Here is a 72089-nt window from a genome sequence, read left to right as displayed (position 1 = left end):
CTTAAAGAACCGAACAGTGTGCATCATACCTGACACCTAGATGAACAATGTACAGTTGGTTTTATCACTGTAAGTCATTGTCTTCAAATGATATTGAGCTTTAAATATTGTCATATTTTGTGTATGATCCCATACAGTAGTAAAATAGGCCTACATAGCAATATTTGCATATGATTTAGCAGTTTATTGTCATAAATATAAAAAATCTAAAAGGTGTGCATCATACCTGACACCTAGATGAACAATGTACAGTTGGTTTTATGACTGTAAGTCATTGTCTTCAAATGATATTGAGCTTTAAATATTGTCATATTTTGTGTATGATCCCATACAGTAGTGAAATAGGCCTACATAGCAATATTTGCATATTATTTAGCAGTTTACTGTCATAAATATCAAAAATCTAAAAGGTGTGCATCATACATGAGACCTGGGTGAACAATGTACAGTTGGTTTTATGACTGTAAGTCATTGTCTTCAAATGCTATTGAAGTTAGAAACGTTTATGCCAATGTCGCATGTAATTTTGAGACGGTCCCTGTGTGGGTGGGTGGTTCTTTGTTTGTCTTTTATTTATTTTTATTTTTTTTACCTTTTTCGATTCATGTGCAATCATTATTACACCACTTTATATCCTGATATGCTACAAGCAAGGTGTGTTGTTGGCTGGGTTGTTTATGGGGGGGCTCAGAAATCTGGTCATGTTCATAGAATTAACTATCCATGTCTGTGATGAGTAACAAGACGGCACCTCGTGGTGCACTGAAATTCACCAGTTGGAATGTTAAGGGACTGAATTTTCCGGTGAAGCGAAATAAAGTTCTTAATTATTTGAAACATTTGAATACTAGCATAGCGTTTATTCAGGAAACACACCTCAGGCCTGCAGATCATCTAAGAATCAGAAAGGGATGGGTGGGCCAGCTCTACCATGCCTGTTTTCAGAGTAAGTCTCGAGGGGTTGCTATTCTCATTCATATATCAGTTCCTTTTTCTGTCTCTGAGGTCATCTCAGACCCCAATGGGCATTTTATTATGATTAGAGGACAGATCAGTGGAGTTTGCTTGATTTTGGACAATGTATATGGTCCTACTTGGGATGATGAGGCTTTTTTCAAAAAAGTTTTGTTTTCCCTCCCTGATTTGCATTCCAACCAACTAATTCTGGGTGGGGATCTTAACTTCTGTTTAGACCCTTTTCTAGATCGCTCCTCATCTAGGCCCTGTGTGCAGTCTAAATCCAGCAAGATTATTCAGCTGTTTATGGAGCAATCTGCGGTTTCTGATTTGTGGTGCTTTTTTAACTCCAAAACAAAAGTTTTCTTTTTTTCAACCGTTCTTTCTCCCGCATTGACTATTTTCTGGTTGATAATAAATAGCTTTCATTGGCTTGCTCATGTATATACAATACTATTGTTATTTCAGACCATGCTGCCGTTACATTCGACCCGGCTTTACCAGGCCTTTCAGTGTCCCGGACTCCTTAATAAAGCCCATATTCCTCTGCATCCTTGAGTCCTCACTACAACCTATACCTCAACCCGTCACATGTGAAGTGCGGCAATAGCGAGTGGAGGTAAACCACACTGTTGGCTCTCTTATATCTCTTATATCAGAGTCAGGATGTCTTCTGGTGCCTGGCACGTTTATTGAACCAACCAGATAAGATAAATTGTAGTGTCAATGATGCTTGCAAAACTCAGAATAGTGAGAGAATCGTGCCTAAAAGAAAGACAGAACAGAAGACAGAATTGAAAAATGGAAGTCGGAGGAATACAGATCATATTTATTTTACGTCAGCGTGAAGCTGCAGTTTCACAATTCATGAGTTGCACTTACAAAAAGCAGTAAAATGCTGCAAATCTTTTTTTTCTTACACTTGAAACATGATTTACACCTTTACAAATCTTCTCTTGCACATGCAAATGTAATTAATGCTTGCAATCTTGTGTAGACTTTCACAGATCTAACTTTGTGCATGCAAATCTTTTAGGTATCATTTTACCTTCATAGGACTGAAATTGTTGTTCAAAGATTGTTTATTTCTTTGATAATTTTTTTATTATTACAATTTTTTTTAATAATTTATTTTGATAGGCCTACTCCTGTCGGGCGCCCAAATTATTTGGTTTTAAACAGGTTATTTAATTATTGATTTAAATAGTTTTTTGGGGCCACCACCATTAGAAGGTGTGCTCTACTTTTTGGCATTATGGCAAGTTGTCAACAACAACCAGAAAGAATCATGTTTTTTTCCTCGTTCATCACTTAAAGTATATCAAGTTTATTGCTTTCACTGTACATTTACTGATGTATCATCAGAGATGATAATCTGAAACACCAAACTGTGAAATGTGTGAAAACATGTCCATTCATCTCAAGAAATGACTCGCGACAAAAGTAATCCCTATTTATAATTGAAAAGACTAAATATTTCATGATACTCAAAGTGAAAACATTCATGATATTAATGTCAGCATGGTATATAAGTTACGATACGTCGCTATTGTGACACATGTCCGAATGAAACGGCTTCTGGAACAAGAACAAATGTGGGCGGGGCTTGATTTTGTCCATAGGGAATTGATTGGATGGTTGTGGTTTGCTATTGGCGGATCTCATGTGAGTGACAGGTCGTCCAGTAAACACGTCATAAGAGAAGAGATGTTGTTGCAAGAGGGAGGGGAATTCATTTTGATTCATGGTTACACACATGAATTTAACAAAATAATGTAGTGCATGAATAAATCATTTATAATAAATACTGCAATTTACAATAAAAACAAGATTTGGCAATTTTGATTTCATGGTGACTTAAAGGAATTGTAATTATGGACACAGTTTTCAGTCCTGCAGTACCAGTGTACTATTTGGGATACAGAATTACTGAACTTTTAATGTTGTTGTCTTGTCTAACCCTAACACTCTAACTTATATTCTTTAAATGTGTCTCTGAGACTGTTTAAACACAATGTGTGTGGAAACTAAAAACTTGGCAGGAATGAGGAACTGCTTTGCAGACACGCCTGTTTTACACACGTCATTCAAACACAGAACCAGGAAACAAGAATCACATGAGTTCAGAGAAAGAGAAACTGAAGTGTAGTTGAGCTGTTGTGTGTTTGTGTCTCTGTGTTCTTGCAGTAAAATGGCAGAAGCCAGAATTTCTCAGGATGAGTTCCTGTGTCCAGTGTGTCTGGATCTCCTGAAGGATCCAGTGGCCATTCCCTGTGGACACAGTTACTGTAAGATCTGTATTACAGGCTGCTGGGATCAGGAGGATGAAGTGGTGGAGAAACTGAGGAAGACTAAGCTTGCTGCTGACTGTTACGCTGGAGCTGGAAACGTGCGGTGTGACGTCTGTACTCGAAGAAAACGCAAAGCCGTCAAGTCCTGTCTGCTGTGTCTGAAGTCTTACTGTCAGAATCACCTAAAACAACATGAGAGTTTGTTTAAAGGAAAGAGACACAATCTGACTGATGCCACTGGACGACTGCAGGAGATGATCTGCCAGAAACACAACAAGCTCCTCGAGGTTTTCTGCCGCACTGATCAGAAGTGTATATGTGTGCTGTGTACGAAGGATGAACATAAAAAGCATGACACTGTATCAGCTGCAGCACAGAGGACAGAGACACAGGTATGAACTTAAAGAGATATCATTATGCTCATTTAAAGGCTCATCATTTTGTTAATGGGGTCTACTAGGAAACATTTACATAATTTAATGTCTGTTTTCACTCTCTGTCTGAACACCGTTTTAGTTTCAGTTCCTTTGAAACGCGCCTCCTGAAAATCGCAGTCTGCTCTGATTGGTCAGTCGGCCCCAGTCTGTTGTGATTGGTAAGTCGGCCCCAGTCTGTTGTGATTGGTCAGTCGGCCCCAGTCTGCTCTGATTGGTCAGTCGGCCCCAGTCTGCTCTGATTGGTCAGTCGGCCCCAGTCTGTTGTGATTGGTCAGTCGGCCCCAGTCTGTTGTGATTGGTCAGTCGGCCCCAGTCTGCTCTGATTGGTCAGTCGGCCCCAGTCTGTTGTGATTGGTCAGTCGGCCCCAGTCTGTTGTGATTGGTCAGTCGGCCCCAGTCTGCTCTGATTGGTCAGTCGGCCCCAGTCTGTTGTGATTGGTCAGTCGGCCCCAGTCTGCTCTGATTGGTCAGTCGGCCCCAGTCTGTTGTGATTGGTCAGTCGGCCCCAGTCTGTTGTGATTGGTCAGTCGGCCCCAGTCTGTTGTGATTGGTCAGTCGGCCCCAGTCTGCTCTGATTGGTCAGTCGGCCCCAGTCTGTTGTGATTGGTCATTCGGCCCCAGTCTGTTGTGATTGGTCAGTCGGCCCCAGTCTGTTGTGATTGGTCTAATGCTTAGAGTGTGTGTCGGAAATGAGAACACAACAAAATATTGAGATTGTATATTGCTGAGGAACTAGGCATTGATGAAATAATGCTGGCACTTATGAATAAACCTGTATCCTTACCATGTAAGATCTTCAACCCCTCAGTCTAACCACTTCACCTATAATGGATTCATATCTGTTTACTTGATTTATGTGATGTTTCTCCTGTTATGGGTTTGTCCTTTAGCACCTGCTGAAGGAGACGCAGAGGTCGTTCCAGCAGAGGATCCAGCAGAGAGAGAAAGATCTTCAGCAGCTGAGAGAGGCTGTGGCGTCTCATAAGGTGAGTCTGGAGAAGAAGAGAAGTTTGAGACGTCTCAGTCAGGACTCACTGAAGCTCACTGTGTGATTGTGATGTGTGTGTAACAGCGCTCTGCACACACAGCAGTGGAGGTCAGTGAGAGGATCTTCACTGAGCTCATCCGCTCCATTGAGAGAAGCCGCTCTGAGGCGACACAGCGGATCAGAGATCAGGAAAAGACTGCAGTGAGTCGAGCTGAAGGACGACTGGAGCGACTGGAGCAGGAGATCAATGATCTGAGGAGGAGAGACGCTGAGCTGGAGCAGCTTTCACACACACAGGATCACATACACTTCCTGCAGGTAACAGAGATCGAGAAGAACAGGGTCATAGTGGACTTGAGCAGGCGACTCAGAGAAACATTTCATGAGAGCAGAATGAGCCGTTGACTGAAGTGTTGATCTGTTCGTTCGGTTATTATATAATCATCAGTCAGACTCTCATCTGATCTTCTTCTTTTGAAAGAGACGCACTTACAAATACATTTCGGATCTAGAAATCTCTGAAGAAAACATTTTTCTGAAATCTCTATCGAGCTTCCAGACAGCAACTGCACAAAACTTCACTAATATTTAACATTTGTTTTACAACAATGTGAAATCCATGAACTTGATGGTACCAGTTATGGGACCCCAGCTAATTTTCATAACTATTTGACTGGAACACAAATTAATTAATTATTCAAAGGGAATAAGAGTGTACATTAGCAATGCTTCAGTGTATTTAAACCACAAAACCTGACCTTGGGATCGTGTCCTAAGAGTCCTTGTGAATTTCACAGCTACTAACTGCTCAAAAGTTATAAATAATGGTCAATCTACTCGTTGCCCTTAAATTGCTTTTCCTGATCAGATCTGCTCAACTCTGCCATGTGACTTGATGCACTTGATCTATTACAATATTGTTATTGGCAGATGTTTGATCATCCAAGTGATTTCCTAGAAAGTTCACATATAGTGTAAGTGGCAAATGCTAGAATGATGCAAGAGCTCTAACATGATATAATGACTATGAGAAGAATGAAGCTGATGCTGTGAAAGTGCTGGATTGGAGGAAATCTGACAGTAGAGCAGGTTATTGATGAAGTGTGGAGGTGATGAGCTTTGATTTCTGTTTCCTCTAGAGTTTCCAGTCTCTCTCAGCTCCTCCTGAATCTACAGGTGTGAATGACAATCCCTTCAGTTCTTTCTCCTCTTTTGATGGCGTAAGAGAATCTGTCCGTCAGTTGAGAGACAAACTGGAGATTTTCTGCAAGGAAGACCTCAGGAAGATCTCTGACGGAGGTAAAGTCCTGGGGCCTCGTGTATAAATGTTGCATACGCACAAAAGGCATTGAAATGTGTATTGGGATTTATAAAACATAAATGTGTGCGCACCGTCCAAACACTCTAGACTGTGTCAAGTCAAGTCACCTTCATTTATACAGCGCTTTTAACACAGATTGTTCCAAAGCAGCTTCACAGTGACAACAGGAGATTACAGTAACAGAGATTGTTTGGCTTTACAGCAGCTCTAGAATAAAGTTTATGTCCAGCTAAAGCTAGTTTTGATTAAACTAGTGAACTAGTGTGTAACGGACGTAAGCCATTAAGTTAGTAAGCTGTTTGTGTAAACCTCACTCCCCTGGCCTCAAGAGGCGCGCCAGCAACTGACATTAGCAGCTGTAGTCTTTAGCGTCCTTGTTAGCGTGTCCGCCTCCCACGCCGGAGACTCCGGTTCGAATCCCACTCGGAGGTGGTCGATTAGAATCAGTGACGTGCATACGCACTCTTTTACTGGAGTGAGTGAAGTAATGAAGTAAGAGAAAGGGTTAAACTGTTTTCATTTTGATGTAGGCTACACATTTAAATATTTCACTCTCATTATTGGAGTTAAGCAAGAATTACTGTATATGAATTTGCTCTTCTGATGGTTTCCAGCTTTCTCTTTCTGCAAATTGTATAGTTGTATGGTGTATAGCGATATGACCCAGCACCCAAAATACTATCAGAACACTCCAAAGCAGCCTTTATTCTTCACGAAAGATGGATAAAAAGCGCACAGGAAATAAAAACCTTGAAAGAATTATATACGACCCGCCAAATCACAGAGATGCCGATTCGCGCGGGACTAATATTATTACGGGACCTCGGTGTTCGGCGAAATATGGTAGGTCATTTGCGGGGGAATTTTTACTTTACAAATTACAGACATGGCCAATTCGCACGGGATTAAGATCACAGACAACCTCCGCAATTATTACAAATGACTAGAGGTCACCAGGTCATACTAATCCCGTGCGAATAGGGCTTTAGATTATACCGTCCAGTATCAAATCATACAATCCACAATATAGATAAATAACATCTGCACTCGATGCACAACATGTTAATACACACAGAGAGACATTAGCCATAAATATTAATATAAAACACAATCTACTAGTAGGTGAAGATAGTAACACTTACTTTTTGGCATTGATGCACACAGTATACATATGAAACTCTCCGAATACGGTGAAAGAAAAGCTCTCAGCAGCAGCAGTGCCATGTCTTGAGTGAAGCTGCTCGTGTTGAAGCGCATTAATACCAGAGATGCCCATACGCCATTATTCTGTCATCTGTGCAAATAATCACACTCTTCATGTCTGTTGATTTCCACAGTCACTTTCACCAACATTGTTCCCAGGACCAGGAACGACTTCCTACAATGTAAGTCACTGTACTGAGACGCTGCTGATATATGGAACATGAATTCAGCTACTGTACATTAAAAGATCAGACAGATTCATAATTCCTGATTGTGATGTGTTTTATCTCCATCAGATTCCCAGCCGCTCACTCTGGATCCGAACACAGCGAATGAATGGCTCGGTCTGTCTGAGGAGAACAGTGAGATTACTTACTCTTTCCCAGAGCTTCAGTTTTATCCTGATCATCCAGACAGATTTGAATGTCATCTTCAGGTGTTGTGTAGAGATTATGTGTGTGGACGCTCCTACTGGGAGATTGAGTGGAGTGGTGAAATTGTGTTAATATCAGTGTCATATAAGAGCATCCGCAGGCAGGGATCGGGTGATGAGTGTGGGTTTGGACGTAATGATCAGTCCTGGAGTTTGGTCTGCACTCCCTCCAGTTACTCATTCACACACAATAAGACAGAGACTAAACTCCCTGTGAAGCCCATCAGCAGTAGAACAGGAGTGAATGTGGATTACAGTGGAATAGGAGTGAATGTGGATCACAGTAGAGTAGGAGTGTATGTGGATCACAGTGCAGGAACTCTGTCCTTCTACAGCGTCAGCGGAGACACAATGAGCCTCATCCACACAGTCCAGACCACATTCACTCAGCCGCTCTATCCGGGGTTTGCGGCTGGTCCTGAATCATCAGTGAAACTGTGTTGATGAATCAGAATAGACTGTAGAGAGATTCTACCCATAATGCTTTGAGCTTCATGATAAATCAGTAACAGTGAGATGTTACAGAGTCTCTTATTTCCTCTTCATTACATTAATAACACAGCTGAACTTCTGTCACTGAAATATCATGTCAGGATAACTGTGTAATAAATCCTCATATCGACAGTAAGATCAGTGTGTGAGAGAGAGTCATGATGAGTGACGGTGTGTATCTGTGCTTTTCTTAAAGGGATACTCCACCGTTTTTTCATATTAAACTATGTTATTCCCTTAACTAAGACGAGTTGATACATACCTCTCTCGTCTCAGTGCGTGCACTAAATCGCTCTGTCTTGCGGCGAAACTTTGTTAGCCCAGTTCATTCAATATGTGCCAAGCAGAGAAGCTACCAAACACCTCCACGTTTTCCCTAATTAAATACAGTTACTCGCGTAGTGTAACTCGACCTAGGACGGTGACACAAAACAAAACATTGCGCTTTTCTTAGCGTGTAAAATGGATAACTATATTATATGGCGGAATACCATAGCAAGTGCTTGGAAGCACTTCGACTTCGGCGCAGTAATATCTTCACTAGAGGGAGCGGGGGCCGGTGAGAGGATTTTTCACGAGTGAAGATATTACTGCGCCGAAGTCGAAGTGCTTCCAAGCACTTGCTATGGTATTCCGCCATACCAAATCCCATCAGTACATTATTTACAGTTTGAAAACAATTATGTTTTCGTAGTTTCTTAATTGCTGGGATTAGACCTGTGATTTTTCATTCCAGATTAGGCAAAGCTATACTGCTGTCATTGGGGACACTGGATTGGGTTTTATTTAAACTGCCAGTTGAAACTCCGGAAAAGTTCTTGGTTGGCCAATGCTTACCTGACCAGCAGCGTCGGGTGTTATTTAATTGTTGTTCGGAGGGAATGGAGCTTGTAGTTTAGAGATCAGCTGTTTGTGTAATGTTTAGGGACTGGGCAACAATCGTGTCCATCTTCATGGGTGCCAGCTCCTGGATCATTCTGGAGGAGTTTTGGGGGTCGCCATGTGGCAAAGTTGTTGCTGTTTGTCTTCGGGAACCAGTGTAGTTGTCCGTTGACCAGGCGTTGGCCGCTCCTTCCCACTCCCCGTCAGAGTAAACACCTCATCAGACAGGCCCATGGGTCTCGGTTTACTGGCAGCCGTGGCCAGCATTGACTCCAAGGCGCTCGAGGGGCAGACAGTGAAATTAGGTGAGAATCAGAATCTGTTTTTGCAGTGTTGATGTTTGTTATGGATATGCAAGTATTCTATTATAAATATGCCTTTTTGTTTATGATGCACTTATGTATTGTAGTCAACCAAAATGGTAACCTTATATAATGAAAGTGTTTTTATAAAGCAAGACACCAGAAGTTGTTGTTAAACGATTTATTAAAGAAGTGTTATATAATTAAAGACACTTTAATCATTGAAACCATATATTGAGTAAGTTGTTTATGAAGAAAACACTGCGATTGTTGTTGTAAAATCATTTATTGAGAAAGTGGTTAATAAAGAAAGACATCCCACACTTAATGTTTTAAGCATTTATTAAAAAGGATAGTGAGGAACAAGACATGTATTAGAAAGTGCTTTGCCAAAGAAAGAAGAAAAATGCAAGCATTACCGTCTATGTGTTGCGGACGAGACACAGAATGCAACAAAGAAAAGATCCGAAGAAGGAGGACGAAGAGGCGAAAGGCTTTATATGAACAAGTCCTAGGGAGTTTCCAGGAGGGGATTTCTGAAGATGTCAAAGAGTTGATGGACTTTAAAAGGACTGGAAAGGAATGTCCAGGCAGACGCTGATTCACCAAGGACGGCCTCTCCAGTGTTAGATGCCTTGCACCTCATGCAAGTTAAAGCCTGTTAACGATTTGGTTTTGATTTACTTTTATTTTTATTTTATATATTAGTACCTTTTATGTAAACTAGTTAACCTGTTTTTAATAAAAAAATATGTATAATTGAAATTAAGAAGCTCGCCTGCCACAAGTCTCTGTTTTACAAAAGATTGAGCTGAACTAACCATGGAGAAGTCTTCTGTGATCTAAATATTGTAAGGCTGCACATTTCCCTATCTGTGTTTGCTGCAACCATTCCCCTGCAAACTTCAGCACCAAGGAGAGCAGTCCCCTAAAAAAGAGCTTACACGGGTGGATCGTGTCTTTTTAAAGATGTCACTCTACCTGTGTGTTTCTGGATTCGGTCATTACCTGGGATCGCGGGATGGTCACGAACGCTGCATCGCGTGTCTGGTCATTGAACACGTGGAGGCAGCGTTCGTTGATGAGTCATGTACCCATTGTAGGAAGATGCCCATCTCGGAGCTACGGTTGAGACTCTCGTTCCTGCAAAGGGGCGGAGTCCCTGCGCCTCTGCCGCGATCTAAACCTCCTCAGAGGCCTACTTCAGTCAGTAGTGCGGGTAACCTGAGGATCATGGTGAGTGCGCTTCCTTCGGGGAACCAACCCCCTAGGAACCCTCATCCCTCCCACGCTCCGCAGCCAGTAGAGCCGCTGACGGAACATGCTGGACCATCCACAAGGTGTGTACCAGCTGTTTCCTTTGACGCTCCCCAAGATGACCAGATGTTGATCACTGCATCGAAGGGTGGGTCAGACTTCTCCAGGGATGACGATTCGGCAGCGCTGCCCCCTTCGGGTGTAACAGCAGTGCCCGAGTCGGACATGGAGATGATGGCCATGCTTTCCCGGTCCACCAACAGGATCGCGCTCGTGTGGAACCCTCCAACGTGTCCCGAGCCCTCGAGGCAGGACGATTGGTTTCTCGGGGTGGCGCACACTGGTTCTCAGCAACCCACCCCGGTTCATCTCTTCCCGGAGGTGCTTGAGGAGCTCGCTGGGTCATGGATGGCACCATTCACCTGAAACCAGAAACCGCCCCGGTGGCTCCCCCTCCCTCATCACCCCTAATGGCAGATGGCTAAGGGTTACATGTGCATCCCTCCAGTGGAGCGGGCCATTGCTATGCAGCTGTGCCCTAACTCCACTTGGCGGGGAGAGCTGTGTCTCCCTTACCAGGCCTGTAAGCACTCGTCGGGATTTAACAGGCAAGGCTTACAAGGCCTGTGGGGAAGCCACCTCTGCCATACACGCCATGGCGTTGTTGCAGGCCCATCAGGCCAAGGCACTGAAGGATCTGCTCGAGAATGGTAATGATCCCCAAGTTCTCCAGGAACATCGTGCTGTGATGGACCTCACGCTTTGTGCGACGAAGGTGACCGCATGGTCGGTGGGTCGTGTGATGTCCACTATGGTGGTCCAGGAACGCCATCTCTGGCTGAGTCTAGCCAACATGAGAGAGACCAACAAAGTCAGGTTTCTTAACTCCCCCATGTCCCAGACCGGCCTCTTCTGCGACGCGGTCGAGAACTTTGCACAGCAGTTCTTGGCTGTACAAAAGCAGACTGAGGCAGTCAAACATATCCTGCCGCCGCGGTCAGCTGCTGTCTCCCACCCACCGCCTGCGGCCCCTCAGTCTACTCATCGCAGAGGGCGTCCTCCTGCGTCGTCCCTCGGTCCCGCATCACAGCAGCAGCCTCCATCTAAGCAGCGCCGAGGAGCCAGTCGCAAGCAGGTAAAGCCAAAGGTAAGCGGCCCTTGGACGGGCGACCCGTAGATGGATGGGACTGCTCTTCGGGAGATGGTGACCGCACCGCTCCCTCCCCCGGAAGAGGGCCGGGTGGTAAATCTTGTGTACAACTTTAATTTAGAAGGATATCCTGTTACTTTATCCACTACGGTAAAAGACCTGGGTGTTATACTAGACCGCAACTTGTCTTTCAAAAATCATATTTCATATGTTTCAAGAACAGCCTTTTTCCACCTTAGATATTAATATTCTCACATGGAATCAATGTTGATTATCATCGCTCTGCTGAATAATTTCAAGGGCATCTTAGATCATTATTTATTCTCGTGTATACTACATTTAGCTAAGGCTGCAAAGCCAACTCTGTTACAAATATGGTAGAACAATCACTTCTACCACTTAAGATTGTTTCATAAGATATTCATAAATAATTTTTCTGATCAGTTTCATCTCAGTGTCCCAGATAGCTTAGAAGAACTTGATGTTGCGACAGAAACTATTGACTCTTTTCCAATGCTTTAGACAGTTGCTTCTTTGCAGTTGCTTCTTTGTGTTCATGAGGAAAATCTGATGGTCTTCATTTGGAGTGACACTCGTGGTCTATGGGGTCTCCAGGGTCCCCAGACAATAACATGTCATTTTCTTACAGATTAATAGTTGTTTTTTTGTTGTTTTTTTTTTTTTTTTAACAACTGTAATTTTAGTCTGTTTATTAATGTTTTTACTCAACATTTGTGCAGTTTTTGGAGGATTTATGATATATTTTAAATTTATAAATTTAAATTTTAAATAAGTTTTTATACAAAAACAGCTTTTTATGTAAAATTCACTTTATAAAAGACACAAATTTCTAAATTTTATTTATGGGGATAACACAGATAATTTTACATGGTTTAGTGTAAAATTTTTGCCCATATTTTGGAAAATGTAGTTTTAAAAGTAAAATTTTATCATGTTAGCCACCAGATGGCTATAGAGCTCCACTATAAATAATAAAAAATAAAATAAAAACCCGCTCTGTACAGCTATGATCAGCTGTTCGGCCGAGCTTTCCATGTTGTTATGGAAAGGCCAAAGCTGATCAGTTGGTTTTTGTCACATGACCTGCGGTGCGCTTACGGCAGTCTGAAAAGTTGAGATGTTTTCATCTCGCTGTAGCATAAGTGTTGTCACACTTTAATTAACCGGTGTGGAAATATCCTCACCACCATATCCCTACCAACCTTCTGAACGTATGACTTACAGAAGGTACCCTTAACTAAGAACGTTTTGGGAAAAACGTTTTAACGATAAGGTACAGCTTAAGGTATAACTTAAGAACGACATATCGTTAAGAAGGTTTCGGGAAATCCAGGCCTTATCGTTAATACGCGTTTCCTGCTGATCGATTGCTCCTGTCTGCCTCGCTGCCTGCTGTGAGTGTGTTTGCTTCGGTGCTGTAAGCTCCGTTTAAGCCTCGTATTTCTTTGTTTTGAACCATCATTTACTACAATTTGTAGTTGTTTATACTACTAAAATACATCTTACCCAACATCTCAGATTAACCTGACATCGCTAGCTTCCGTTACTACTAGCACAACACGCTAGTAATTCGCTAAGGGAGCCTGTTAACGCGCCACCCGTGCGCTCAGCTATTTTTATTTATTTATTTTTCTCTCGCGCGCCCGCGCCTTTGAGTTCATAAAAAGCTCAGGTGAGTAAGAATCACTCAACAAACACGGTGAGTAATGTCTTGTCCTGTTATTGTCACCTGCACTTCATGTCACATGTTTAGCATAGCCTTCTCTGTCGGCAATATAGGATTTATATGTGATAAATGCAAGGAGACAGTTAGGTTGACGGAGAAGATTTCAGAATTAGAGACACGCATCCAAACGTTAATTGAGGATAGTAAAAGTGCAAGAGATTTAAATACTGCTTTGGATGCGCCTAGCATAGTGAACTCTTTACATGAGTCGGTTCTGGCTGAAGTAGAGCCTGCGCAGCCGGGCAAATGGGTGACAGTGAGGGATCGCTCTAGTCGCGGATCTAAAAACCACTCTTCCGTTCCGATTACCATAACAAATCGATTTGCCCCGCTCAGTGAAACACCCACTGAGAGTTCTGTTGATTGTGCCCTAGTTATTGGCGATTCTATTACACGGAACGTGAAAATAGAGACACCAACCACCATAGTCACATGTTTGCCGGGAGCCAGAGCACCTGACATCAAAACAAATTTAAAAGTGCTGGCTAATGCTAATCGTAAATTCTCTAAGATCATTATTCATGTCGGCACTAATGATGTTCGACTCCGCCAGTCGGAGATCACCAAAATTATTATTAAAGAGGTGTGTGAACTTGCAAGTACGATGTCAAGGACTGTAATTTGCTCTGGCCCCCTTCCTGTTCGCAGGAGTGATGAGATAGTTAGTAGATTGTGTTCGCTTAACGGTTGGCTGTCTAAGTGGTGTCCGCAAAATAATATAGAATTCATAGACAATTGGAAAAGTTTTTGGGGCAAACCTGACCTGTTGAAAAGAGATGGTATTCATCCCTCCTGGGATGGTGCTGCTCTTCTCTCTAGTAATATGACACATAGTCTTAGAGCTCAAACATGACAATCTGGGGCTCAGGTCAGGAAGCAGACAGACTGGCTTAACCGACCGTCTGCTAGCTGCCTCACGTCACCAAGGTCAGATAAATCCCATCACATAGAGCCTCTTTCACCTAGCTATCATCATATAGAGACTGTGTCTGTTCCCCGAATTTGGAAATCCAAAAAACGTTTAAACCCATCTAAGGTTAAAAATGTAATTGATGTTCAACAAATAAAAAACAGATATAATACAGATGAGCAAATGCTAAAGCTTGGGTTGCTGAATATTCGATCGCTTACTTCAAAAGCACTCGCTGTTAATGATATGATTTCAGATAATAACCTAGATGTGCTGTGTTTGACAGAAACCTGGCTAAAACCAAACGATTACATTACTTTAAATGAGTCCACCCTGCAAGATTACTGTTATAAACATGAGCCTCGTCTGAAACACAAAGGGGGTGGTGTTGCTGTAATTTATAGTAATACTTTCAAAACCACTAAGAAATCAAGTTTTAAATATAATTCTTTTGAAGCATTGGTGCTTAATGTAAAAATATATAGTGTAAACGATAAATCACGTTTGAGATTTGTGCTGGCTACTGTACGCAGGCCACCAGGGCACCATACAGACTTTATCAAAGAATTTGCGGAGTTTCTATCAGAATTAATATTGACTGCAGATAAAGTACTAATTGTTGGTGATTTTAATATACACGTAGATAACGAAAAAGATGCATTGGGATTGGCATTTAAAGACATTGTAAACTCAATTGGAGTTAGACAACACGTGTCAGGACCTACTCATCATCGTAATCATACTCTAGATCTAATATTATCACACGGAATAGATGTTGATGCCGTTGAAATTCTGCAGCAGAGCGATGACATCTCAGATCATCTCAGATCATTATCTAGTCTCGTGTAAATTACATTTAGCCAAGGCTGCAAAGCCGACTCCGTGTTTCAAATATGTTAGACCTATCACTTCTGCCACTAAAGATTGCTTTATTAATAATCTTCCTGATCAGTTTCATCATCTCAGCATCCCAGATAGCTTAGAAGAACTCGATATTGCAACAGAAACTTTTAACTCTCTCTTTTCCAGCACTTTAGACACAGTTGCTCCGTTGCGCTTAAAGAAGATTAAAGAAAATAGTCCAACGCCGTGGTACAACGAGCACACTCGGGCCCTTAAGAGAGCAGCCAGAGAGATGGAGCGCAACTGGAAGAAAACAAAACTAGAGGTATTTCGCATTTCATGGAAGGAGAGCTCGATTACTTACAGAGAGGCTTTAAAAGCTGCTAGATCTGCTTATTTTTCAACCCTATTAGAAGAAAATAAACATAATCCTAGGTATTTATTTGAAATGGTGGCTAAACTAACGAAAAATAAAGCTTGAAGGACCGAAGTTTCCAAGCAGCACAGCAGTAATGATTTTATGAACTTCTTCACTTGTAAGATTGATAATATCAGGGACATTATTATAACTATGCAACCATCTACTACAGTATCGCATCAGGGAGTGCATTGTAGTCTCCCTGAGGAAAAATTTGATTCATTCGTTGCTATAGGAGAGGAAGAATTTACTAAACTCATTAAATCATCTAAATCGACAACATGTATGTTAGACCCTATACCGACTAAGCTACTGAAAGAGATGCTTCCAGAGGTCATAGATCCTCTTCTTAATATCATTAATTCGTCTTTGTCTTTAGGATACGTACCAAAAAACTTTAAGCTGGCTATGATTAAACCGCTTGTTAAAAAAAACGCAACTTGATCCTACAGAATTAGTCAATTACAGGCCGATCTCGAATATACCTTTTCTGTCAAAGATATTAGAAAAGGCAGTATCCTCACAACTGTGTTCCTTTCTTGAAAGAAATGATATCTGCGAGGATTTCCAGTCCGGATTTAGACCGTACCATAGTACAGAGACGGCTCTCGTTAGAGTCACAAATGATTTGCTCTTATCATCCGATCGTGGTTGTATCTCTCTATTAGTGTTACTCGATCTTAGTGCTGCATTTGACACCATTGACCACAACGTTCTTTTAAATAGACTCGAACATTATGTTGGCATTAGTGGAAATGCACTAGCATGGTTTAAATCATACTTATCTGACCGTTATCAGTTTGTAGCAGTAAATGAAGAGATGTCTCATCGATCACAAGTTCAGTATGGCGTACCTCAAGGCTCAGTACTAGGACCGCTGCTGTTCACTCTGTACATGCTACCATTAGGAGATATCATTAGGAAGCATGGCATTAGTTTTCACTGTTATGCTGATGATACTCAGCTCTATATTTCTTCACGCCCAGACGAAACTTACCAATTCACAAAAATTAACGGAATGCATAGCTGATATAAAAAATTGGATGACTCGTAATTTCCTACTTCTAAATTCTGAAAAAACAGAGATTCTAATTATTGGACAAAAAACTTCCTCACGTAATAACCTAGAATACTGTCTAACACTTGATGGCTGCTCTGTTAAGTCTTCGTCGTCGGTTAGGAAGCTGGGTGTGCTCTTTGATACCAATCTTTCATTTGAAAGTCACGTGTCTAGTATCTGTAAAACTGCATTTTTCCATCTTAAAAATATATCTAAATTACGACATATGCTCTCATTGACAAATGCGGAACAGTTAGTTCATGCGTTCATGACCTCAAGGCTAGATTATTGTAATGCTCTACTGGGTGGTTGCCCTGCACGCTTAATAAACAAACTACAGCTAGTTCAAAACGCAGCAGCTCGAATTCTTACCAGAACCAGGAAGTATGACTATATTAGCCCGGTTCTGTCAAAACTGCACTGGCTCCCTATTAAACATCGCATCAATTTTAAAATATTGATGATTACTTACAAAGCACTAAATGGTTTAGCTCCGCAGTGCTTGAGTGAGCTCTTAACGCATTATAGTCCTTCACGTCTATTGCGATCTCAAAATTCCGGCCAGTTGATAATACCTAGAATATCAAAATCGACTGCTGGCGGTAGATCCTTCTCCTATTTAGCGCCAAAACTCTGGAACAGTCTTCCTACCATTGTCCGGGAAGCAGACACACTCTGTCAGTTCAAAGCCAGATTAAAGACACATCTCTTTGATCTAGCATTCACATAATACATTATAGACTCCTATAATTCAATTTTAGGCTGCATAGATTAGGTCAGCCGGAACCGGGAACACTTCCCATAGATCCTGATGTACTCGTTACATCATAAGAAGAATGGCATCTACGCTAATTTTAGTGTCTGTGTTTATCCCGAGGTTTTCACGCAGCCTGCCGGATCCAGGCCGTATCCAGATCTGACGAAGGACCTTCGCCTGGACCCGATGACAATGCAGTGCTGAAGTGCCAACTAGTCTCTCCCTATGGAGGATCCCTTTACCACTCTACAGATAAGGCGTTGTCGGGAAAATTCGTTTCGCGTTCCTACCCCGAAGCGACAAAATAAAATAAAATTCTTTATCAAAATTTATAAGGAAAGACAAGTACTTTGTTTAGGCTTGGCTTGTAGGGAATTCCAAACTTGCGCACGTATATTCAAACGCACATAACTATAGAACCCATTAGCGTTTCTCACAGGTTCACGTTTAAAGTCTGTGCAGAGAGAATGGTGTCGTCTTAGCGGCCCCTAATTTAATAACAAATGATCGTTGTGACGGAAGCAAATCAATCAAAACTAACTTTAGCTGGAAAATAACTTTATTAAAGAACTTTATTAAATCTTTTTCCGTGGTGGTCGCACTGCGCGCTGTGAGTGCGCATTAGTTTGTTGTGATCGCCCTTTGTTCTTTTTGTGCCGTAGATTTTCGGTGATTTTTTTGTTGTTGTTGTTGTTGTGCATTTCCTTGACTTTTCGCCCGTTTAGGGAATTTTGTCACTCGCAATGTTTGATTTAGACGCGTATTCTTGCTCCTTCAGAGGATATTTTGTTAACTGTAACGCGTGATGACCTTGTTAGAATCGCTGGCCACTATAAGCTTGAGGTGAGTGGTAGCCCTTCCAAGGCTGAGCTTCAGGATAAGCTTATTGAAGATTTGTGAGAACTTGGAGTGTTTGGGAAAGTGTCTCCTGATGTATCTACGTCGCCTGATCAGGGTAAACGTCTCCCTATTGACTCTTCACCTAGTAAAGCAGCACTAGAATTTAAACGTTTACAGTTAAGAGAAAAGGAAATTGAATGGGAACGTGAAAACTAGATTGGAGGCTGATAGACAGACAGCACGAGAGCGAGAAAAAAGAGAACACGAATTGAGATTGAAAGATCTTGAATTTGTGTAGGCATTACGAATTAAAGAACTTGAGCTGAAGGCCCGGGAGGCTGGTGTTTCATTCAAGCCAGATCAATTTGACATACAGTAACTCGTAACATTCGCCTTGTTCCACCTTTTAATGAGAGCGAAGTTGATAAGTTTTTTGCACATTTTGATCGCGTAGCGTTGACTTTTAAATGGCCCAAAGAAATTTGGACCATGACGTCGCAATGTGTTTTCACTGGGAAAGCACAGGAAGCTTATTCCTCATTAACTCTTGAAGACGCAGCAGATTACGAAAAAGTCAAACATGCTGTTTTACGCATCTATGCTCTTGTGCCAGAGGCTTATCGACAAAAGTTTCGTAGTTATCATAAACCTGAAGCTCTCACGTATGTCGAGTATGTTAGAGAAAAAGAAATGCTATTTGATCGATGGCTTAGTTCTCAAGAAGTAACAACATTCCAGTCTCTTCGTGATTTAATGATTCTTGAAGATTTTAAAAACGGTCTTCCTCAAACAGTCGCTACCCATGTTAGTGAGCATCAGAATCTGACTCCTGCTCGTGCAGCCGTGCTTGCTGACGAGTATGTTCTCACACATAAGCGTCTTCCTTCTAATTCTAAATTTTCACAAAACGTTTCTAGTCATCCAAATGTGTCCAAGATGTCTAGAGAAACCGTGCCTGTTTCTGCCCGCTCTCCTGATTGGTGTTCGTCGGGGTCTAACGCTACAGTTCCTATCTGCGCCTATTGTAAGAAACGTGGTCATGTTCTGGCCGACTGTTGTTCTCTAAAGCGTATATATAAGGTAGCGAGTCAACCGGCTTATAGATCAGAAGTGGGTTTGTGTGTTTCAAACATGCCTGTGAGTAGGGACATCTTCAATACTGACAATCACAGTTTTGCACCTTTTATAATGGATGGCTTTGTCTCTTTGCCCGGTGAGTCTGGTGAGCGCTTAAAAATTCTGGTAAAAATTCTGCGTGATACTGGCGCCTCACAGAGCTTTATTTTACAAGATGTGTTGCCTTTCAGTGATAAGACTTTTACTGGTGATAGTATTCTTGTACGTGGATTCGAAATGGGTTATGTTAACGTCCCTTTGCATGAGATTTCTCTTACGTCTGACTTAGTTACTGGCAAGGTTACTTTGGGCGTACGCCCCTCCTTGCCCATTGAAAATGTAGCGGTGCTACTTGGTAACGATTTGTGTGGTGGAAAAGTCTTGCCTTGCCCCATAGTGTCTCATGCATCTCCAAAAATATGTACTGATGACCTGTCAATTAACTTACCTGAGGTTTTTTCTTCTAGCGTGGTTACTCGTGCTATGGCGAGAAACGAAAAAGAGAATGAAATTGAGGATCAACTTGATCTTAGTGATACTTTTATTGCTCGACCTTCACTCTCAAGCGATAGTGACTTATCTGGGAATTCTGTTTCACTGTCGTTTTCTTCTGATGTTCCTAATTTTTCTATGAGTCGAGAGCAGCTTATTAAGGAACGGGAAAATTGACCCATCTCTGTCTTCTCTCTTTTCGGAAGCTATGTCTGAGGAAGACATTGAGCATTCGCCGCATGGCTATTTTTTACGAGATGGTGTCTTAATGCGCAAGTGGAGACCTCTTATGGCCTCAGCGCAAGATGAGTGGAGAGTTCTTTTTCAAATTGTTGTCCCTGCTTCCGTTTCGTGATAAAGTTTTGAGTTTAGCTCATGACCATCACTTCGCAGGTCATCTCGGCGTAAATAAGACTACTGACAGAATTTTAGAAATTAGTACAAGAGAGTTTGGGTTTTAGCCCGTCGGAGCTGGTTTTCAGGCACACGGTTCGTGGACCTTTAAAGCTGTTGAAAGAGTCGTGGCTTGCTGAGTCTAAAGAGTGTCCCAGTTTGACGGACTATGTGTCCAATATGTGTAGTAGGCTCAGTCGTGCATGTCAGTTGGCTAGAGATAACTTAGGTCTCTGTCAGAAGAGAATGAAGCAGAGGTTTGATCAGAGGGCTGTTTCCTGAAGTTTCAGTCCTGGTGATAAAGTTCTTGTGTTGATTCCTGGGATGGGCTCTGCTTTGCAGGCTCGTTATAGTGGTCCTTATCGTGTCGAACGACGAGTGAGTGATTTAAACTATGTCATCTCCACTCCAGATCGAAGGAGAAAGACCACGCTATGTCACATTAATCGTTTGAAGTTTGCCTTGCACTTCAATTGTCAGAAATAATGCTCGCGCAACAGAAGTGGCGCTGTCCAAGAAGTGTGGTGCTGAAGTTGTTACTTCACTGGTGGTTGCGGCACAAGTTGAAAACGTGTCTCCGTCAGTACAACAGGGTGCTGTGACTAGTCCTTTATTTGAAGGTGAGGGTCGTATTCCCTCGAGGGAGGTTATTGAAGGGAGAATGAAGAATTCTGAGGTTCTTAATGATCTAGATCAATTTTTGTCTAGTTTGTCCACCTTAGAACGAAATGATTTAATTTCTCTGATCAAGCAACATGAGAATTTGTTTCCTGATGTGCCTCATCAGACAACGGCAATTGAACATGACATTGATGTGGGCGCTACATGCCCAATAAAACAACATCCTTATCGTGCAAATCCACATAAAAGGTTGTTGTTTCAAAATAAGTTTATGCTGAAAAACGGCATTGCGGAGTCTAGTAATAGCCCATGGAGTTCGCCCTGTTATCTGGTTCCAAAGAGTGATGGTTCCATGCGTTTTTGCACGGATTTTAGGAGGGTGAACGCCGTTACAAAACCTGACAGCTACCCATTACCGCGTGTTGACGATTGTGTTGATCGTTTGGGTTCAGCTGTATTTGTCAGTAAAATTTACCTATTGAAGGGTTACTGGCAAGTTCCGCTGACACTCCGTGCCAAAGAGATCTCAGCCTTTGTGACACCCGATCACTTCCTACAGTATACCGCCATGGCCTTTGGCCTTCGCAACGCTCCCGCCACTTTTCAAAGACTTATCAACGGCGTTCTTGAAGGTGTGCCTAATTGCGAGGCCTATTTAGATGATTTGGTCATCTATAGTGACACCTGGCTTTCGCATGTGGCCCATCTTTCTACTGTGTTTCAGAAGCTAATTTAACCATCAATTTAGCTAAATGTGAGTTTGGCCAGGCCACTGTGGTATATCTGGGTAAAGTGGTTGGCCGTGGGCAGGTGCGTCCTGTCCAGTCTAAAGTTGAGGCGATTGTGAATTATCCTCCTCCAACCACCCGCCGCGAACTCCGTCGCTTTCTTGGCATGGTAGGTTACTACCGGTCATTGGACTTCACGGAGTCAAGCTGCTTTCGAGTCCGTTAAAGCACTGCTGACTACTGCGCCTGTGCTAGCCGCTCCTGATTTTTCTCTGCCTTTTTCCATCGCTGTTGACGCGAGTGATCTGGGAGCAGGAGCTGTTCTTCTGCAACATGACGGGGATGGTCTTGAACACCCTGTCTGTTTTTTTTTGTTTAAAAAGTTTAACTGTTATCAGCGTGCTTATTCGACCATAGAGAAGGAAGCTCTTGCTCTTGTGCTTGCCTTTCAGCACTTTGAGGTCTATGTGGGAGGTGCTGCATGTCCGGTTGTGGTCTATACAGACCACAACCCTTTGGTTTTTCTTGATCGCATGCGCAATTCTAACCAGTGCTTAATGCGGTGGAGCTTGATTCTACAAGGTTGTAACTTGGAGATTAGGCACATCCGAGGACGTGACAATGTAGTTGCCGATGCATTGTCTCGTGCTTGATGGGAAAGTATGGTAAATAAATTGTGGTACAATAAAAAAAAAAAAACTTACTTGTTGCACCTTCATTTAGTAGGTTCCTGGAGCCATTGCTGAATGTGGGTTTGTAAATGTTTATTTGTAAATATTTATTAGTTGTTGACTTAAACCCCAATTTATTTTCTTTAAGGGTGGGGGTGTTACGCTGTCAAGCAAATGGGAACAGTGTTTGTGCTGTTTTGTGCGGTTGTGTTTCTGTTTCCTCTATAGGTCACGTGATGTCCCGCCGACTGCTGATTGTTGGTGGGGCAACTGCTTTAAAGACGCCTTGTTTGACATCCGCTTCCTCTCTCACTCTCACTTCCGATCCGCTTCAGCGTAGCTCCGAGGTGTCTCGTGTGTTCGGCCCGTTATGCCTCGTTATGAATGCACGTTTGTTAGATTCAGTTTTTAACCTTATTTAAAGCTGGTGGTAATTGGTGATGGGTTTTCACATGTTATTTAGTTTAGGATTAGTTAGGGTAGCAGTCAGAGGACCCGGAAGACTCACGGAGAACATTGTCTTTTGTTTTCGAACGGGAGGTAGGCAAGTGTTATTTCTCCGGTAGACATGTGTGCGCAGGGTTTTCTTTCTGTTTGTTTTGTTACTTTCTTTTACCACCATGCTCTGCTTATGACAATTTTTTTCATCATTTAAATCATTTATAAATAAATAATTTATGCACTGTCACTGAATCTCTGTGGTCTTTATATGTTATGTTGTTCCATATTTCAATTCATTTGATGGGCATGTAACAATGTATATATATATATATGTATATTTTTTTTACACACACACACAGTGAACAGTAGGGTAACACACTGAGGTCAGATATAATACACACATATACACACACATTCATATACATGTGTATATATGAAGGCTTCAGATGTAAAAGAAAACAAATTCTTCAAAAATGAGCATTTTTATCAAGCTTGTATATTTAAGTTCAGTAATTTATTTAATAGGTCCTTTCCATTGCCATTAAAGTGAAATAACTGAACATAAAGTGAAATAACTGAACATAAACATACAAGCTTGATAAAAATGATCAAACTAGAAGAAAATTTCAGATGGCACTTAGAGGCTTTTACATCTCAAGTATTCATATATGTGTGTGTATGTGAGTGTGTGTGTGTATATATATATATATATATATATATATATATAGTCAGAAGTCAGAAGTAACTTTATTGCCAAGTAGTGTTTTACACATACAAGGAATTTGCTCTGGTCAAAAGGTGCTACACGTAAACAAAACATACATTTGACATAAATAAAATATAAAATATACAAATATGGAATGGACAATACAAATACAATATGGAATGGACAATAATATAAAAAATATACAATTCTCTTCATTGCCACAATGTGCAATGTGCCAAGTTGTACATGCTATAAAATAAGATAATAATTACATGTGCAAAGACATTTGTATAATTTGCAAGGGGGGAAGTGTCAATGGGGGACCCGGGGCTTGTTAATGAGGTTAACTGCAGACGGGAATAAACTGTTTTTGTGGTGAGAGGTTTTGGTCCTGAAGGACCGCAGCCTCCTGCCAGAGAGGAGAGTCTGAAACAGTTTGTGTCCGGGGTGGGAGGGGTCAGCTGCAATCTTGCCTACTCGCCTCAGAGTCCTAGAGGCGTATAGGTCCTGAAGTGATGGAAGATTGCAGCCAATCACCTTCTCTGCCGAGCGAATGATACGCTGCAGCCTGCCCTTGTCCCTGGCGGTGGCAGCATTGTACCAGATGGTGATGGAGGCGGTGATGATGGACTCAACGATGGCAGTGTAGAAGTGCACCATCATTTTCTTTGGTAAGCTGAACTTCTTCAGTTGCCGCAGGAAGTACATCCTCTGCTGGGCCTTTTTGATGATGGAGGTGATGTTCAGCTCCCACTTAAGGTCCTGGGAGATGATTGTGCCCAGGAAGCGAAAGGAGTCCACCGCGGTGATGTGAGAGTCACACAAAATGATGGGGGAGGGTGGGGCTGTGTTCTTTCTAAAATCCACGACCATCTCCACTGTCTTCAGAGCATTGAGCTCTAAACTGTTTTGGCTGCACCAGGTCACCAGATGGTCGATCTCACACCTGTAGGCAGACTCATCACCATCAGAGATGAGCCCAATGACGGTGGTATCGTCCACAAACTTGAGGAGCTTGACGGTCTGGCGACTGGAGGTGCAGCTGTTGGTATACAGGGAGAAAAGGAGGGGGGAAAGAACGCAGCCTTGAGGGGATCCGGTGCTGATGGTCCTGGAATCAGAGACATGTTTTCCCAACTTCACATGCTGCTTCCTGTCCGTCAGGAAGTCAGTGATCCACCTGCAGGTGGAGTCAGGCACGTTCAGCTGAGAGGGCCTGTCCTGCAGCAGGGCTGGGATGATGGTATTACAAGCACTGCTGAAATCCACAAACAGGATCCTGACGTAGGTTCCAGGGTTGCTGATGCTGGAGGATGTAGTGAAGGGCCATGTTTACTGCATCGTCTACAGACCTGTTGGCTCTGTAGGCGAACTGTAGGGGGTCCAGGAGTGGATATGTGATGGATTTTAGGTGGGACAACACAAGACGTTCAAAAGACTTCCTAACCACAGAGGTCAGAGCTATGGGTCTGTAGTCTTTTAGTCCTGTGGTCCTTGGTTTTTTGGGGACAGGGATGATGATGGAGGCTTTGAAGCAGGCACGGTTTAACATCTCCAGTAAGATGTTAAAAATATCTGTGAACACCAGAGACAGCTGATCAGCACAATGCTTTAGGGTGGATGGAGACACACAATCTGGCCCAGCTGCTTTGCGGGAATAGCCGGTTGACTTCCCCCTCTAAGATGGAGAGAGGAGGGGACGGGGTAGAGCTGGCCAGCTCTGAGGAGGGGGTTTGTCTGCTCCACATTGGCCAGGGGCGGAATGTAAACACCGACCAGAGTGAATGAAGCAAACTCACGGGGGGAGTAAAACGGTTTACAGTTTCACAGCCACGTCTCCGTGAAGCACAGAACAGAAGATGAATAAAAGTCTCTGTTTTTCCCCACCAGAAGCTGAAGTTTGTCCAGTTTGTTGCACAGTGAGCGCACGTTGGAGAGAAATATTGCCGGTAGCGGTGTGCGGAGTCCCCGCCGGCGAAGACGCACAAGCGACCCGGCTCTTTTTCCGCTCCTGCGGCGCTTCACAGCGCGAACAACAGCAAGAGAGCCCTTCACCAAAAAGTCAAATAATTCCACTGATGACGCGAGGAAAGTGGGAACTAAGTCCGCTGGAGTTGTTCCCCTGATGTTCATGAGCTCTTCTCTGGTGAAAGAGCACCGAGAATCCCAGCCGAAAACTGAATTAACGCACAAAAACAAAACACACCTAACACCGAGGCGGCTATACTCAGCGCCATCTTGGATCTTATCTTAGGATATAATTGCCAGTGATATATACACACACACACACATACATAAGAAATGGATCATATACATATAATACATACATACATATATTTATAAATAAGCCAACACAGAAAATAAGTGTCTTGACAATTCAAATTGTATTCTAAAATAAACTATAAACACGTTTACAGATTGTGAGCCCTACAACCTACTGCGCCAATTCTTCATCTATATTTTAAAGATGGAGCTGACCTCCACCCCGACCTCCGACTCTCACGGTAGTCCATCCAGTCATTGATTGCGACCATGGGTGGAAAAAAAGGACATCGATAAAATTATTTCTTTTAAATTTGGGTAGGAAAAATTCAAGTGGAAATCCAAAAATTACCCAGGGTGTAAAGTTCTCATCTTGTACACATAATTTTAAAGAAACAGATTTTGAATTATTTTAAAGTGATGTCCTACAAATGAGATTGTTAATAAGAAAGTCCCTTTAGATCTTTTAGAAACCTGTGAAGGTTACCTTTCTGAAGCTGCTGACGTTCATTTTCTTCCCTCAAGATGACACTTTAATAAAAAAAGTTTTAAAACTTTTGCTTTTGGTGGTGCTTTAAGCTCTATTATACTACTTTGTGCCAGAGTTTTGGGATTTTGTTTTAAGCTTTGTATTCTGTATCCATTTAAAAGTTAAATAATATACAAAAATAAAGCAAATACATTTTAAAGGTGTCTGGAGTGTGTGGGTATTTCTCTATAGTGCGGCACTCATATTTTTCAGATATACCTGCAATTTGCTAGTTTCAAAAACCATCTGGAATCTGCCACAAAATAAGTGCACACACAACACCCTTTAAAAATATTAATAACTCAATGGCACATATTAAACACTTTACAACTGACAACGTTCACACAGAAGGCACTCTGGTTAGTAATGAGCCCCTTTCATACAGCGCGATGATCCCAGGAAATTGCCGGGAAATTGCCAGAGTGCCTTCTGTGTGAACGCAAACACGACCCGGGATCGATGCCGTGTTGGGGATCTAGTAACATTGCCATGTTCAGTCCCGGAATGCACGCTGTGTGAACAAAAGCCGTAATAATGCCGTGTCGTAGTGATGGCGCTGAAGCCGGGATCGTTCGCCAGCTGTGAAACGGTATGTAATGCGCAAGTTTATGATCGAATCAGAGAACAAAATGCACAAGCGTGGTTTCTCCAGAGAGAAATCGCAGCTCATAAGCAAACTGAAGACGCTGCTGAGACATTACAAGTCACATCCATGTCACGTGTCTTTACGGGATTTTTACTGGTTGTGTGTGAACGCACTCTCTGATTCCGGAAAATCACTGGCAGTGTGAATGAACCCAAATCAAACGAACCCGGGTCAAATCCCGGGTCACTTTATCCGTGTATTTTCCGGAATGTAAAGAGAGTGTGTAACATTTGTTTTCTTTATTATTATTATTATTTTTTAGCAATTATTTCTAAAAGCTGAAGGAATCTTTCCTCTCTCTCTCTCTCTCTCTCTCTCTCTCTTTCTCTCTCCTGTTCTCGTCTCTCCTCATGCTCTCGTCGCTCTTTCTTTCTTTCCTCCCTTTCATTAGCCACTCTCCACTCTATAAGCCCCCTGCAAAATCAACACAGAATTTAACATTAGTGATGAACCATGGTCAATCTATATTATTATATTGATATTAATGTTACATGGACAAGTTGAGGTACACTTGATAACAGTAGCTTGCTACGTAGCCAACACATATTACATATCAACACTGGTAAAGGAGAAATAAAATCGCTGTAAAATAAAAGTTTTGTAACTATCTCATTTAACTGAGAAACAACGTCGTTGGTTAAATAAAACAGTGTTAACTAGCTGACAGGCATTAGCTCGTTCTGTTCGGTAATAATAATAATACAATTGTCATTTTGCAGCCAATTCACAAAATTGTACCCTTGATTTACATTATTTAAACTTTTAACAAGTCAATCATTTACTTATATGATGTTAAACAAACACAATTTAACCGCAAAGAAACAAAAAGTGTTTTGTAAAGTAACGTTACTTACACTTGAAAACAGCCGCGTCTCCGCTTTCCGCCATTTTCAAATATAACGACGACAACTCCTCTCCCGTGGCATCATGGGATAGTAAAGTGTCCATCATATGCGCACTTCAGAATCTCGCTGGAAGTAGTAGGTCATCTGGGTACTTTTCGCCTACTGTTTTTCCAATTCTATGATTTCGGACATACTACTCTGCTCGCGTACTGTTTTTCACATACTATATAGTAGGGAAGTATTCGATTTCGGACGCAGCTTTGGTTTTAGGGATCAGGTTATAATGAGGTCAGGGGTCGGTTTAGGGTCAGGGGTCGGGTTAGGCACTTAGTTGTGATGGGTAAGGTTAGGGTTAGCGGCTAGAGATTGCATTGTGTCAATGAATGTCCTCTTAAAGATAGATGTACAAGAATGTGTGTGTGTGTGTGTGTGTGTGTGTGTGTGTGTGTGTGTGTGTGTGTGTGTGTGTGACATCATGACGCCTCTCATCTCATCCAAAGGAGCATCATCAGGATCTTCTGTGGTTTTTAACCCTTAACTGGGAAAATCGATCCTCATGAACTTAAAGCAGTGCTTTCCAGTATGAGAGAAGTTAGATTCCCAACAGGTGTGTTATTAAGACTTAGAACTGAACTTACAGGTGTAAACAGAGGTTTATGTGAGGAAACATTTCATCTTAAAGTGCAGTGAACATACAAATCAAAGTGGATCGATTGATTTCTTATCCTAGAGCTGAGAACATTAATATCACAGCCGTCATCTATCATTCCCACTGATATAACGGCTGGTGTTTTAAAACTGAAGCTCTGCAAACATCAGTCCTCAGAATGTCCTGTTGTGTACTTTTGTGAAGTTCAGAGTCGACTAGTGATGGGAGAAACCAAGCTTTTCAAAGCTCTGAATCAACTCAACAAAATGATTCAGTGTTTCGGATCGTGGGAATCGCCACACGCTGGCGACTCCTGCTGGGGAACAGTGGGAATGCAGTAACTCAGGCCAAACTTGCACTAAAACAGGCAGTGTAGAGAAAGAATTCTCTGATAACCGAGGCACTCCTTAATTAAAATGTCTTTATTATAAAAATGACATGTCCTAACTGGACAACTTTAAAATGCCATTTTAAAGTTGTCCAGTTAGGACATGTCATTTTTGTAATAAAGACATTTTAATTAAGGAGTGCCTCGGTTATCAGAGAATTCTTTCTCTACACTGCCTCTTAGATGTTCTACCTTGGACCGAAGAGCACCCAAATCAAACTCAAAAGGAATTGAGCACGCCATTCATCTTGAATCTAATGCACTAAAACAGCTTTTACAAACACATGCAAATGTTTTATTGATCGTATAATCCATCAGATGCAGTGAACTAAACATCTAATAAGATTAAATATCAGGTGTCTGTATAATATCTGTTCTTTTATCAGTTTTCAGGGCTTGTTGTGTTTCGAAGCTTCACTAGGATACAGAGTTATTAGCAAAAATTTAATGTTGCTTATTATAGCGCCACCATGTGTCTGAATCTCCCAAGATTTGATACACAGCCTCATTTTGACACATATACGTTAATTATCATAAGAGTCAGACATTATGAATGGACCTTATTAGCTGCTGTGATTTGATTGGCTGCTGACGGCCATGTTTGTTGAATTGTGTGAGTGATATTTGAAGAGTGTGTTATCATGTGACCCAGAGAAGATGAATATCAGGATTCGTTGGGTTTGATCGTGATGTTCAGCAGATGCAGATCAACACATACAAATTATCATTTAATATCTTCACAGTGTTTTGATGTGTCAGGGATTTTTTGATGACTTTTTGTCATGAGTTTCGAGTGAATTGGATCAAACGGTCGAGGATAAGTTTCTTTTATTTCCAAGCTTGAGATCTTTATGACTTACAGTCTCTGACGCCCAGACATGTTTACAGCAGGAAAAATAATAACTGATAAAACACTGCAAATATAATAATGTTGCATAAAATACACCTGGATTAAAATACGTTTAACAAATCCCACTTCTACATGATTTATAAATGATTGATGTGAATCTACTGTGAAACTAAATGAAGCTGATCTTCATCAACACAGAGCTTGAGAAAAGCACAGATACACACCGTCACACACACTGATGTCTATATGAGGAAGACACACACCGTCACACACACTGATGTCTATATGAGGAAGACACACGCCATCACACACACTGATGACTATATGAGGAAGACACACGCCGTCACACACACTGATGTCTATACGAGGAAGATACACGCCGTCACACACACACACACACACACTGATGTCTATATGAGGAAGACACACACCGTCACACACACTGATGTCTATATGAGGATTTATTACACAGTTATTCTGACATGATATTTCAGTGACAGAAGTTCAGCTGTTATTAATGTAATGAAGAGAAAATAAGAGACTCTGTAACATCTCACTGTTACTGATTTATCATGAAGCTCAAAGCATTATGGGTAGAATCTCTCTACAGTCTATTCTCATTCATCAACAGTTTCACTGATGATTCAGGACCAGCAGCAAACCCCGGATAGAGCGGCTGAGTGAATGTGGTCTGGACTGTGTGGATGAGGCTCATTGTGTCTCCGCTGACGCTGTAGAAGGACAGAGTTCCTGCACTGTGATCCACATACACTCCTACTCTACGGCTGGGCACTGCAGAGAGATCAGTCCCTATGCTATTGTGTAGGAATGCGTAACTGGAGGACGTGCAGAACAAACTCCAGGACTGATCATTACCTCCAAACATACACTCTTTAACCTGTCCCTTCCTGCAGATGCTCTTATATGACACTGATATAAACACACCACCACTCCACTCAATCTCCCAGTAGGAGCGTCCTCTCACACTCTCTCTACACAACACCTGAGGCCACTCATCAAATCTGTCTGGATGATCAGGATACGACTGATGCTGTGGGTGAGTGTAAGTAATCACTCTGTTCCCCTCAGACAGACGGAGGAGTTTATGCACTGTGTTCAGATCCAGAGTGAGCTGACGGGAATCTGATGGAGAGAAAACACATCACAGTCAGGAATTATGAATATGATCTTCTAATGTCTCTGAACTCTTCATGTTCAGTATATCAGCAGTGTCTCAGTGCAGTTTAATCATCATTTACATGATCAACTCTAAAACTCTTCCATCATGTTTTCTTTCAGCTTCTACAGGAAGAACATGAACACACTCAGTGAGTTTCTCTGCTTGTTTTCTGACTTACACTGAAGGAAGTCGCTCCTGGTCTTGGGAACATCTGTGGAAATCAACAGACATGAAGAGTGTGATTATCATGTCAAGAGAAAGTGATCCTGCATCCATTGCTAACACATGCAGAAATCCTCCAACACAGCAGATATTTAGAGATGTCTCTGCTGTTTACTGAGCCCAGATCCTGACACAACCACTGTTGAGGATTTGATATTAGTGACATGTCACCATATTTGATTTGGCTTCTGTAGAACTGAACTGAGCACAGATTTGATCAGAGGGAATATGGTTAATCATATTAATCATATACAGAGTAATCATATTGCTTTATAAGACTTGGATTAAACCTCAACCTGCTTTTTATTCTTTTTCAAAGAGACATCAATTGATCAATACATGTCTGATGCTCAATCATTTTAATCATTCTACTGAAAGCCCCAAACCCTGGATAGAATGGCTGAGTGAATGTGGTCTGGACTGTGTGGATGAGCAGTTCAAACATGTCCCTGGCAACATTCAAAAGACAGCTGAAAACCCATCTCTTCCGTGAGCACTTAACCTCATAAAAAAATTAAAAAATATTTTCCTTATCGGGCTTATGCTACTCTGAACAATGCCTGCACTTGGTTTTTTGAGCACTTCTTGCGTTGTTTTTTGCCTCTTCACAATGACTCGCTTAATTTAGTCCTAATTTGTAAGTCGCTTTGGACAAAAGCGTCTGCTAAATGACTAAATGTACATGTAAATGTACTGCTTATTATGAGAATTTCTGTGAATACATGAAAGCCACATTTTAGTTCTAATTATTAAAATCATAAAAATGCATCATTGACGTTTGGTTTTAAATGCTGATATCACAAAATCATATCTCTTACATTCTTAAAAACACATTGTTATCAGATATTCATTCAACTTTTGGTATCAATAGAATCAGCAATATTTAAATGTGTGATTTTAACAGTAAATATCAAAAGTTTCCTTCATGTTCACAAATGCATTGTTGTCATCAATAGTGTCTACTTAAAGTCACAGAGTATGGGGATTTAATGTCAGATATACTGTTTTAATTATTGGCATAAAGCACGTTCAACTCGTTCAAGTATTTGCAATAAGACAAGCTGACAACAGAGAATACGGTGAGTTGTGTTGTCTGTAATATTGCTGTCATGATGTGGTGAACTAATTCATACAGTATATTAAGATTTAATCTGCTAAAATATTGAATATGTTCTCATCTTTCTCATTTTATCATTGAACAGCCTGGTCCCATTGTTAATATGTAGGTATTAATACGTAATTTTCTGAGACACAAAAATGTATGTTTTTTTGTACATGTGGATAGATGCTAAAATGTATAATGTGGAAGTATCTGCAACATTTAAACAAAATATTATTATGTTTTTACAGCTACAAGGACGTCACATATTTACAAATCTTTCATAGCATAAAGATATCTGTATAATTTTCCTTTTACCTAAACATACCCTTTTTATACAGAATTTAAACAGCATAAAACGTAATGAACAGAGATGTGGCGGAATTTGGAAAATTACAATTTTAGAAACAATATAGCATTAAAAAGATGTTTTGAGCCACTAGGTTAGGCCGCTACGCCTAACACATAACCATTGCTTCAAACTACGTAACGTTATGAAGAAAAACATAACAGGACAGACAAGTGTAATCACAATAATTTATTTATTGTGAAAATGTCAAAAGCGCCACCAAAAGTCATTCATATGACGATGTGTCACAGTTGCAGTATGGATTCTAAAGATTAGGATAACAGCGAGCGAATAAAATTGATGTCTTTTGTGAATTTCTGTTGTGTTTTGGTGTTATACGAGCGTATGGGACGCTCAGAGGGTTCGGTTAAGCACTAGTAGAAATGGTGGTGGGAGTTTCCAATTAGAGAAACTGGAGCAAGAGAGCAGAAGGGTTTTAGTAGGATTATTTCCTTTGCAATGAACTTCTGCATGCTTTGCATTAATAATGATTATTATTAACCCTCTGGGGTCTGAGCTGTTTTCTGGGCCCTGGAGGTGTTCTGACATGCTCTGACATTTGTGCTTATTTCTGTTACTTGTGACATTTTCATGGCTAAAGTCTAATTACACTGTATTCAGCACAAACTCTGCTACAATAATATATCAGCAGCATGTGTGTAAAAGTTTGTAGTTTTGAGCTAATGACATTTATGCGTGGTTTGTGAAAATACAAAAAAAAATTCCCATACTGATTATTTCTTCACAAGACTTTTGAAAATTGTATGACGTAGCCTAGAATATTTGCTCTAAAACTATGTGAAAATCACCCTGACTGCTCATTCAGATAAGACAATATATTGATTTGAAAATTTTACGACATGTTTTGTGCGACAAAGCTTTATGCGGGAGCTCATTAATATGTAAGGTTTTCACACCTGAGAAAGACAAAGACCCTCCCCTAACGGCCATATTAGGAGCTATCAGGCCCTATCATTCTGAGCAACCTTGCACAAAGAATGAGGAGATTTAAAAAAGAATGGCTTTTAGATTGTGTGATTTATTTACAACACAACATAATCCAAAGATACACAACAAATGACAAAAAAGCACTCATTGAAACCAATGATCCAAAGAAAGAGACCCTTTTGCCATTCCTGAAAACATTGTACATACCTTTCATTTCCAAGGTGTTTGATTTTCACTTTACCATGTTCATGTACAGAGACTCATGTGAATGTTGAAGTCAGCAGGAGTGGCATCTGGGCCCTGAAAAAAAAAAAAAAGTGAACATACTGATATCAAGAGAAAGGCCTGCACGATTTTGGGAATACATTTTAGATTTTTCTGGTTAAAATTGCTTTTTAAAATTCACAGAATACACACACACACACACACAAATGTTTCCAACAATATATAATATAATGAACACCAGGTTTGCTGTGCCTTGTAGGCATAGGCTATGCGCAGTGCTGCATAAAATAATAATAACAATAACCATAGCAGCCTATAAATCTTCCAAAATATTTCAGTAACAACTAAGCTAGAGAAAAATATATTGATTATCATGTTACTTCAAATGTTTCCATTCGTTATGATGATATGAAATGAGATAATAGTAAAAACATGAAGCCGTTTGGTGCGTTTTGCTTTTCGAATGTATCAAATATGATACATTCAAACGCGATCGCGCTCAAACATAAAACATTATGGTTACCACATACATATCTATGTTTGAGCAGATATCCACAAACACAGTAACAGTAAACACGGGTCTAAATATTATAATATTCACCATATATCTAGCAACAGTTCAACTGCAATGTGAAATTTATGCAACAATAACAAACTAATATGTAAGAATTTCTTACCTTACATCTTTCTTGTCTTCAAATCGCGTTCTTCTTCTTCTGAGGTAGCCTAAATCCAATGTAAGCTCACGGTGCGCCTTTCAAACTCAACGAAAAGCAGTGACTTATGAAGTTTTTTCGTGCTTTGTTTTTGAGGTAATGAGCGCGTTCGCGCTCCATGTGGAGATTTGCATGTGAATCTCTTTTGCGCGAGTGGGCGTGTTCAAATTAAAAATAATTAGGTAAAACTATTAACAAGCGTTTGAGAAGCTGGACATCTTGTTGGTTTTATACAAATTACTTAAACAGAGAATATTTGTTTTCAGTTTGAATCCGATAATTTAAAAGTACACACTTAAATGTTTATAAAGGTATATGGCTCATAAATGTGTGACAAGTATTCGCTGAGTTTTGTTTCAGTTTATAGACGTGCTCAAGAAAAAAAAGTTCACCGCGACGGAGAGGCAGAACGCACACCCTGTTTATTTTCTTTATTTTACAAAAGCACAATGTTTTGATTTGATTGTAAGTGGACACATACAAAAGTAGAAATATCACAGATTCTTTTTTTATATTTCTTTTTTCTGTATGACCATAAATGACGGAGTAATTTAAGTTTATAGTTCTACAATGTGAAGAAAATCCAGCAAAACGCGGGGGCGCGTTTGCCGACCTCAGAGGGTTAAAGGTGCAGTGTGTGATTTTTAGCGCCATCTAGTGGTGAGATTTGCGAATTGCAAACAGTCAGTAACTCACGGCCTTTCTCTCAAATTGCAAACTCAAATGAGAAGCTACGGTGGCCGACATAGGATCGGAAGAAGTCAGCAGAGAGTAGCAAGTCAAGCAATGAGGTTTCTTTCAGTGCTGGGCAGTAGCGTCGCTACAAGTAGTGACGTTACTAGCTTAACTACATTTCTCAATAGCATGGTGGTAGCGTCGCTGTTTTCTGAATCAAATAGCTTTTCAGTAGCGAAGCTCTTTTGTTGATCAAGTAGTGTGGTAGCGTCCACACAAGCTGAAGCTACATTTTCTGAAGTACAAGCTCAACTCGGGCACCGCATGATTAACATCGCGCAACATCAGCATCACACGTGCACACGGAACGCACATGTAGGAAACCTTGTGAATTACGGCCGTTTCAGACCGCACCTGCGAGCAGCGCGAATTGTTTTCGGCGTGCGTGCATGTTCAAGTGCATTCACACACAGGAGGAGCAGCGCGTTAGCTGAGCAGTAGTGAAGCTGAGGGTTTCAGCGCCGAGTCTATTTTTCATTCACCATTGAGCTCACGCTCAATTAAAGTGAAAGCACACTTTTGATGGACAAAATAAATATGATTTCACACTAAAAGTACCTAAAATGCACATAATTTGCATAGTACAAATGTAAGTGTTCCGTCACTACTAGCAGAACACGCTAGTAATTCGCTAGCCTGTTAACGCTCCACCCATGCGCTCAGCTATTTTATTTTATTTTTCTCACACGCTCGCGGCTTTGAGTTCATAAAAAGCTCAGGTGAGTAAGAATCAGTCAACAAACATGGTGAGTAATGTCTTGTCCTGTTATTGTCACATGCACTTCATGTCACATGTTTAGCATAGCCTTCTCTGTTGGCAGTATAGGATTTATATGTGATAAATGTAAGGAGACAGTTAGGTTGACAGAGAAGATTTCAGAATTAGAGACACGCATCCAAACATTAATTGAGGATAGTAAGAGTGCTAGAGATATAACCCTCTGGGGACCAAGCTGTTTTTGGGGTCCTTGAGATGTTCTGACATGCCTTGACATTTGTGCTTTTTTCAGTTATTTATAAACATGTTAATGGCAAAGGTGTAAATTCACTCTATATAGCACAAACAGGGCTACCATAATATGCGAGCAACGTGTATGTAGATGTTTGTATTTTTAAGAGAATAATGTTTATGCGTGGTTATTGAAAAAAATTAAAATGAAAGTTGCTGAATTAAGACCACAAAACACATATTAAATATGTGTCCACAAGACTTTTGACTAATTGATGTTGTCCCTTTGAGTTCTAGCTTCAAAATGATGTAAAAATAGTCTTGCTTTATCGTTCACAAAAAAAAATACATTGATTTAAATGGTGTAAAACAGGTTTTGCTTGGAAAGCCAATATGCGAGGGGGAGGAGTAGTTTACACCTTAGATTATGAATGTCCCACCCACTCTGTATAATGAGCCATTCACTCAGGTGTGAAACTGACTGAGCCACAATGCAAGGACAAAAGATGTATTTAGAAGAAGACTTATATTGACCATTTAAGATTTCGCTTACATCTCTCTTGTAAATATGTTTTGCTATTTTATTCAAAATGTTACAATTACAACAATAATTACAATTTCAACAATATTTCAAGTGTACTCTTTCTTTGTAAAAAAAAAAAAAAAAAAAGATTATAGGCCTACATTTTATCATGTATTCATTAGTTTGAATATAGCCAACATTGGAACATCTAACATCTTAGTCTATGAATTTATTTTTGACAAAAATAGTATTTTTTTTGCAGTTTAATACGTTGCTTATACAAATACATTTTATTTCAACATATTGTCGATTTTTACTCATCTCAGTAGGCTATAGCAAAGCAGTTTATTCTTTCACACACAGACGCGCGATTCATATTTAGGCTAAACAGTCTTTACAAATATGTCCCCTTCATTCATCTCACAGAAAGGCGAGTCATATTATAGAAATGCGATTCATCTTTTTGCGGTTTACATAGGCCTACACTAACGTTATTCCATAACGTTATTCCACACGTGAGAAAAGAAAACAGCCTACCTCACTCCTCAGCGGAATCTGCTCCTCATTTCAGGAGATATTGCTCCTCATCAGCACTGTTCTGAGGAATGTTTTCTCCATAAGGTAGGCTATAATGTCTCACTCGCGAGGAGTCGCGACGCGCTTTGTTTACAGCTGATGTGGGCGTTTCACAGCTCTGAAATAGTTCTCAGAATTTGCGTTTGAATAGCACGCGCTCTCCGGGGAGTGGTCACATTACTGTGAATGAGCTCCTAATGAGCTCGACAGGAGTCGCTCTCTTTTTATACAGATTACAGAAGCTGAGAATATTTGTTTTTTATATAAATGACTTCATTTAAAAGATGCGATCTCAAGCTTTATGCCCGTGGGTCTGTTTGCCTGTTTGACTGAATTTTCGCGGAGTTATAGATCATTTTCGAACGCGTTTCAAATGGGAGTTTACTGACAGAGAGAAGGCAGAAATCGCATCATGTTAATTTTTCTTTATTTGTCAAAAAGCAAAACACTTTATTTTTATTGTGAGTATACAGAAAAAAAATAGAAACTGAACAGGATCGATTGATGTATTACACGAAAATGAAAGATCAAAATTAACAGAGCATTTAGTGTTTATTTTCATTGCTAAAAAAAAAAAACGAGCAAAACGCGCGGGCGCGTTTGTGGTCCCCAGAGGGTTAAATACTGCTTTGGATGCGCCTAGCATAGTGAACTCTTTACATGATGCAGTTCCAGCTGAATTAGTGCCTGCGCAGCCAGACAAATGGGTGACAGTGAGGGATCGCTCTAGTCGCGGATAAAAAAACCACTCTTCCGTTCCGATTACCATAACAAATCGATTTGCCCCGCTCAGTGAAACACCCACTGAGAGTTCTGTTGATTGTGCCCTAGTTATTGGCGATTCTATTACACGGAACGTGAAAATAGAGACACCAACCACCATAGTCACATGTTTGCCGGGAGCCAGAGCGCCTGACATCAAAGCAAATTTAGAAGTGCTGGCTAATGCTAATCGTAAATTCTCTAAGATCATTATTCATGTCGGCACTAATGATGTTCGACTCCGCCAGTCGGAGATCACCAAAATTAATATTAAAGAGGTGTGTGAACTTGCAAGTACGATGTCAAGCACTGTAATTTGCTCTGGCCCCCTTCCTGTTCGCAGGAGTGATGAGATAGTTAGTAGATTGTGTTCGCTTAACGGTTGGCTGTCTAAGTGGTGTCTGCAAAATAATATAGAATTCATAGACAATTGGAAAAGTTTTTGGGGCAGACCTGACCTGTTGAAAAGAGATGGTATTCATCCCTCCTGGGATGGTGCTGCTCTTCTCTCTAGTAATATGGCACATAGCCTTAGAGCTCAAACATGACAATCTGGGGCTCAGGTCAGGAAGCAGACAGACTGGCTAAACCGATCCTCTGCTAGCGGCCTCGCGTCACCAAGGTCAGATAAATCCCATCACATAGAGCCTCTTTCACCTAGATATCATCATATAGAGACTGTGTCTGTTCCCCGAATTTGGAAATCCAAAAAACGTTTAAACCCATCCACCCCAAGGTAAAAAATTTAATTGATGTTCAACAAATAAAAAATCACTATAATACAGATGAGCAAATGCTAAAGCTTGGGTTGCTGAATATTCGATCGCTTACTTCAAAATCACTCATTGTTAATGATATGATTTCAGATAATAACCTAGATGTGCTGTGTTTGACAGAAACCTGGCTAAAACCAAACGATTACATTACTTTAAATGAGTCCACCCCGCAAGATTACTGTTATAAACATGAGCCTCGTCTGAAACGCAAAGGGGGAGGAGTTGCTGTAATTTATAGTAATATTTTCAAAACCACTAAGAAATCAAGTTTTAAATATACTTCTTTTGAAGGGTTGGTGCTTAATGTAAAAATATATAGTGTAAACGATAAATCACGTTTGAGATTTGTGCTGGCTACTGTATACAGGCCACCAGGGCACCATACAGACTTTATCACAGAATTTGCGGACTTTCTATCCAAATTAATATTGACTGCAGATAAAGTACTAATTGTTGGTGATTTTAATATACACATAGATAATGAAAAAGATGCATTGGGATTGGCATTTAAAGACATTGTAAACTCTATTGGAGTTAGACAACACATGTCAGGACCTACTCACCGTCGTAATCATACTCTAGATCTAATATTATCACACGGAATAGATGTTGATGCCGTTGAAATTCTGCAGCAGAGCGATGACATCTCAGATCATTATCTAGTCTCGTGTAAATTACATTTAGCCAAGGTTGCAAAGCCGACTCCGTGTTATAAATATGTTAGACCTATCACTTCTGCCGCTAAAGATTGCTTTATTAATAATCTTCCTGATCAGTTTCATCATCTCAGCATCCCAGATAGCTTAGAAGAACTCGACAGAAACTTTTAACTCTCTCTTTTCCAGCACTTTAGACACAGTTGCTCCGTTGCGCTTAAAGACGATTAAAGAAAATAGTCTAACGCCGTGGTACAACGAGCACACTCGTCCCTTAAGAGAGCAGCCAGAAAAATGGAGCGCAACTGGAAGAAAACAAAACTAGAGGTATTTCGCATTTCATGGAAAGAGAGCTCGATTACTTACAGAGAGGCTTTAAAAGCTGCTAGATCTGCTTATTTTACAACCCTATTAGAATAAAATAAACATAATCCTAGAATTTTATTTGAAACAGTGGCTAAACTAACAAAAAAGAAAGCTTCAAGCCCAGACGTTTCCAAGCAACACAGCAGTAATGACTTTATGAACTTCTTCACTTATAAGATTGATAATATCAGGGAGAAAATTATAACTATGCAACCGTCTACTACAGTATCAAATCAGGCAGTGCATTGTAGTCTCCCTGAGGACATTTTTTATTCATTTATTGCTATAGATGATGATGATGATGATGCATTTTATTTGTAATGCGCTTTTCTCCAACCCAAAGCGCTACACAGTATAGTAAACATAATATAAGATAATTAAACAATAATTAAAAACAGAAAAATCAGACAAAAAAAATATAAATAAGATACACTTCAAAGACAGTAAGCATTTTTAAAAAGATGGGTCTTTAAAGACCTCTTAAAGCAGTCCAGAGTTGGGGAATTTTTAATCGCAAATGGAAGTTTATTCCACAACCGCGGGGCGGTAACCGTAAAGGAGCGACCACCCATCGACTTTAATTTGAATGTGGGCTGCTGTAGAGTAGAAGAGTCAGATGAGTGGAGAGAACGATTTGGAATGTAAGGAACAACTAGATCACAAAGGTATTCCGGTGCTATCCCATGAATGGCTTTATATGTTAAAATCAAGATTTTAAAATCGATATGTGCCGTTACTGGAAGCCAATGGAGTTCATAAAGAACAGGGGAAATATGCTGCTGTACAGTTGTGTGTGTTAATACGCGTGCGGCCGAGTTTTGGATATACTGTAATTTCTTAATATGTTTATCAGGGAGACCAGAGTATAGTGCATTACAGTAATCCAGTCTCGACGTGATAAATGCGTGGATAAGCTTTTCCGCATCTGGCAGGGATATAAAAGGCCAAACTCTGGCAATATTTTTTAGATGAAAAAAAGCTGATTTTGAAACCAATTTTATATGGGCATCAAAAGACAAATGTGAATCAAAAATAACACCTAAATTTCGCACCTGTGATGCTGGGGCCAGTAAGTCAGAATCAGTGATCAGATTTTGACAGTTAAACTTGTGCAAGGCTGTCGGCATACCAACAAGTAGAAATTCTGTTTTTGATTCATTAAGTTTAAGATAATTGGCATGCATCCATAACTTAATTTCTTCCATACATGCGCTCAGAGCTGTGATTGCAAGATTAGGATCCGGGAGTGTGTTAATATAGATCTGCTTGTCATCAGCGTAACAATGAAACCCCAGACCGTATTTTCTTATAATGTCACCAAGTGGAAGCATATAAATGCAGAACAAAGTCGGCCCTAGCACTGACCCCTGCAGGACACCCTGCTGAACTAATGTGGCCTCAGATTTATGTTTCCCCATGCAAACATACTGAGAACGATCTGCTAAATAGGACTCAAACCATTTGAACACAACACCAGAGATGCCTAACAACACACGCAACCTGTTAAGAAGGATAATATGACATATAGTGTCAAAAGCTGCGCTAATGTCTAGCAGGACTAGAATGCTGCAAGCACCAGTGTCAGCGGAAACAAGTAGGTCGTTGGTGACCCTTACAAGTGCAGTCTCAGTGCTGTGTCCAGATCTGAAACCAGACTGAAACGGTTCCAATAAGTTGTTATTGGACAGATATTGCTGTAACTGACCAACAACAACTCGTTCGAGAACCTTTGCCACAAAGGGCAGGTTCGCAATAGGCCTGTAGTTAGCTAAATTTTGAACATCACAGCCAGTTTTTTTTAGAACAGGTGTGATAGCGGCCACCTTAAGGGCCGGAGGAACCTGGCCAGTGGCTAGGGAGTTGTTAATAATTACAGTGATGGAAGGGCAGACATGTGATAAACACTTTTTTAGAACCTCAGTAGGCAAGGGGTCAAGAAAGCACGTGGATGAACTCCTAGTCATGATCAATTTAAAAACATTGTCTACATTGACAGTAGTAAAGTTCGAAAGGGCAGTAGAAGGTGAGTTTTTTTAGTAAGACTCACTAGTCAGCAAAGGAGAGTCAAAGGAGATGGAGCTATAAATACTCTGAACTTTCTCTGTAAAATATTTGTTAAAATTATTACACATCTCATCAGAAGGACAGGCAGTTTTCTTTTGAGATTTGAGAAGGCTATCAATTGTCTTAAATAACGTCCTAGGATTAGCAGCACCTTTATTGATAACATGAGAGTAATATGCCTCTCTGCTAGTCTTCAAAGCAAGATGATACTGCAGCTGGTGTTGTTCAAACATTAATTTGTGAACGGTGAGGCCTGGTTTTTTATACAACCGCTCAATCTTCCTTCCTTCAACTTTAAGTGCACGCAGATCATTTGTGTACCAGGGAGACGACTTGGAAAAAGATACAACTCGTTCTTTCACTGGTGCAACAACATTAAGAATTGAGGAAAGTGCAGAGTTGTAACAGTCAATAGAGCCAAGCACAGGAAGCTCCGCAACAAGGTTAGAAATCCTTTCAGGGTCAATATTCCTAATATTTCTAAAGGATATGACACGCTGTTTAGAAGACTGCAGGGAGGCAGAGATGGTAAATTCACTTGTCAGTAATTTATGATCACTAAAATTAACTTCATCCTTTGAAAGCTGATCTATACCAATACCCACAGAACATAACAGGTCCAATGTAAGTCCAGATTTATGAGTTGAAAAGTCAACATGTTGAATGAAGTTAAAACACTCTAACACATGCAGGAAGGCAGCTGCAGAGGAACAGTTTGAATTGTCGACATGAATATTCAGGTCCCCTATTAGCAGCATGTCTGGACAAATAGGACTTAGCAGAGTCAATAATTCTGCAAGTTCAGAAAAGAACCTCGCATCAGCCTTAGGTGGGCGATAGATTAAAACAACTAGTACTGGTGAAGTGCTGTTAATTTTGATAGTCAGGCATTCAAAAGATGACACAGCAGGTGTTGTACCTTCTGCAATAGACAAATCAGATCTGTATAGAATAGCAAGACCACCACCTTTACCAGTGAGTCTAGGTCTGTCAATGTATGTGAATCCAGGTGGTTTAGCTAAATTAAGGTTGTAAAAGTAATTTGGTTGATGCCATGTCTCACAGAGACAGAGAAAATCAAGTTTTCTATCCAATATTATATCGTGAAGCAGCGCAGCTTTCTTGTTCATTGAACGCACATTTAATTGAGTGAGTCTAATTTTAGAACTTGCGTTCTTTACGCGATTCTGCAACGTCTTCTGAGGAAAATGTAAGTTAGATGAACAGATGCCACGAGAGTTAAGATGTCTTGAACGCCTAGATGAGGAGTGAAGTACATTTATTCCAGCAGGCGAAGGATAGAAACATCGGCGGGAGCCACGATGCAAATATCTTGGCCGATGCAAAAGTTTGAATGATCGCAAAGTTTTAATAATACAGGTGCTGGGAGGCAGATGATGATCCAATGAAAAAAGCTCAGAATATGAGTACCTTATCATGTTGGTGTTCCACAATCTTGATTCCAGTGTTCCACAGAATCCAGTTATAGCATAGACCAGTGAAAAGAATGTAGTAAAGGGAAACAGCATGCTTATATCCAATGGAATCCTGATAAAATTGTGAAGATCGCAACACTCTGAGTCGCGGGAGTCGTTCAGCGATTAAAATGCAGAGGCCGCAGCAGCATCAGACCGTTAGTGAATCCACACACGCAGACATACACCGACTTCAGATTGGAGATGACACAGTTTCCAGCCTCGTTCAGGTGCCGCACCCGCCACTCGCCACTCGAAACAAGAAGACACCGAGGAATCACCTCAAAAGCGATCAGCAATCCAAGCTCAACAGGAACCTCACATTTAAATGTTGAGATGAGAGGTAGGCCTAATAGGCTATTAAATCATTTAAAAAGTTGGTAGCAGAATAAAACCAATTTTAAAATAACAAATAACTAAAACACATGGGTTGAGAAGCGGCATCCAGCTGAGCCAGCGTCCTCTCACACCCCTATAGACCCCTTTTACGCCGATGTCACAGTTACATCACGGCGCTAGCTGGAGGCAAAACAAAGGGAAAACTGGAGGCGGCCAATACAAACCAGCACAGATTCGGCTACATAATAAGGAGCTTAAATTATTATTTTTATTATTAAATGTCATCTTGTTGTGTTGTTGGGTACAAGAATCGATGAAAAATGAGTATGCTGTATCTGGAATTTTTATTTCTAGAAAATATCCACATCTTTAAAATTGCACCGTAGTGTCACTCTTTACATTGTCGTCTTCTGTCGTGCTGGCTAGGCAGAACTGTGGATCGTACCACACAAGTCTTTACATGACCATTCATTCAGCACATAGTTATAGGCATCTAAAGATGTATGTCCTCAGTTTCTCTTTACCCTCAGTTTCTCTATCGGGTAATGTTAGGTTTAGAAGTCAGGCCACTCAACCGGGGGTAGCGTTAACGTTAATCCTGTCAGATCATCCATCCATTGAGTAAGCGTGTACGGCCTGGGTCAGCCAATCTGGTTCCATCCGTTAAAATTAACTTTTGCAAATAACAATCGCGGTCCTGGACAGTGAGTGACCTTGCACATTAAGATAAAATTGGATTTTCTCCAGTCATTGTTAAAAAAACAAGCTAACAAACTGGCAAACGGTAACACTTTATAATAACTGCACGCTATTAATCATTAGTTAAGCATTAGTAAACAGTTAATTCATCATTTATAAAGCATTAATAGACATTAATAAGCAGTTTATAAATACGGCAATAAATGCTTTATTCTTGATTTATAAGCATATCTATAATGTGTTTAACAATTGTATTTTCACAATTTATTAATGATCAATTTATCATTTCTAAATGAAGTATTTCTTTATTTTCAAACCAGTTATTTAGGAGTTGTCAGTGGTTCATAATATCACTTAGAAAGTGAAAGTAAATGTAGTAAATGCAGGTAGTTATAAACCATTTACAAGTGGTCAGTTAACTATTTGTGTGAGCTCATCTAAAGTGAGGACTAGTTATGTCTTGTAAAGCATTTATAAAGGAGATTTAAAGGCTCGGTTATCTTCTAAACAGAAAAAGGAAACAAACACACACAGTGATACAGAACATAAAAATATTTAACAACCTTTAAATCTCCTTTGTAAACGCTTTACAAGACATAACTAGTCCTCACTTTAGTGTGAAGTTCACAAACATAGTTAACTGACCACTACTAAATGCTTTATAACTACCTGAATTAACCATGAATTACAGTAGAAATACATGTTAATAAAGCATGTATTAACACAGTAAGTAACTATTACTATATGTCTGAATAATAAGATATATGAATGTACATTTAAATAATGTATTAATCATTTACTTACACTTTCTAAGTGATCTTATGAACCACTGACAACTCCTAAAGAACTGGTTTGAAAATAAAGCAATACTTCATTTAGAAATGATAAATTTATCATTAATAAAGTATGAAAATTCCATTATTAAACACATTATAGATATGCTTTTAAATCAAGTATAAAGCATTTATAGCTGTATTTATAAACTGCTTATTAATGTCTATTAATGCTTTATAAATGATGAATTAACTGTTTACTAATGCTTAACTAATGATTAATAGCGTGCAGTTATTATAAAGTGTTACCCTGGCAAACTAACGTTAGTGAAGCGGCAAGAGGGATCTTTCTGCCTCCAGCTAAGCCCCGCCCACACAAATACGTCACCATGTTTACCAACTGTAAAAGGGTCTATAGGAGAGGAAGAATTTTGCAAACCCGTTAAATCATTTAAATCGACAACATGTATGTTGGACCCTATACCGACTAAGCTACTGAAAGAGGTGCTTCCAGAGGTCATAGATCCTCTTCTTAATATCATTAATTCGTCTTTGTCTCTAGGATACGTACCCAAAACTTTAAGCTGGCTATGATTGAACCGCTTGTTAAAAAAACGCAACTTGATCCTACAGAATTAGTCAATTACAGGCCGATCTCGAATCTACCTTTTGTGTCAAAGATATTAGAAAAGGCAGTATCCTCACAACTATGTTCCTTTATTGAAAGAAATGATATCTGGAGGATTTCCAGTCCGGATTTAGACCGTACCATAGTACCGAGACTGCTCTCGTTAGAGTCACAAATAATTTGCTCTTATCATCCGATCGTGGTTGTATCTCTCTATTAGTGTTACTTGATCTTAGTGCTGCATTTGACACCATTGACCACAACATTCTTTTAAATAGACTAGAAAACTATGTTGGCATTAGTGGAATTGCACTAGCATGGTTTAAATCATACTTATCTGACCGTTATCAGTTTGTAGCAGTAAATGAAGAGATGTCTCATCGATCAAATGTTCAGTATGGCGTACCACAAGGCTCAGTACTAGGACCACTGCTGTTCACTCTGTACATGCTACCATTAGGAGATATCATTAGGAAACATGGAATTAGCTTTCACTGTTATGCCGATGATACTCAGCTCTATATTTCTTCACGCCCAGACGAAACTTACCAATTCACAAAATTAACGGAATGCATAGGTGATATAAAAAACTGGATGACTAGTAATTTCCTACTACTTAATTCTAAAAAAACAGAGATTCTAATTATTCTAATTACCATATGCTCTCATTGACAAATGCGGAACAATTAGTTCATGCGTTCATGACCTCAAGGCTAGATTATTGTAATGCTCTACTGGGTGGTTGCCCTGCACGCTTAATAAACAAACTACAGCTGGTCCAAAACGCAGCAGCTCGAGTTCTTACCAGAACCAGGAAGTATGACTATATTAGCCCGGTTCTGTCAAAACTGCATTGGCTCCCTATTAAACATCGTATAAATTTTTTAATATTTCTGATTACTTACAAAGCACTAAATGGTTTAGCTCCGCAGTCTTAACGCATTATAGTACTTCACGTCTATTGCGATCTCAAAATTCCGGCCAGTTGATAATACCTAGAATATCAAAATCGACTGCTGGCGGTAGATCCTTTTCCTTTTTAGCACCAAAACTTTGGAACAGTCTTCCTAACATTGTCCGGGAAGCAGACACACTCTTCAACTCGTCAGTTCAAAGCAAGATTAAAAACACATCTCTTTGACCTAGCATTCACATAATACATTATAGACTTCTATAATTCAATGTTAGGCTGCATAGATTAGGTATTCCCATAAATCCTGATGTACTCGTTACATCATAAGAAGAATGGCATCTACGCTAATTTTGGTGTCTTTCATCCCGATGACAACGCAGTGCTGAAGTGCCAACTAGTCTCTCCCCATGGAGGATCCCTTTACCACTCTACAGATAAAGCGTTTTCGGGAAATTCGTTTCGCGTACCTACCCAGAAGTGATAAAATAAAATAAAATTCTGTATCAAAATTTATAAGGAAAGACCAGTACTTTGTTTAGGCTTGGTTTGTAGGGAGTTCCAAACCTGCGCACATATATTCAAACGCACATAACTATAGAAACAATTCTTAATGCGCATGTGAACGCCATCAGCGTTTCTCACAAGTTCGCGTTTAAAGTCTGTGTAGAGAGAATGGTGTCGTCTTAGCGGCCCCTAATTTAATAACAAATGATCGTTGTGACGGAAGCAAATCAATCAAAACTAACTTTAGCTGGAAAATAACTTTATTAAAGAACCACTATAAAGCCAAAACAATCTCTGTTACCTTAAATTATACGTTTATCTCTGTAAAGCTGCTTTGAAACAATCTACATTGTTAAAAGCGCTATATAAATGAAGATAACCTGACTTGACCTAGCGAAACGATTGGTCATTTTCTAAGTATATATATATATATATTTTTTTTTTTTTTAACCACAAATGCTCGTCATGTACCATCTCTGAGAAGTGCCACGTATTACATCATCACGTTGGAAAGGTCACGCGTCACGTCATCTAAGTTATTTGTCTGTGTACTCCGGTTCAGAAAGGTTGGGAAGGGCGAAAAATTTCATCTCATTTTCTCCTCCAACTTCAAAATCGTCTGACATCTTTGTTTTAATTTATTATTATTATTATATTTTTTTTTGTGACCTTTCTAACGTGATGACGTAATACGTGGCGCATCTGGTACACGATGGTACATGACGAGCATTTGTGGTTAAAAAGTATATATTATAATTAATTATTTATTTTTTTGTGAAAATGACCGATCGTTTCGCTGGATAAGACGCTTATTTCTCGACTGGGATCGTGTCGAGACTTTGAAGCTGCATTGAGACGGACATTTGAACCTTCAAACCGTTGGTTGCCATTGAAGTCCATTATATGAAGAAAAATCCTGGAATGTTTTCCTCAAAAACCTTAATTTCTTTTCGACTGAAGAAAGAAAGACATGGATATCTTGGATGACATCGGGGTGAGTAAATTATTAGCAAAATTTTTTTTTGAAAGTGAACTAATCCTTTAAGAATCAACAGTTTTTGTGTATTAAGTTGATTATTTGTTTTTGTGTTTTGATTATGATTGTTGTTGTTTATTTATTTATTTTATTTTTATGTCAGCTATATCATCTGGTGCTCTTTGGTCTGTTTTAGTTACATTTTTTGATTTAATTATTTTTTTTAAACCACAGCTTCATCGGAATGGTGCGAAACTTGGTGACTTTTATGGCATTTGGAATGTGAACACACAAAAAAGTTGAGGGCATGGTTCGAGCAGGCTAAGTGGTCATAAAAAATGTAGTCACACTTGTGCTCTTCGATCAAAAATGACCGACCATAGGAAATTAATGTGAAATCGACAAAACCACATTTGTGCGATTTTTACAATCTACAAATCGGCCACGATGCAGAAAAAAAGTGCTCAGCAATGAAGGGGTGAAACTCTAAAACAACAATATAAAAAAGTATTATTTGAGAATTTCTTTTTAAAAAATAAAAAACATTCAAATCCACATCTTAAAAGTAAGCAATTTTGTCCAAAAACTACTAGAGAATTCACAAGCCTCTCCATAGAGTGGTAACACCATGAAATTACAACAGATGGTGCTAATCTGCCTTCAAATATTTATTTAAAAGGCCTAGTCTCTACAGTGGATAGCTATTAAAAAAGCATTTTCTTCAATTTGCCCGGGTTTTTATGGCAAAGTTGCACATCAACCTCTTCATTGGACCCTGGTGCATCATCCTATAAATTGCAACCAAGTGGCAAGCCACTGTGTTTCGATTTTTCCTCCCTCCAAACCAAGATGGCCAAGGGTCAGTCAGACATGCAAAGTTGCTCCGGAATATCCACCCATTCCTTCTATCCTAGGAGACTCTTGTAGGTAAAAAATATATATATATATATATATTGCAGCATCAAGCAATATCTAATGAGTCATATCACAGTAAAATTTTCCAAGTTTTGATTTTAGATTGAGAGAAAACTCTGATTAATCACATGTCCACTGTAGTGGACGTCATGCATCAATTGCTATATTTCAGCTACAATTCATAATTATAATGTGAATATTGTTTTTGAAATTTAAAACTTAAAAACTTAATCTGCAGTGATTTTTTTTACTGTAAATAAATGTATTTGTATTATTAGAATGTAATTTTCATTGACATCGAAAAAAGTCATGTGGTTACATAATGTATGACACTTGTAATGTATTACTTGTTAGATCAAAAGGTAATCTGATTTTGTAATGCACATTATTGTAATGCGATTTATTACTCATAACATCAAAAAGTAATTGATTATGTAATGCATGTTACTTGTAATGCGTTTCCTTACTCATAACATCAAAAAGTAATCTGATTACATAATGCACATTATTGTAATGTGTTTCTTTACTCATAACATCAAAAAGTAATCTGATTACGTAATGCATGTTACTTGTAAAGCGTTTCTTTACTCAACATCAAAAAGTAATCTGATTATGTAATACATGTTACTAGTAATGCGTTTCTTTACTCATAACATCAAAAAGTAATCTGATAACGTAATGCATGTTACTTGTAAGGCGTTTCTTTACTCGTTACATCAAAAAGTAATCTGATTAGGTAATGCATGTTACAATACATTACTCGTAACATTAAAACCAATCTGATTACGTAATGCATGTTACTTGTAACACATTACTTTACTTGTAACATCAAAAAAGTAATCTAAATGCATTATGCATGTTACTTGTAATGCATTACCCCCAACACTGATCAGATGAGATTGAAAAAAACGTATTGCTAGGTTTTCTCAGAGGAGGGCTATGATAGAAATGTGCATGTCCATCTTGAACATAATCAGAATTATCAGCTAATAAGGGTAAATCTCCATACTCTGGTGCACTGGAGGGAGCATCTGAGTGGTTTCCACAGTTGTACCTTGACAGACTGTAGAAAATTCTGTTGGAATCACGTCCTCATGTTCTGATATCAAAGATACGCGAAGTGCAACTTGTATGAAGTTGTATGAAGCCTTTGCAATATTTCGCATTTATATTTTTTGTATATATTTTATAGTTTTCACATGATTTGATATAATTGTATTGATTAGTTTGTTAAATACACATACTTTATCTGTTCGATTATTGTATTATATTTAATACAGTATATCTTCAGTTTAAACCATAACCGCATGCTGTCCACTCAAGTGGACATCTGAAGATCTCTTTGAAAAATTTGTAAAAAAAATATGCAAAAAATATGCAAAAAATTTGAATTTGTTTTTAAATTATTTTCAATGGCAAAAATGGACCATAATTATTGCATAAACATGAATAATTACCATCAAATCCTCTCAAAATACAATTTTACATTTTACAAATTTGACTAAATAAAACAATATCAGGCGTCCGGTCACTTTTGACCGCGAAGAGAATAAGTGTGACTCCCAAATGAGGAGCACCAGAGGGTTTTAAATGTCCTATTGGTTTTTATACAGAGAAATGTACGTGTCACTTGTTCAAGGCTTTGTATTGTTTATTGTGAATGTCATATGATTAAGTATAGTAGCCTACATTAGACATCAAATACATAATATACTCTGCGTCTTTAAGGACTATTTGTAACAACATGAACAAAGGAAATAATACGTTCATATATAGTCAAGTGGGAAACACTTACAACATGTTACACATTTAATTATAGCCACACATGTTAGGAAATATGGTTGTCAATGCAAACATTGACTGTGAATGAAGCGAAATTTATATATTTTTTAAAGATAAAGATTAATGCAAAAAACACTTACCTGAAGACTGTATGGGGCCGATAGTGTCACTGGCTTCACTCACTCCCACTTTACCCACTATCCTGTAGCGGATCAAGTACTGCTTTCCAGACTCCAATCCAGTCAGAGTAAAGACTTCATCAGCGGTGTTTATGATAATCCACTGTTCCTCAGCGCCAGAATCTGCTTTCACCTGCTGGTACTCCACTCTGAACTGCACAGTTTCTCCAGTTGGGGACTTCTGCAGTTTCAGGGTCACACTGCGCTCCAGGACCTTCGTCACTTCTGGTGGAGGAGGCTTCGACACAGGCTGGAACTGTGTGTCTGTCAGCTTCCCTGATTCATACAGATAGATAGAGGAGCCAGGACTGGAGGGATCGGAGATGGCAGAAATAATGAATCGATATCTCTTTTCATCTTTATTAGCCTCTGAAAAACTTCTGAAAAGAGATAAGTTCTTTCTCATCTTTGAGCTGACATCAGGATGGTTGAACCACTTTCTGACAGGTGCTAAAGTGCTAGAATGTGGTTTCATTCCCACATTTAGCCCTTTAAATTCATCAGATTCCACAAACTTCTTCAGGGTTGAGAGATCTGGGTCTTCATACTTCAGAGATGTGAAGGTCAAGCACACCACAACATCAATATCAGGATTAAAGAGGATGGTGTTGAGACTGTTTGAGTCTTCAGTATTGATTCCCTCCAGCATCTTGGTGTGAGAACTCAAGAGGTTAAGTTCAGCCTTTGTATGATCTAACCACTGGTTAAGCATGTCAGCATTAAAGGGGGAGCTGTAGTGGATCTTCAGGATGTCTTCCAATGAATGTTGCTCCATCTCTCCTCCTCGTATAGCAGGCAAGACCTTGGCCACTTCTTTCAGGAGCACCGTTTCGTAAATGCTAAGAGAGCCCTGAAATAAACGGAGCCTCTCTTTGAGGTCTTTGAAAACATTTACCAGAGTTTTTCTGGAGAGGTCGTTGCAAGTCCTCTCTACTTCTTCCAGCACCTCTATTATATCTTCAGTGTTGGAAACCAGACTTGTGCTAATTTCTCTCTTGACCTGAGCTGCTTTTGTATCCAGTAGAGAAAGAGGATAGAGCCAGACTTTTATTGGAATTGCATTCTGTGGATTCTCCTTCAGTATAGTGGGGAACTTCTTGTAAACCTCTAGGGCTTCTATGTAAGTGGTGGGGTTCTGCTCAAGGCGGACGTCACCATAAAATGTGCAGGCAATATTCTCAGCCACTTTCTTTTGAGCATCTGTCATATTTACAGCTCCGTGTCCCTTAATGGAAAATTGAGGAATCTTCTCGACCATGATATTCAGTTCTCCCTCAATCTCCTGCTTGTCTTCCTCTTCTGAAAATGTCCGATCAAACACCATGATGGCCTGAGCTCCATATAGTACACCTGTGACCACATGAGTTGCAGTTTTCTGGTCAAAGACCTGAGGGTAGGTGATCTGTCCCAACTGAGTCATAGTGAGCTGTTCGAATCTAGAGGTTTCACTGTAATACATTGTAACTCTGGACTGTTGGTTTGAGGATTTGGTGTCACGCAGGAACTCGGCAGATCCTCCCACCTCCACCAGCCCTGCCAAGAAGCTGGCCTTCAGGGAAGCACTCACATCCAGGAGACTGGACTTACTAGAGAGAGAGTCAGAGCTACTGAACTTCAAATCTGTCTTTGGCTGTGGACGACTGTCCAAATCTTCTCTCAATGATTTCTTATCCCACAGAGTGACACCTGAAATTAGAAATTACTTTTAGAGTTACTAGTGCAAAATGCCCGTGCAAAATCAGTTTTTGTGTGTGTTTTTAGTAATTGTTGGTTTGGTGTGTTTGAGTGCTCATTGTTACAATTACACAGCAAAAGTTCAGTGACATTTTTATTTGTGCATGATAGAAAGCACAACGTGAACTCCAAGAAAACGCTATGCTTGAGCAAACAGTTTGTGCATAGGCTACTACAAATGATGCCTGTGAAAGAGACTGTGTGAACGCATTGAATAGGATATGTTTAGCTGGTGAATAGCATAGGCTACTATTACACAGTAGCGATAACGTTAAGCACACCAGAATAAAATATAATATTCAGAAGTAAACAGCATAGCTGACTTACAGTTTCAGTTTACATCCACAAATGAATAAACGCGTCGATTCAGGGAGCAGTGCAAAGTGCCCGTGCAAAATCAGTTTTTGTGTGTTTTTAGTAATTGTTGGTTTGGTGTGTTTGAGTGCTCATTGTTACAATTACACAGCAAAAGTTCAGTGACATTTTTATTTGTGCATGGTAGAAAGCAAATACTGATACTGACATAATGACATACAATAAATGTGGAAAGTTTAACTACACGATTCAGGGAGCAGGCTACACAGTGAACTCATAGAAAACACTACTTAAGATCCACTGCTTTCTACGACCCTCTCTGTCTCTGGTCCTGGGGAGTGGCCAGTTGTGCTCACTCAGTGTGAAGTGTGTGCTTCTTTTACCGAAATATATTAACAATATCTTTTGCATTTCTAATTCAAACAACGTCATACTTGGCACTGCACTTACTCGTGCCTGTAGCAAGACACCTGTCAAGTTTGAAATCCATCGGACTAACGGTTCGAGAGATATGCGAATAACACACACACACACAGGGTCACACACACACACACACACACACACACACACACACAGACAGACAGACAGACAGACGTTGCTGTAATTTATAGATAGATGTATGAGGAAGTGATTTACTGTTGAAGAAACATGCAGGTTTTATAGTGTTGTTAAACAAAGATTGGTAATTAGTGATGCAATATTTGATGAAGAGGGGAAAATAAACTTTTATTTATTTATATATTTTAGGTTTGTAAAGCACCTGGAATGAAGGTATCCTTGCGGCAGTCATACAGCATACCAGGAAACAGAGGTCTTCCTAGAGCTGCCACTTGAATGGTCTGTGATGCCAGGGCTGCAGTAAATAAATAAAAGGTATTATTTATACTTAGAATATTTATCATATATTAACAAAATTATATATGATGGTAATGAATACTGTTTAACTGTTTACCCGCCAGCATTTTTGAAAAAAGTTGCTAGCCACTGCCAGCATTTTTGATCATTTTCACAAAATTTTCATGATCCCAGAATATTTTGTTGTGTGAATATCTCAAACATGCAACATTTCAAAATAAAGAGCACACCCTCTGCTTTAAAAAACAAAAAGGTTTTATTCTAGCTCTATGCATTTCCTTTTTAAGTTAAAAAAGCAACAATTTGAGCAAAAAGCTGAAAAAGCAAAAAAAAGTTTTTGTCAAAGACTATATCTAGATCTAATTCAGAACGATGATCAAAACATAGATGGATAGAGTAGAGTCAACACCCTCAAAGCTTGCACAGTCCTATAGCTTGTCCTGGGTTGACTTTTCATTCAGTAACATTAGGCAGTTTGATTAATGTGCTATTTAATGTTGATGAATGAATGTTTCTGTTTCTTTTTCACCTGTGTTTTGATCAGCAGATTCGGTACTCTTTCAGAAGATGCGTAATAGTGCCCCCTACCGTAAAACAGTGAAAACACGAAATGCCGGAAATTTCCGTCAATGGTGAAGAAGCGTTTTGTCACAAATGATGGAAATCTCCGTCAATGGCAGGGAAAGAGTTAATACTGAAGAAATCCATTTTAAAATAAAGATGCAAGCAGCAATATAGGGTCAAGCAAGCACTGAAGCCATAGCAAGCACATGGCATGGCAAAGAAAATGGTCATAGGAAATACAGATTTAAACTTTAAACTTTAACTATAATTATATCATATAAAATGCTTTATTTGCATGTACACATTTAAAAGACGCTTTTATCCAAAGCAACTTACAATAGAGTGTCTTACATCAATCACCAAAGCGAGCTGTGCTTGCACCTCCTATTCAGGCAGGCACAGCAGTTCCTGCTTTTGGCAGAAACCAATCTGCTCTTCCAGAGGGCAATTTACTTTCTGGCTGAAGATTTGGAAACTTTGGGTCTTGTACCTGAAAGGTAACAGCTCATAGATTCTGATCTCTCAACTGAGGATTTTGAGACACTTTTGACTTCCAGAGCTCCCACCACAAGAAAATTGTATGACCTAAAATTGCAGAGTTCCTTTGTAGGATCTTTCTGTGGTCCTGGAAAGTTTTTTTTTAATTTTTTTTAATTTATTTTATTTATTAGAGGCTCCATTTGAGCCTTGAGAAAGGCTGCATCTACTATAACCAATCCAGGCTCTTAGGATTTATGTCGGGCCAGTGGCGTACATTCTCCTAATCTTTTGCAAGTGTGGATATCTGCAGGTTGGAGTAGTGAGCATGACGAAAGGTTGGGGCATGCCGAATGGTAGGTGCGTGTGGAAGGGTCTTTATTATTGGTCGCGAAAGCTGTCGACCAAGGTGTGTGGCAGGGTTAGTTTCTGTTGTAGCAATTCACACCTCCAAAACACACCTCCTTTCTGCACGCCCAGTGCTCTGACCTGCAGCTACCCCTGTCTTGTTTTCTGGTCTGCTTTAGTAACACAGTCACCAAGCAGTGCCTTTCCCATTGGATTGTAGATGCTATCGCTCTGTCCTATGAGGCTCTCGTAATGGCTTTGCCTCTGGAAATCCACAAGGAGTGTAGCATCTTCTATAGCTCTATCTAGGGGTGGGCCCTGACATAAGGTTTGTGCTGCAGCCGGCTGGCCCTCTCCGCACACATTATGCAGGATTTACAGTCTGGACATGGGCTCAACCCCAGGGTCACAGGTCCTTCAGGGTTTACCAAGTCATGTCTGCATTCAACAGTTGTCTGTGCCAGTATTACACAGCCTTGTTGAGCAGACAATCTTCCTTAGTGTGGCAGCGTTGGTAATGACATTCCCATAGTGTCAATGCCATGACAGAGTTGAGTTCCGAAAGGGAACGTTTCCGGTTACGCATGTAACTTGGTTCCCTGAAAGGGGAACTAGATGCTGTCATGGTGTTGACACTATGGAAATGTCATTACCAACCCCTCTTAGGGAACCAGGTTATATACGTAACCTGAGACATTTTTCCTTCAAATGATATTGAATCTGTCCAGTGATATTTTTGATAGCACATTCACATTTTGTAACAACATTTCAATCTTACCTGGATGTTTTTTGTTTCCTTTGTCTGCTAAGAAATGAAGTCCTCTGGTGTCTTTATTTAAAATCTGAAGTTCATCAGGTTTGGGTTGTAACACTTCCTATTTTTGAAGGAATAGTTAAAAAAAAAAAAAGTTAAAAAAAAAAACTTCCACAAAGGTTTTTTATCCTTAATCTCATGAAATACATCTGGTTACACTTGCACACTTACCTGTGCATTCACCGCAGCTAGGGTCGCCAACCATAGATATGTACAGTAGATGCAGCTCGGCTGCTTCAGGTACGTCAAAAGTGCCGCCATCTTGGAATCGTCAACAAGGAGACCTGTTTGAATGTCAATGTGAAGGAGATGCCTGTCACGACCTTGTCTTGTTTAGTTTCATTGTCATATTCTGCTTAGTTTCCCCTGTCACCCTTTGTTCTCATTCTTTGTTTGTTGTTTCTTAAGTGTTCCTTTCTAATTATTTATAGTTATAGGCTGCCTGCATTTTTCTTATAAAGGTAAAATTATTATTATTATTTTAATTACTATATTATATTTATTTTTAAATACTGTAATTTTATAATAATGAAATAGTGCAACCCTACAAGTAGGCACAATGTGAATGTCAAATCGCAATTTTAACCAGAATTTAACCAGATTTCCCCCCTAAACTGTGCAGCCCCATTTGCTCCTGATTTCAGCAGGTTCACAGTTGTTTTTTTTTTTACAGGGACCAGATGCCACTGATGAGTCCTGCTGACTCCTCCTAACCTCTCCTAACCTTCTCTGATCAAGTCAAGTCAACCTTTATTTTTTATAGCATACAACCGAAGTTGACCCAAAGTGCTTTACAGATCAAGCAAGAATAAACTTTTTTCTTTTTAAATACAACATCATACATTATATCAGCTTCAAAAACCCATTTCATGATCTATTCAAAGCCAAACAAAGCAGATATGTTTTTAAAGAAGACTTAAAAATGGCTAGCGATGAAGATGACCTCACATGGAAAGGAAGACTATTCCATAATTTCAGACCCTTCACCCAAAAGGCACGGTCACCCTTAGATTTATAACAGCAATGAGGAACTGTCAATAGCAATAGGTCAGAAGACCTGAGTCTCTAGTTGGAGAGTAAGGCTGGGCATACACTGTGCAATTTTCGTCCGATTTTGAGCCGAAATCTGACTCGTGTGACTCTTTTTCGGGTCGGGTCGATTTTCAGCTTTGTCATGCGTAGTTTATCGCACAGTGTTCTTGCAGTGTATGGGGGGATACGAGAGGCGATAAACCTCTCCTGACCGGCAATCGGATGGTCGGATGAATTTCTGGCATGTCAGATATTTTGGTTGCTCCTCGTGACTAAATCGCACAGCTGAAACATGAAACATGGTGCCGCCGCGTTCGGACGCCGTTCTGGTTGCTCCGCTTAGACTGTGTTTTTATTTAGTATTTTATTTAGAACTACTTTTTTCTTTTGTACATATAACATCTGCAGTGATTATGTATGATAGTAGAACACTTTTAACCATTAGAAATCATTTTAATTACCTAGTGAGCGATGTTTTATCCATTGACCCAGCGTGGCCACCAGAGATTCTTCGTGCTATGGAGGGGAATAATAGCCAGGAGAAAGCTCCTCTGAAGCGACGGAATAAAAAACACAGAGGGAAACGTGCTGGGGTATGGAATAGACTGAGGACTAGAGCACATAGTCCACCTTTGCCCAGTATCCTGCTTGCCAACGTCCAGTCACTTGAGAACAAAATGGATGATCTGAGAGCTAGGATAAGATTCCAGCGGGATATCAGGGACTGCAACATCCTCTGTTTGACCGAAACATGGCTTACCCCGGAGGTACCGGACGCAGCTGTAACACCGTCCGAAGATTTCTCAGTTTTTAGGATGGACAGGACAGCTGAGGCTGGTAAAATCCGGGGAGGTGAGGTATGTTTCATGATTAACAGCAAATGGTGTGACCTAAGAAACATCATCACTTTGTCCCATTCCTGCTCGCCTCACCTGGAGCATTTAACGATCAAGTGCCGCCCGTTTTATCTGCCACGGGAGTTTACGTCGGTCATTGTAACGGCCGTTTATATCCCACCTCAGGCGGACACAGATACGGCCCTGTCTAAGCTCCATGACATGCTCAGTGTGTTTTTAAACCGTCATCCGGACGCTGCCATCATTGTGACTGGAGATTTTAATAAGGCAAAACTCAGACAGGTAATGCCAAACTTTTATCAACATATCTCCTGTCCAACCAGAGGGAAGAACACACTGGATCACTGCTATTCGCAATTCAGCAATGGTTATAAAGCTAACTTGCTACCGGCTTTTGGGAAGTCAGATCATGCCGCTATCCTTCTAATACCGGAATATAAACAAATGCACGTGCGGGTGGCTCCAGAGAGGCGGGTCGTGAAACATTGATCTGCCCAATCAGAACCCATGCTGCAGGATGCGCTCGATGACGTGGACTGGGATATGTTCAGAGCTAGTTCTGGTGACGTCGATGAGTTTGCGGATGCAGCTATCAGCTTTATCGGCACTCTGGTTGAGGATGTAACACACACCATCACAATAAAAACTTTTTCTAACCAGAAACCATGGGTTGATAAGACGATCAGATCAGCAGTGAACGCGCGCACAGCTGCGTACAATGAGGGACTTGTGTCAGGAGACATGAACAATTACAAAGCGTCATGTTATGCTCTCCGACAAAACAAAAGTACAGAGAGCGAGTGGAGTCTCATTTCCAACTTGATGACACCCGACGCATGTGGCAGGGACTGAGGACTATTGGTGCATTCGGAGGGGGACCCACCGCTGCGGTAAGTGCAGACTCTTCTCTGGCTGATGAGCTTAACATCTTTTATGCACGCTTTGAGACAAACTGCTCTAGTACTACTTTCAGTTTGCCAGTGTGCAACACTGGGGAAATAGATATTGGCGTCGGAAACGAGCGCACGATCACGGTATCGGAAGACGAAGTTCGTAGAGCTTTGAAGCGTGTGAATGTCAGGAAAGCAGTTGGCCCGGACGGCATTCCGGGTCGAGTGTTGAGATCCTGCGCTGAGCAGTTGACGGGCTTGTTTACATCTATTTTTAATGAGTCTCTCACTCAGTCAGTGGTACCCACTTTTTCAAGAAATCTGTAATTGTTCCTGTGCCAAAAAATAATAAGCCCTCTTGCCTAAATGATGATTGACCAGTGGCACTCATGTCACAAATTATGAAGGTTTTTGAGAGGCTTATCAAGAACATAATTTGCTCCTCCGTCCCAAATAACATCGATCCACTCCAGTATGCCTATCGTCCCAATAGGTGTACTGAGGATGCTGTCTCTCATATACTACATGCCACTCTTACCCATACTGACAGCAACAAAGGGAATTATATGAGACTACTATTTATAGATTACAGCTCAGCTTTTAATACCATAGTTCCCCTCAGACTGGTCTCCAAGCTCAGGGGCCTTGGTATTAATGCCCAGCTCTGTGATTGGGTCCTGGACTTTCTCACGTGCAGAACACAGGTAGTGAGAGTGGGTCAGACCATTTCTAACAGCATTACCCTGAGTACAGGATCACGACAAGGATGCGTTTTGAGTCCCCTGCTCTACTCCCTCTATACGACTGTGTGTCCTTTCATAGCTCCACTTCAATTGTTAAATTTGCAGATGATACAGTTTTGATGGGTTTCATTGCTGATAACAACGAGACTGCATATTTGGATGAGGTGGAGAAATTAACGTCATGGTGCCAGTTAAACAATCTATCTCTGAACATCAGTAAAACCAAGGAGATGGTTGTTGATTTCAGGAAAAGGCTGCAGCGGCACTATACCCCCCTCAACATCAGTGGGACACCAGTAGAGAGAGTGAGCAGTTTCAAATACCTTGGAGTGCATATATCTGAGGATTTGACCTGGACTCATCATATTCAAGCCCAAGTAAAGACAACCAGAAAAAGGCTATACCATCTGCGGTTGCTGAGGAAATTTGGGGTTTCCCCTGCAATTTTAAAAATATTCTATACTGGGGCAATAGAAAGTACATTGACATATTGCATCTCATCATGGTTTGGAAACTGCTCAGCCAAGGATTGTAAAGCCTTAAAGAGAGTGGTGCGCACAGCAGAGCGTATAACGAAGAATGCTCTTCCTTCTATGCAGGATATTTACAACCGACGGAGCAGGGTCAGGGCGGTCAAGATATACAAGGACTCCACTCACCCTGGAAATGCATTGTTTAAACTGCTGCAATCAGGTAGACGCTTTCGTAGTCTGATGGCTAAAACAGAGAGGCTCAGGAGGAGCTTCTTTCCTCAGGCCGTCAGACTACTCAACTCGGACATAAAAAACATGGCACTTTAAGGACTCTGACGACAAAATGGTTAATACATGGCACTGCTTATGCAATTTACTAGTAATTATTATTTGTATATTTATTTAATTGTTGTATCTTTTTAAATAATATTTAGGGTATGTTTTTATTGCACAGTCTATAGGAATACCAGGCTTACATTTCACTGCTTGTTGTATGAACTATAACTGGTATGTGACAAATAAACTTTGAACTTGAACTTGAACTTGAAGCAGAGCTACGAACCGATTGCCCTAAACTCATTAGCTGTGTCCCAATGTGAAGACTGCATCCTCCGAAGGCCGTATTCGAAGGCCGGTTGCGTCATCGCGGCGCGACGAAACGTCACAACGGCGCGACGAAGGATGTCCCAATTCAAAGGCTGCACACTTCGGAGGTCGCATTTGAAGGCCGATTGCGTCACCGCGGCACAATGAAGGCTGTCCCTATTCAATACTGCATCCTCCGAAGGCCGTATTTGAAGGCCGGTTGCGTCATCGTGGCGCGACGAAGGCTAAAGCGACGCCAAATGCACCCTTCGTTTCCCCGTGAAAGGAAGGATACATAAATGGACACTTAGCGGACTATCCTACCCGATCCTACCCCATAAGTCATTGCGCGCCAGTGACGACAGCATTTTTATTTTAAAAAAAATGACGGCCGAGAGTTTGGTGGCGGACGGCAAATTCACATTCAAATGTAAGTATTATGTTTTCATTTACTCAAATAGCTAGTGAAACCTGAGTTAAAAGCCACAAGTTTTTCTTTCTTATAAACTTCATCTTAACTCCTTCGTCACCATTGCGTGGCTTCATTTGTCAGGTGGTCCGAGGCAAAACTTGTGCTAATATTAGTTTAATAATTGTTTCAGGAGGCAAGGAGTCTAGTCTAACTTGTGTGAATAAGAAATATCACTCACCCTATAAAGCCCACACACATAAGAAAAGCAGTAGATAAGGCAATGGGGTTTCACTTTTATGTGTTTTTGTAGTGCTGTCATGCAAGCTATATACAAAGGTTTTAACCACATTATTTGAGTATCCATAAATATGATTTCTGAATATGAATATGATTTTAAAAATACAAAGTAAGAAAGTTGAGATCATATCTTTGCTGAAATGTATTGTGCTGTTGTTGTTAACAAGCCATGGTTAATTTGCTCTGCCTTAGGATTGCACGTGTTCGGGACAGGAGAGGGAGTGAGTGGGAAACCCACTGCTGAAACTTGGCCCTGGTTTGTCCTCATGGATGAGGTGTTGGGACAGATGCATTGCACTGTCCTCATTGCCTGAATCCCTGAGGACACACCAGGGCCGAGTTCAGCAGTGTGTGACCAAGAAGAGGAGGAGCCAGAGGCAGCACCAGCATCAGCACCAGCATCAGCACCACGAAGAAGGCGAGACAGAGAGGACGAGTTTTTGGACTTGATTAGAGAAGACATATATATATTCTTGTTTAACTTTTTTTCACTTATATTTTTTAAAAGGAAAAAAATTCTGTACATTTATTTCTTTTTATGCAACTTTAAATGTGTAAATAAAAGAGAATTCATTGCTCTGGACATTGTTTATTTTTGTAATGACAGTCATAATTTCTACATGAAACAAATTATTCTATACCTTTTTTTTCCCCCAACTATTTACAACATATGTTAAACATCTCAAAATCAACATAAACATTTAAATTTACAGTACATAAAATAAGAAAAAATGAAGTAGACTTTTATTCAGCTGAGTGAGAGACCCTGGTGTGCTGCTGGACCGGGATGGGCTCCACAATAGAGACCCTGGTAAGGCCTCCTGCTGGTGGGACATCATCTGGGATGGTCTCCAGAGTGTTTGACTGCATATTTTCACTATCCACTAAGTTGTCTACCAACAGGTTTGCTGGGCTGCCTCATGGAATAAATATTGAGATACTTTATTACACTAAAGTACTTTTAATAACCACTAATACTGCATTGGGGAAAAACTACTAGTCATATATTTCAAACCTTAGTTAAGCAAAATTATCTTGCATACTCTAATGTACTTAAGGCATCAAGAGTAAAAGTAAAGGAATTCTGCAGGAAAAAAAAAAACTTGTTAGGGTTTTTATGATGGTTCTGCTTTTATATTACTGCATATGTTGCATTTTACTTCTGAATATTTTCAAGGTTGATACATTTAAACTATATACTTTTGTGTAGTTTAATGTAAAACAATGCATCATATTGTAAAATAACATAATTTTGTAGTGTTGCTGTCCTGTGTGGGAAAATTACTTTGAGTATTAACGAAGTATGTAGTTCCTTACATACCACCACTGGTTATTTTTAAAATTAAAGTAACAAAATGTAGGCCTATTGTCACAATATTAACAAATTGTTGCTAACTACTGCTCCGTCACATTTGGCGCATCTGAAGCGCTCGGACCGGTCTAGCCTACGGACGATTGTTCTTGTCGCCTAGCAACAGTGACTGACAGCTGCCGATGAAGAGCGGGAGTAACATTCGCACTGGACTTTTTATATTCAACTGGGTTTTATATTCAAATAGGGTTGAAAACCTGTGTAAATATATTTACCATGGTCCATTTATGTGCATAATAAAAAAGAATACACTAGCCTACAAAATCGCATCAAGGTAAGATAGGCTATAAATGAACATTTGAATCTTCGGCTAAGCTGAAAGTACATGACCTGAAACATCCTTAATACCATGTCCTCCAGTAAAATATAAAACATAAAAATGACAATAGCCAATTCAGGCTCCATAGCTGTTTACTCAATTATATCAAATGAATTATCAGGATGGCAGCTGTCCTCTCGCACCGTTGCTTGCCGCCTGGAGCGGTAATCGGGAACACCTGGCTGCGCAATTAGGAAATCCTACGAAGGCTACATGGTGCGTCGTTCGGAGGACGCATAGGCTGCATCCTTTGAAGTCCGCGGCCTTCGCAGGATGCAGCCTTTACATTGGGACACAGCTAGTGTGTTTTCCCTCACTGCGCCTGTGCGAAAACAGAAGTGTCACCATTTCATCTTTAATGTAGCAAGAAAGAAAACAAAAAGAGGGAGATCTTTAAGTTCTGTAGATATCAAACTAGCCACAAATTACTGTTGCTTACCTCCAGTTCGTGTTGCAAAATGGATAAACCATATTACCCATGTCTTTCAAGCCACCTGTGATGTAGCTACACCCTGTCTCTTTTATTAATTTGTTAAACAATGTTCATGTTACACAAGCTGTTTTTGAAATAAAGCTGTTTTTAATTTTCATTGGTGACTGTTACGAGCCCATCAAATGAATTAAAATGGAACATCATAACATATAAAGACCACAGAGATTCAGTGACGGTGCATAAATTATTTATTTATAAATTATTTAAATAATGAATAATTTGTCATAAGCAGAGCATGGTGGTAAAAGAAAGTAACAAAACAAACAAAAAGATTACCCTGCACCCACATATCTACCGGAGAAATAACACTTGCCTACCTCCCATTCGAAAACAAAAGACAATGTTCTCCGTGAGTATTCCGGGTCCTCTGACTACTACCCTAACTAATCCTAAACTAAATAACATGTGAAAAACCCATCACCAATTACCACCAGCTCTAAATAAAGTTATAAACTGAATCTAACAGACGTGCATTCCACTCCGGGAACGGGCTTATGAAACACAATCATGAAGTCGACACAAGAAACTCCATAAAGAGGCATAACGGGCCGAGCACACGAGACACCTAACCTTAACCCTAACCCTCACCCTAACCCATCTGAAAAATGCATTAAATATAATTCTGAAGAAATATTGGCAGTAGATGAGTGAATAGACCGGGCTTTACATAAAGGCTGAGTGTATGTAGGGCGAGGGCAGGTTGACACAGACTCAAATATGATTGAATAATGTCAGAAATGCCAGTATATAAAATTTCTAAATTGAACACAGAAAGACCATACAATAATACCAGATCTAATGTATGACCCTTGTTGTGAGTAGGATCAGTGATGTGCTGTACAAGGTTTAGTGACTCAGTGAGTGAGCTAAATTCATTTACCAGCAGTTGTGATGGACAGCATACATGGATAATAAAATTCCCAAGAGTGAGGAGTCTGTCACCACGAGTCACCAGTCCAGAGAGGAAGTCCGAAAATTTTGAATAAAATCCTTGTTAAATTTGGGAGGTCTGTAGACGAGTACACAGAAAACAGGATCCAAGATGTCAATTTTTTACAACTTGGCCTCAAAACTGGAATACATGTCCATAGATAGCATTCTGCATTTAAAAGAGTTTTCAAAAACAGTAGCGACGCCACCGCCGAGTCCTGAAATCCGTGGGGAATTTAGAAAGTCGCAGACTGGCGGTGTTACATCCCCCAAAGCCATTTGTTCGCCGGGGTTTGGTTTACGCTCTGTTGTTATGGATCGCCATCACTGTCCTGCATTCTCATTGGTTTACGCTCTGTTGTTATGGATTGTCATCACTGTCCTGCGTTCTCATTGGTTTAGGAACTAAAAATCCTCGCAGATATCATTTCTTTCTAAAAAGGAACATAGTTGTGAGGATGCCGCCTTTTCTAGTATCTTTGACAGAAAAGGTAGATTCGAGATCGGCCTGTAATTGACTAATTCTGTACTATCAAGTTGCGTTTTTTTTAACAAGGGGTTTAATCATAGCCAGCTTAAAGGTTTTTAGTACGTATCCTAGTGAGAAAGATGAATTAATGATATTAAGAAGAATTAACATTCTGACTCATTCTGCTAGCACAGGACACACACACACACACACACACACACACACACACACACACACACACACACACACACACATATATCAGTAATATAAAAGGTAAAAGATAATATAATAGTTAAATACAACTTTGCACTTTTTAGTATTTCGAGTTTCAACTTCATGGTTTCAAGAAAAAGGCAAGTCATCTACATTTATATAGTGCTTTTAACAATGTAGATTGTTTCAAAGCAGCTTTACAGAGATATTACAATATTTTCACAATTACTAATGTCTATCCTCTGAAAACTTGCTTTAACTTTTTCTTTCAGTGAACATGTAGATTGATTCGCTGAGCATTGTATTAACCTTCTCTTAACCTTTACTCCAAAACACACTTGACACTGCCTGTTGATATTGTTTTAAAATCACATCTTACCTGGAGTCTCTGTTCCTGATATGGTAAGAAGTCTGAGGCTGTAGTTAAAGTTCTGCTACTGATGAAATGTCTCATGAAAAAGTGTGTTGTCAGAAAAAAGTATTCTCAGAAATGTTGAGAAAGGTTGGAGGGGAGGAGCCCCAGTGGTCATTGCCCCTTTGACCTTGAAATGCTTTCTGGCAGTATACAATCATTTTTGGCAGTATTCTGTGTTTGTGTGGCTACAGTGCCAGGGCTGAATTTTTGTCCCAGTCCGCCCCTGCATATAGGCCTACAATATACATCAGATTATGTTATCTTATATCCCACCTGGATTTAATATCTTATATCCCACCATAGCAGACAATATAATCAGGGCATGGAGGCGCCGGCGCGATCACTTGCATTGCACGTGAACTGATGCTCGTCTCATAAATGAACCAAAACTCAGCGTATAGGCTACATGCCTCACAGACATGAGAAATATATCATTTGTGCCAATGAGGCCACAACTCGTGTGATGTGTAGTCTGGTAAACAGATTCACATACTGATCAATGATATAAAATATACAAGTATGTGATCATAATTAAAGTAATTGAGAAGAATATTTTAGGTGTTCTGTTTAAAATATATATAATTTATATTATAGGGATGTGTAGTGTTAAATCATTTTAATAATGCTTCTTCAATAATCATTTCCCTTTTTATGCATCGGATGAGGTTTACATTTTTTTTATACTGCATGACATTCGAAGCTTCTAACGTCATCAATCACATGGTAGTGTCATTTCGATACAAGCATCGGTACAGTGTGTGATACAATAGTGCTACAAGGCTTAAAGGCAGGGTAGGCAGGTTTTTTCTAAAAAACTTTTTCCCACTTTTTCTCTGCCATAATTGTGATTCTTCCTAGCTTCCATGCCTCTTCCCCTCCTGCGGGTGTGCGCATGTGGGCAGCTCCTGTAGCGGCAGGGGTGGTAGCCAAGGTAGCGAGGGAGAGTGACAGTCACCCAGCCAATCATTTCATTCGTTCCGAATGGAAATAAGTAGCTGTGTTTATTGCAGCCCTGAGAGGACTACAGACACTCGATAATTATGTATTGGTATATAAAGACAGTTTAAACAAATTTTGGAAAAAGTTTTTTAGAAAAAACCTGCCTACCCTGCCTTTAAGCCTTGTAGCACTATTGTATCACACACTGTACCGATGCTTGTATCGAAATGATACTACCATGTGATTGATGACGTTAGAAGCTTTGAATGTCATGCAGTATAAAAAAAATGTAGTATGGCGATAAATCAATAACAAAAAGAACCAAGCACACAACTGATGCTGGCTCGCGCTGTAAATGACTTTCGCGAGAGGATAACAGATCTACATGTGATAAAACGGGAACTTGCGAGTTCATTCAAACCCTGCACGTGCGCATGACATCTCCTCTGCACGCAACACAAGCCCTCGCGCGCGTGCGCATGATCATTCCCCATGCTCTCGTGCTTGATCTCCCCTCGCCTGCTGCTTCTGCTCGCTTGAACACTTTTATTTTTGGCAGTCGAGGGGCGGGACTTACCGTTTTAATAACCTCAAATGTCACTGGAAGTCAGTTGTGATTGGACGCCTGACCAATGACCCGTAATTCACTTGAAAGTCTTACTAGTGATTGCATCATGTTGTTAAGAGATATTTACAGACTGTAATGAGGCATTTTAATGGTTATTAGCATTGTAAATCTACCAAAACTCTTATATATTTTTACATTTTATATTTATAACACTTTGATTTGTGTTATTGGCATTAAAATATCTAAAATTGGAGAAAAATGGGAATGCAAAGTCATATTTGCTGTAGTTCACCACTACATTACCACTATACTTCCATTCGACACTATTTACGTTTACCCAACCAAAATTATATTGGATCTGAGAACCTCATAAATGTAAAAAGTGTCCATTAAATAGTTGTAAATATAACAAGGGCTTGAGATGAAAGATAAATTACTTGTTTATATCAATAAGCAAGAGTTGTTGTGTAAGCTTTTTGTTATCATCCTATGTATTGCTATTATGTCAATTTCGAGTGGGTCATTATTAGGGATGGGTGCCGAAACCCGGTATTAAACGGGCCCCGGTGCTGAATTATGAAAGACTGCTGGATCGATAAGCTCGGACGTTATCGGTTCTGCTGTCGGTACTGGAGAAATTAAGAAAGTACATGGCTATTTATTATTGCTATTAAGAAATTATTATCTTGCAAATTTAATCTTGCCAGCCACTTTTATATATAATAATATTGAACCATTTGTCTGTGATGCAATTTTGCTAAAGAGAGAGAGTGTGTGTGTGAGAGAGAGAACGATCTTTCACGCGGAGCCACGGCGCGCACAACACAACAGCCCTGCTTAAAGGTGCCCTAGAATTTAAAATTGAATTTATCTTGGCATAGTTAAATAACAAGAGTTCAGTACATGGACATGACATACAGTGAGTCTCAAACACCAGTGTTTTCTCCTTCTTATTTAAATCTCGTTTTTGAAAAACACCCCTGAAAAACAGGCGAATCTCCACATAACACCGACTGTGACGCAACAGTCGGGATCATTAATATGCACGCCTCCAAAAATTTGCATATGCCAGCCCATGTTCAATGCCAGGTGGAACTGCGCCCTCCCAGGACCTATAACGTTACCTAGGCTACTTTCACTTTCAAAAATTCATCATAACCGCGCGCGCGATCTGTTTGCAGTCGTCGAGATGGATGCATGTGTGTGGTAGAAATCTGGAATTATCTGAATAAAATATTGTGAAAGGCTTATTTGCTGCATGCATTTTCATGTTGGATAGCCGCAGATGTGGAACTTCATTGCCGAGGAAGCACGCAGATAACTGTGGTAACAAACCAAGCAGTTCTATCGAACAGTATTTTTCAAATTTAACACTGTTCAGTATGTGTGGTGTGCAGGGAGTGCCATTATCTAGACACACCCAACCACACACAGACTTTCTCCCCACTCACTTAACTCCTCCTCCTGTTTGCTCAGGTCTTTCTCACATACACACGTGTACACACACATTTGTTATGCACTGAAACAGTGAACTCAAAAGGCACAATCGGCAGAATTATTCTTCATGGCTGTCGCGGTCGGCATCATTTACAATGAGTGCTCCATCATAGAAGGTACACACAGTGTCACTGGCACCAATTTCAGCAAGCAAGTTAAGCACATCCTTTCTTTTTGCATCCTTCACTGTGCTTACATTTGGGAGCTGACTCGGCTTGAAGTTTGCCCAGTTCTGTCCTCGCTTCAAAACCGAGTGATAGCAGAAGTCACTGTTGTACACAATCTTGAATCCAAGTTTGTCATTCCTTAATTCCAGCATTCTAGCATCACTGAGCTTGAATGACTTCTGTGGCTTTACAAAAGCCTGTGTTGCCTTCTTGAAATTATAAGCTTGCCAGTCCTGGCCGTAGACATGGACATGTCCATGGTTCCTCAAAATGTCATAGTACTCCTCTGGCATGAGGATGGTATTGTGCTTTCGAATCTGCTGCTCAATCCTCCCGAAAACGCGGTCGACAGGAAGGAAACTGTGTCCCCTGATGGGAAACACATATTCAGTGATCATATTCGGAAAATTCTGCTTTGTTAAAGCAAACAGCATTGACAGAACATGTAGTTCGGGAGTAGTACGCCTGACCAATGGGGGTTTTTGGGAGTACCAGATTCTGCATCATGTCGAAGCAGACTGTCAATGCTGCATTGTCACTTTGCCCAAGCAAATCATAAAACACCCTTGCTCGTCTGCGATGCAAAATGAAAGATGCTGATGCTGTACGCTTCTCCTCTTCGGGCAAGCTGGGGTTCTTTACTGTGAGATGAAACTTTGCACATGTCGAACACGCGTCGGTGGCTGGATGTCCAAATGCAAGGTTGAAACTGTATCGGAAAACACTGTAATAGAGAGAGTAGCTAACAGCTTCATGATTTTGCTGCTTGAACAAATCGTGCATTTTTTTTACACTGAGGTCACTGGGAAGGTATTTCCGCCCAGGTGCTCCTCTTCTGCCATAGTGGCTTGCCCTGCAAGTGAATGTTTGAATGTGATCCATCACAAGTTTCTTCTTTTCTTCATTTTCTGTAACTTTGCGAGCACCACCCCTACGTTCTGGTCTGGCTTCAGCATTCTCTGCATAATACCTTGCCACTCGAGCTACTCTATTTTTGCCAATACCTGCAACGACAAAAGTTAAAATAACATTTTATTTCTTTGTTAAGGGGAAACTGAGATAGTGTCACATTCACCACATTCACCGTCTGTCTTCTCTGCACTACGTTCCCCAGGATCCTCTTTGGCGCACCTGCACTCACTCTCCCCTGAGTAATTATCATCATCACCTGTACCTCGTCATCTCATCCCTTTATATTCAGCACTCACCCTTCTGTCATTGTCTGGTCTTGTCAATACATGTCAATTCATGACTCACAGACTCCTGGAACACTTACCCGTTCACTTACCTGAGACGTCATCACCTTCCTTCTGCCTGTCAACCATCTTCATCGATCCTCAATCATCATCATCATCTGCAAGGAAGAAAGAGAGAAGGACTGTTACATTTCAGCTAAGCATATTTTGATTCTCTGTGTTGTGATTACTCACCTTTTGAATCCAACTCCGATTCACTCTGCAATTAAAGCATTGAACTTACCATCTTGTCTGTTTCATCTGTGAACCCTGACAGATAGCATAGGCTAGTGGCTCATCAGAATATACAGTGGCAGTCAACCATAAATCCATTTCAGCCTGAAATGGGTTGGCCCACAAACCAACAACTTGAATAACTTTTTACATAATATCTCACTTTTAGCATGTTATTTATTTATCTATTTGTGTATTTATCTATCTATTTATTCATCCATCTATCTATCTATTTATTCATTCAGCAACAAAACTATTAACAGTGCATAGCTGTCAACATTGAGCATTGAAAATAAGGGAGATTTCCTGGGTTTCTCACCCAAAATACAGGAAAATGTCAACATTCGTCCCCCAACGTTGGAAGGGCTGCAGTATTAGTCTGTTTCGCAATTGCAAGCTCATGCATTGGTCAGCCAATAATGTATCCAACAAAGTACTTTATTTACGCCTAACAAACAGCCTATATTAATTTGGTCAACTTCATACAGCCCTAACAAAGCTAAAGATTTTTTAATAATAATTCTCTACATGTATCATCATGGCTTTGGGGCAAGGGCATTGGGCTTTCTTAATCTACATTATTGAGAAAGTTGAAACAATTAAATTTCAAACATAATATATTTTTTGTACACCATATTTATAGTACATAATATGAAAAATATAAATAGCCTGTCATGCAGCTTATGGGCTACAGTGCAGAGTTGGGAAGTTATGGTAGGCCAATTTGGAGTGAATATACAAACGGGGAATTCTTTCTCTACTCGTAGCACCACTGCTCTCACAAAACCACGCCGTCATCTTAAATAATCTCACTCTAAGGTTGCCTTCAAGCAAGCAAAACGATGCTTTGAAAACATCTAGATTTGCTGGAAGGGCAAGGGGGTAGCAACAGGACAACAGTAGCTAGATACTGACAGGTCCGATGGTAGAGCTAATGTTATTAGATTATTAAAATACGGGAGCTTTTAGGGGAAAATATTAAAACGGGAAGACAGCGGGGAAAAAAATAAAATACGTGAGAAACCTGGAAAAAAACAGCCTATCAAGCTACTTTTGACAGTTTGTAACTTAGCTTGCTACACTTTTAAGGGTGGTAGCTTCTGTGTAGTGAAGCTGCATTTATTGTAGAGTAGCTGGTAGCTTAGCTCACTACACGTATCAAGTAGCTTGCCCATCACTGACTATTAAGGCAGTAGTGTCATGAAATAAAACAAATAAACTCACCCAGCGCTGCACAGAAAGTTGCCTTGCAGACAGGAACCTTCATGGGATGATCCTTGGAGAGCAAGTAGTACTCGTTTGTGACCTCCCTCTCCTTCTGTGCATCTTCATTTACCACCTTGGGACGTCTTCGCTGTACCAGTTTTACTGTTATCAGGTGTAAAATTGCTTGGTCTTGTTCGGCCTTCGTGGTATAACAGTAGAGAGTGTTGAAGTTTTTAACAAGATCGTCAGCTGTCAGTTTGTCGGCATGACAAAAGTTTTTTGATTCACTGTGAGAACAAGCAATCGGCGGTATTTTACCACCGCCTGAGTTTCTGACTTTCTTTCTGACTTCCCTATCGTGGTTGTCTTTTGACGGCTTCCGCTTCTTTCCCACAGACGACACGACCACTGGCTCCTCAATACCATCAAAGTTATTCATTTTAGTATATAAAAACTTAAAAGTCTAAGGCGAGTGTTTACCGGCGTCTACTGACAGGGTGCCGCCATGACAGTTTGCGTCATGGAATGGTGCGCGGTGATTGGTCGAATGGAACTGTCGGGCTTTGCGGAAAAACAGGACTGGCGTTTGTCTCTGTTTGGGAAAAAAGGGAAGAAACAGGGCAGCGAAACACGGCGGATATCGCGTTTTGTTAAAAACTGATTATCGAACTTTGAATAGAGA

General features: G+C 40.2%; 2 protein-coding genes across 2 annotated transcripts; one reads left to right on the top strand and one right to left on the bottom strand.

Moving 5' to 3' along the window:
* Positions 1 to 3049: 3049 nt before the first annotated feature.
* LOC311080591 (tripartite motif-containing protein 16-like) lies at positions 3050 to 12845 on the top strand. The gene is made up of 6 exons (XM_084110615.1): positions 3050 to 3640; positions 4576 to 4671; positions 4758 to 4991; positions 5813 to 5972; positions 7332 to 7379; positions 7494 to 12845. The coding sequence occupies exons 1-6, from the start codon at positions 3149 to 3151 to the stop codon at positions 8072 to 8074; spliced, it is 1611 nt and encodes a 536-aa protein (XP_083966741.1). The 5' UTR covers positions 3050 to 3148; the 3' UTR covers positions 8075 to 12845.
* A 17223-nt stretch (positions 12846 to 30068) lies between these two features.
* LOC311090926 (neoverrucotoxin subunit beta-like) lies at positions 30069 to 65685 on the bottom strand. Its single transcript, XM_084126563.1, has 7 exons — positions 65526 to 65685; positions 56233 to 56345; positions 56026 to 56122; positions 53764 to 53856; positions 50916 to 52640; positions 30984 to 31016; positions 30069 to 30768 (listed from the first exon to the last, which is right to left on the bottom strand). The coding sequence occupies exons 2-7, from the start codon at positions 56320 to 56322 to the stop codon at positions 30230 to 30232; spliced, it is 2577 nt and encodes an 858-aa protein (XP_083982689.1). The 5' UTR covers positions 56323 to 56345; positions 65526 to 65685; the 3' UTR covers positions 30069 to 30229.
* Between the last annotated feature and the right edge of the window lie 6404 nt (positions 65686 to 72089).

The sequence above is a fragment of the Abramis brama genome (assembly GCF_963993115.1).
Source record: "Abramis brama genome assembly, chromosome: 1".
Classification (NCBI taxonomy): Eukaryota; Metazoa; Chordata; class Actinopteri; order Cypriniformes; family Leuciscidae; genus Abramis; species Abramis brama.
The sequence above is the reverse complement of the archived record's forward strand: the minus strand, read 5'-3'. Positions and strand labels throughout refer to the sequence as shown.

Bases quoted from the DNA above. Each gene is read 5' to 3' on its own strand.
- LOC311090926 (XM_084126563.1), bottom strand. From the start codon at position 56,322: ATGGCGGCACTTTTGACGTACCTGAAGCAGCCGAGCTGCATCTACTGT. The intron at 52,641-53,763 runs GTGCTTTACAAA...TTCTAATTTCAG, and splicing joins CAAGGATACCTTCATTCCAG to GTGTCACTCTGTGGGATAAG. The intron at 30,769-30,983 runs GTAAGTCAGAAA...TCTCTCCATCAG, and splicing joins CAGGAGCGACTTCCTTCAGT to ATTCCCGTCAGCTCACTCTG.
- LOC311080591 (XM_084110615.1), top strand. From the start codon at position 3,149: ATGGCAGAAGCCAGAATTTCTCAGGATGAGTTCCTGTGTCCAGTGTGT. The intron at 3,641-4,575 runs GTATGAACTTAA...TTTGTCCTTTAG, and splicing joins CACAGAGGACAGAGACACAG to CACCTGCTGAAGGAGACGCA. The intron at 4,992-5,812 runs GTAACAGAGATC...TGTTTCCTCTAG, and splicing joins ATCACATACACTTCCTGCAG to AGTTTCCAGTCTCTCTCAGC.